General features: G+C 45.6%; 1 long non-coding RNA gene across 1 annotated transcript; it reads right to left on the bottom strand.

Annotated features, from left to right (window-relative positions):
• Positions 1-11,634: 11,634 nt before the first annotated feature.
• On the bottom strand, positions 11,635-53,811 carry LOC141110125 (uncharacterized). The gene is made up of 3 exons (XR_012236243.1): positions 53,723-53,811; positions 51,499-51,618; positions 11,635-12,064 (listed from the first exon to the last, which is right to left on the bottom strand). It is a non-coding gene; the product is annotated as an uncharacterized lncRNA (long non-coding RNA).
• Positions 53,812-72,089: the final 18,278 nt, after the last annotated feature.

The following is a 72,089-nucleotide window of genomic DNA, read 5'->3' as shown; positions in this document are numbered from 1 at the left end:
AAAAACCTTGTGGTTTCACCATCTTGAACCCGCAGTCTTGCCGGGAACAGGATACTATACTTAATGCCCTTTACTTGCAAAGCAGCTTTTACTTGGTCATTTTTTGCGTTTCCACTGAGTAGTCTGGGAAAATCAAAAGTTTGCTGTTTTGATATGCCAGTTCCCCTGTACTCTGACTACGCGGAGTACCTCATCCCTATCCCTGAAGTTCAGGAATTTGAGTATAAAAGTGCGCGGTGGGGATCCCGGTGGGCCGGTTTAGGGGGGATGCGGTGCGCACGTTCCACTGTGTAGAAGGGTGAAAATTGTGCCAGAGGCAGGAGGGTTTTTAGTAGATTTTCCGCAAACTCAGTCGGGTGTGAACCCTCTAGACCCTCCGCCATGCTGACAATGTGGAGGTTGTTTCTCCGATTGCGATTTTCGGCATCTTCTGCTTTGTATTCAAGGGCTTTAATTTTAGTGTGCAGCATTCGCAGGTCAGTGGTATGGCCGTCCACCGTGTCTTCTACATGACTTATGCGCTGTTCTGCTGTATGGATTCTGGAACGCATTTTGTCCATGTCCTGCCTGATTAACCCCACATCAAGCTGCACAGAATCTACTTTAGTGGTTAGGGAGGTGACAGAGGCATGACAATTTGTGATGACAACCAGGACCTCTGTAAGACTGGTTACAAGCGGCGAGGGCTGCTCCTGGCTCTCCGCCTGGGACGCCATGATCGTGGATGGGCGCCTTCCAGACCCCACGCGCAGTGGTGTAGCGTGGGTTGTCAGCACCCGGGGCAAGGCAAGTAATTTGCGCCCCCCCTAACCTGCGGACTTTTAACTATCCCTGAGTCCCTTCAAATACAATAGTACTGACCTACCTGATTCCTATACTGACCACTACACTGAGAACTACACTGTCCACTATACTACACTGTCCACTATACTACACTACACTGAACACCATACTACACTGTCCACTATACTACACTACACTGACCACTATACTACACTGTCCACTATACTACACTACACTGACCACTATACTACACTGACCACTATACTACACTACACTGACCACCATACTACACTGTCCACTATACTACACTACACTGACCACCATACTACACTGTCCACTATACTACACTACACTGACCACCATACTACACTGTCTACTATACTACACTACACTGACCACTATACTACACTGTCCACTATACTACACTACACTGACCACCATACTACACTGTCCACTATACTACACTACACTGACCACTATACTACACTACACTGACCACTATACTACACTGACCACTATACTACACTACACTGACCACTATACTACACTGACCACTATACTACACTACACTGACCACTATACTACACTACACTGACCACTACACTACACTGACCACTATACTACACTACACTGACCACTATACTACACTGACCACTATACTACACTACACTGACCACTATACTACACTACACTGACCACTATACTACACTGACCACTATACTACACTACACTGACCACTATACTACACTGACCACTATACTACACTACACTGACCACTATACTACACTACACTGACCACTACACTACACTGACCACTATACTACACTACACTGACCACTATACTACACTGACCACTATACTACACTACACTGACCACTATACTACACTACACTGACCACTATACTACACTGACCACTATACTACACTACACTGACCACCATACTACACTGTCCACTATACTACACTACACTGACCACCATACTACACTGTCCACTATACTACACTACACTGACCACTATACTACACTGACCACTATACTACACTACACTGACCACCATACTACACTGTCCACCATACTACACTGTCCACTATACTATACTACACTACACTGACCACCATACTACACTGTCCACTATACTACACTACACTGACCACCATACTACACTGTCCACTATACTACACTACACTGACCACTATACTACACTACACTGACCACTATACTACACTGTCCACTATACTACACTACACCGACCACTATACTACACTGACCATTATACTACACTACACTGACCACCATACTACATTGTCCACTATACTACACTACACTGACCACCAAACTACACTGTCCACTATACTATACTACACTACACTACACTACACTGACCACCATACTACACTGTCCACTATACTACACCACACTGACCACCATACTACACTGTCCACTATACTACACTACACTGACCACTATACTACACTGACCACTATACTACACTGTCCACTATACTACACTACACTGACCACTATACTACACTGTCCACTATACTACACTACACTGACCACTATACTACACTGACCACTATACTACACTACACTGACCACCATACTACACTGTCCACTATACTACACTACACTGACCACTATACTACACTGACCACTACACTACACTACACTGACCACCATACTACACTGTCCACTATATTACACTATACTGATCACCATACTACACTGTCCACTATACTACACTACACTGTCCACTACACTACACTGAACCCCATACTACACTGTCCACTATACTACACTACACTGACCACTATACTACACTGACCACTATACTACACTACACTGACCACTAAACTACACTACACTGACCACCATACTACACTGTCCACTATACTACACTACACTGACCACTATACTACACTGTCCACTATACTACACTACACTACACTGACCACTATACTACACTGACCACTATACTACACTACACTGACCACCATACTACACTGTCCACTATACTACACTACACTGACCACCATACTACACTGTCCACTATACTACACTACACTGACCACCATACTACACTGTCTACTATACTACACTACACTGACCACTATACTACACTGTCCACTATACTACACTACACTGACCACCATACTACACTGTCCACTATACTACACTACACTGACCACTATACTACACTACACTGACCACTATACTACACTGACCACTATACTACACTACACTGACCACTATACTACACTGACCACTATACTACACTACACTGACCACTATACTACACTACACTGACCACTACACTACACTGACCACTATACTACACTACACTGACCACTATACTACACTAACCACTATACTACACTACACTGACCACTATACTACACTGACCACTATACTACACTACACTGACCACTATACTACACTACACTGACCACTACACTACACTGACCACTATACTACACTGACCACTATACTACACTACACTGACCACTATACTACACTACACTGACCACTATACTACACTGACCACTATACTACACTACACTGACCACCATACTACACTGTCCACTATACTACACTACACTGACCACCATACTACACTGTCCACTATACTACACTACACTGACCACTATACTACACTGTCCACTATACTACACTACACTGACCACTATACTACACTGACCACTATACTACACTACACTGACCACCATACTACACTGTCCACTATACTATACTACACTACACTGACCACCATACTACACTGTCCACTATACTACACTACACTGACCACTATACTACACTACACTGACCACTATACTACACTGTCCACTATACTACACTACACCGACCACTATACTACACTGACCACTATACTACACTACACTGACCACCATACTACATTGTCCACTATACTACACTACACTGACCACCAAACTACACTGTCCACTATACTATACTACACTACACTACACTGACCACCATACTACACTGTCCACTATACTACACCACACTGACCACCATACTACACTGTCCACTATACTACACTACACTGACCACTATACTACACTGACCACTATACTACACTGTCCACTATACTACACTACACTGACCACTATACTACACTGTCCACTATACTACACTACACTGACCACTATACTACACTGACCACTATACTACACTACACTGACCACCATACTACACTGTCCACTATACTACACTACACTGACCACTATACTACACTGACCACTACACTACACTACACTGACCACCATACTATACTGTCCACTATACTACACTATACTGATCACCATACTACACTGTCCACTATACTACACTACACTGACCACCATACTACACTGTCCACTATACTACACTACACTGAACCCCATACCACACTGTCCACTATACTACACTACACTGACCACTATACTACACTGACCACTATACTACACTACACTGACCACTAAACTACACTACACTGACCACCATACTACACTGTCCACTATACTACACTACACTGACCACTATACTACACTGTCCACTATACTACACTACACTACACTGACCACTGTACTACACTGACCACCATACTACACTGTCCACTATACTACACTACACTGACCACCATACTACACTGTCCACTATACTACACTACACTGACCACTATACTACACTGTCCACTATACTACACTACACTGACCACCATACTACACTGTCCACTATACTACACTACACTGACCACTATACTACACTGTCCACTATACTACACTACACTGACCACCATACTACACTGTCCACTATACTACACTACACTGACCACTATACTACACTGTCCACTATACTACACTACACTGACCACCATACTACACTGTCCACTATACTACACTACACTGACCACTATACTACACTGTCCACTATACTACACTACACTGACCACCATACTACACTGTCCACTATACTACACTACACTGACCACCATACTACACTGTCCACTATATTACACTACACCAACCACCATACTACACTGTCCACTATACTACACTGACCACTATACTACATTACACTGACCACTATACTACACTATACTGACCACTATACTACACTGTCCACTATACTACACTGTCCACTATACTACACTACACTGACCACTATACTATACTGTCCACTATACTATACTACACTACACTGACCACCATACTACACTGTCCACTATACTACACTACACTGACCACCATACTACACTGTCCACTATACTACACTACACTGACCACTATACTACACTGTCCACTATACTATACTACACTACACTGACCACCATACTACACTGTCCACTATACTACACTACACTGACCACTATACTACACTGTCCACTATACTATACTACACTACGCTGACCACCATACTACACTGACCACTATACTACACTACACTGACCACCATACTACACTGTCCACTATACTACACTACACTGACCACCATACTACACTGTCCACTATACTACACTACATTGACCACTATACTACATTGACCACTATACTACACTGACCACTATACTACACTGTCCACTGTACTACATTATACTGACCACTATACTACACTATACTGACCACTATACTACATTGTCCACTATACTACACTGTCCACTATACTACACTATACTGACCACTATACTACACTACACTGACCACCATACTACACTGACCACCATACTACACTGTCCACTATACTACACTGTCCACTACACTATACTGTCCACTATACTGACCACCATACTACACTGTCCACTATACTACACTACACTGACCACTATACTGCACTGTTCACTAAACTACACTGACCTCCATACTAAACTACACTATACTGACCACTATACTATACTAACCACTATACTGACCACTATACTACACTATACTGACCACCATACTACACTACACTGACCACTATACTACACTGTTCACTAAACTACACTGTCCACTATACTACACTGACCTCCATACTAAACTACACTATACTGACCACTATACTAACCACTATACTATACTAACCACTATACTGACCACCATACTACACTATAGTGACCACTATACTACACTGTCTGTTATACTACACTGTCCACTACACTACACTGACCACCATACTACACTACACTGACCACTATACTATACTGACCACCATACTACACTGTCCACTATACTACATTACACTGACCACCATACTACACTATACTGACCACCATACTACACTGTCCACTATACTACATTACACTGTCCACTATACTACACTATACTGTCCACTACACTAACCACCATACTAACCACTATACTACACTACACTGTCCTCCATACTAAACACTATGCTAACCACTATACTATACTACACTAACCACTATACTGTCCACTATACTACACTGACCACTATACTACACTATACTGTCCACTACACTGCCCCCCATACTGACCACTATACTACACTATACTGTCCTGCCTACAGTCTCTCTCTCTCGCCCCCCCCCCCCGGCCAGTAACAAGACTCTTTCGAGGGAGTCTCACTCACTCACCTTCTTATCCTGGCCTGCATCGATCCGGAGGAGGAGGAGAACACAGCGGCGGCTCACATTCTTCTCTCCCCTGCGCTCTGCTTGCTGCCATGTTCAGTGTCCAGCGCCCTGTGATTGGGCGTATGGGGGGTCATGTGCGGAGGCGGGACTTCAGGAGCGATCGAGGACAGGCCAGCCCTACACCGCACATGACCCCCATACGCCCAATCACAGGGCGCCGGACACTTAACATGGCGGCCGGAGCGCGGGGGACACAGGAATTGGAAATTAGGAGGAGGCAGCCAGTGACACATACTAGCACCCCCCTAAATGTCGTGCCCGGGGCAACGGCACCCCCTGCACCCCCCACGCTACGCCACTGCCCATGCGGTCCCTGCGGACCGGGACAGATTCCTCCGGTACAGGAGGGAAAGTATACTTCTTACCCCATCCTTTCGATGTCCGGGATGAGTAGTGTCTCATAGAGATGTCCACTGCCTCTGTGGGTGTACTCCGGCCCCCAGGAGGAGGGAGAAAAGCTTCAGATGCTGGCGGAGCTCACTTAGCAGAGATTGCAGGCAGCCTGGAGGCCCCTCCAGGATGGGGGGATTGCAAATACAGTCAGGGAGGCTGGGAGAACTCACCAGGGCCACAGCCGGGTGTAGCAAGATGGCCACCGTTCCAGGAGGTAGGCCGGCACCACAGCCTGTCCCCAGGTAGATACAGGGCATGGATGCACAGTAATTGTGGCCTCAGGTAGTCCGGAGGTAGTTCCAGAGTAGGATCAGTCTCTGTGTAGCCAGGGAGGCCAGAAAGCTGGCCCTCGCCGCCGCTGGGTGAAGCAAGATGGCCGCTGGTCTGGAGACTAGGCCGAAGCCAGGGCCTTTCCTAGGGATAGCACTGAACCGGACGGACACACCTCAGCGGCCTCGGGCGGCGTTCAAATTCGCTGACAGGCTCCAGGGGCAGCAGGGAAAGCAGGATTAGTCCCCAGGTGCAGTGGATGGTAGCAGATGGGCAAGATGCATGCAGGATGGTCAGAAAGGAGTATTGGGCAGTGGAGCTCTCACAGTCTGTGCCCTACTCCATTGCTCTCCAGGCCACGCCCCCCATCTTCTTCTCTTCAGCGTCTTTTCTCGGGCCGCTCCACATCCACGATTGGATGGGAGGCTCCCGCTGTGTGACACTTCTCCTCTTCTGACGGTTCTTAAATAACGGAAGGCGAGGCCACCCGGTGACCCCGCCTCCCCCTGACGCACTGGGACTTGACGGAGACTTCCCTGTGGTATTCCCCGTGATGTCAGATGGGGGCGGGGTCACCGGGTGGCCTCGCCCTCCGTTATTTAAGAACCATCAGAAAAGGAGAAGCGTCACACAGCGGGAGCCTTACATCCAATCGTGGATGCGGAGCGGCCCGAGAAAAGAAGATGAAGAGAAGAAGATGAAGACAAGAAGGTGCCGCGGAGGAAGATGCCGGAAGAACCAGAAGAACCAGAAGAAGATGGAGGAAGAAACCGAAGGAAGATAGAAGATAGAAGAAAGAAGCTAGAAGATAGAAGAAAGAAGAAGCATTTAAATAAAGGAATTGTCAAAAACTGTCTCTTGTCATTTTTAACATTATTGACACTTTTTTTGTGAAATGGTAGGGTACCCCCTTACCATTTCGCACAGGGGGGAGGGCAGGGATCTGGGGGTCCCCTTGTTAAAGGGGGCTTCCAGATTCCGATAAGCCCCCTGCCCGCAGACCCCCACAACCACCGGGCAAGGGTTGTGGGGATGAGGCCCTTGTCCCCATCAACATGGGGACAAGGTGTTTTGGGGGGCTACCCCAAAGCACCCTCCCAATGTTGAGGGCATGTGGCCTGGTACGGTTCAGGAGGGGGGGCGCTCTCTCGTCCCCCCTCTTTTCCTGCTGCCTGCCAGGTTGCGTGCTCGGACAAGGGTCTGGTATAGATTTTTGGGGGTACCCCACGCCATTTTTTTTAAATTTTGGCGCGGGGTTCCCCTTAAAAACCATACCAGACCTGAAGGGCCTGGTACAGATTTTGAGCGGGACCCCACGCCATTTTTTTTAAAAATTTTGGCCCGGAGTTCCCCTTAATATCCATACCAGACCTGAAGGGCCTGGTATGGAATTTAGGGGGACCCCCCTCCACGTCATTTTTTTTTTAAATTTTGGTTCGAAGTTCCCCTGTGGGGAATTCCCATGCCGTTTTTGTCAATGAACTTTTATGTGTATTGTCGGACCGGAAATTCATTAATAGCCGCAAGTAGTTTTAAATGACTTTTTTTTCTTTGAAATGTCATTTTGCTGTCAGACTGTTCTAAACACGGGAAACATGCGCCCCTTTACAGGCATACTATAGACACCCCCAGGTACAAAATTTAAAGGAATATTATACTTTTATTTTTTCACTTTAAGCATTATTAAAATCACTGCTCCCGAAAAAACGTCCGTTTTTAAAACTTTTTTTTGCATTGATCCATGTCCCCTGGGGCAGGACCCGGGTCCCCAAACACTTTTTATGACAATAACTTGCATATAAGCCTTTAAAATTAGCACTTTTGATTATTCATGTTCATGTCCCATAACGGTGTTCGCGTGTTCGAACACATTTTTTGCCTGTTCGCAAGTTCTGGTGCGAACCGAACAGGGGGGTGTTCGGCTCATCCCTAGACCCCACTTTCCACCCCTGACCATTCTGAGTACTCCCCATTTATCACCACCCTCTAAACTCGCCCTTGTAGCCAGTTTTCAATCCATGTACTCACCCTATGGTCCATGCCAACGGACCTTATTTTGTACAGTAAACGTTTATGGAGAATTGTGTCAAATGCTTTTGCAAAATCCAGATACACCACGCCTACTGGCCTTCCTTTATCTAGATGGTAGCTCACCTCCTCATAGAAGGTTAATAGATTGGTTTGGCAAGAACGATTCTTCATGAATCCATGCTGATTACTGCTAATGATACCGTTTTCATTACTAAAATCTTGCATATAGTCCCTTATCATCCCCTCCAAGAGCTTGCATATTATTGATGTTAGGCTAACTGGTCTGTAATTCCCAGGGATGTATTTTGGCCCTTTTTTAAATATTGGTGATACATTGGCTTTTCTCCAATCAGCTGGTACCATTCCAGTCAGTAGACTGTCCGTAAAAATTAGAAACAATGGTCTGGCAATTACTTGACTGAGTTCCCTAAGGACCCTCGGGTGCAAGCCATCTGGTCCCGGTGACTTATTAATGTTACGTTTTCTAATTCTATTTCTAATTCTGTCCTCTGTTAGCCATGAGAGTGCTTCCTGTGATGTGTCCTGAGGATAAACACTGCAGTTTTGGTTACTGAAGCCCCCTGATTCCCTTGTGAAGACTGAGGAGAAGAATAAATTCAATACCTTCGCCATCTTCCCATCCAGTTTTTTTGGGGGGGCGCAAACAAACTGAAAAATTCTGAAAAAAACCCATCAATTGCAGCCTCACTGTACCATCAATTGCAGCCACTGTGCCATCAAACGCAGCCACTGTGCCCATCAATTGCCGCCACTGTACCATCAAACGCAGCCACTGTGCCAATCAAACGCTGCCACTGTGCCATTAAACGCTCCCACTGTGCCATCAAACGCTGCCACTGTGCCCATCAAACTCTCCCACTGTGCCATCAAACGCTTCCACTGTGCCATCAAACATTGCCACTGTGCCATCAAATGCTGCCACTGTGCCCCATCAAATGCTGCCTCACTGTGCCCCATCAAATGCAGCCTCACTGTGCCCCATCAAATGCTCCCACTGTGCCCCATCAAACGCAGCCACTGTGCCATATCAAATGCTGCCAGTGTCCCCCCCGCCTGCCGTCTGTACTTACCCTGTCTCTGTGGCAGTGGGACAGCTCCTCAATGTTTTCTCCCGTCCTCTCTTCCCATCCTCTGCTATGATTGGACGCCTGATAGGCATCCAATCACAGGGCCTGTCGTTCCAGCCAATCAGATGACGGGTAACAGATCCGAGCACCTGATTGGCAGAGGGGTGGTTTAGTGTTAGGAAAGCGAATATTCATTCGCTTTTCTAACACAGCTGAGTTACCTTTTTGACGCCCATTAGAGATTATGGCTCTAATCAGGTGCTTAAAAAAACCCTGCCACTGTAATTCAGGTGCCTGAAAAGGGGGTGGCAGTGGCGGCCATAGATAGATTCATGCAATGCATGAATCTATTTTTGGTGATAGAGGGGTGGCTGGAGAGAGGGAGCAGCACCCATGCACCACTGTTCCAATCCTTTGTAACCAGATTTCCTTTCTCATGTTTTATGGTGCCAATATGGTCTGTCCTCCCTTTTTTTACTGTTTATATACTTAAAGAATTTCTAGGGGTTTTTTTTGCTTTCCTCCGTTATGTGTCTTTTGTGTTCTATCTTAGCTGCCCTAATTGCACCCTTACATTTCTTGTTGCATTCTTTATAAAGTCTGAATGCTGATGATGATCCTTCAGCCTTGCATTTCTTTACGGCCTTCCCTTTGCTTTTATATGCATTTTTACATTGCAGTTAGGCCATCCAGGACTTTTGTTCGCTCTTTTTCCTTGTCTAATTGGTGAACTTACAATGAACTATCTTAATAAATTTTCGAGAACACCTGTGTACAAGTACTTGTCATAAAGCAGAGGTCATTTAAAGTTCAACGCTTACAAGAACTGTAGAATGGAAGACAAAAGACAAAATGGAGTTACAGTTGATCATATACTCCATAACAATCCACTCTTAAGTCATGAAATGACTTCTTTTCTACAGACTTTCTACTGTAATAAAGACTAAGGCACGCTTTACTTTTAGAACCTGGGTCTAGGATTTCTAGTGATTAAACACATCATTTTACCTTAATCTCACCATTTCATCAACAGCATAAGACTCCTTCAGCCAATGGACTCCAGACACCGACTAATTACTTGCCACGGAGAGCAGAATAAGTAAAAAAAACAGTTTTTTACCGTGGCCACTTGTCTACTCAACGTGAGTTTCGTGTCTCTCTGGCCGGGAGCCCACTGGACTGCATCCGAGTCAAAAGGCACCATTTTAATAAATCAGGTTAGAGAGTTTCCAATCAAGACATTCAGATGAGATAGTAGATCCAGATCTTTGTAATTAGGTGACTCTAGCTTACTACATATATAACATTTCTCATAACCTGATGTTTTGTGCATATGCATATTAGAACTTCATCAGCAACATTTTATCATGGAATGTGGTTGACCCTTCTCCTATCTAATTTTCACCCAATGATTCTTTTTTTGACCTGTTACGTGTGTCATGTATAGGTTGTGCTCCACATATGCCTTTTATGGCACTCAAGACCTCAGGGTGGTATATACAGTTAGTTATGATCCATGTGGGTAGGAACACAATCAGAGTGATCAAGAATAGGAGGCACAAGGCCTTCCCAGAAGTCTTTGGTGAAACAAGTGACGTCATGTTTTTCAGAGTCTTGACCCCCTGCTTCACTCACTATTCGAGGATTTTCACTGCTTACTTCACCTCCTTTGTCTTTAATCTTCCTCTTAGGTGTTTGGTTCACCTTCTTCACACGACTGGCATGAATCCAGGCCTGTTGCCCCTCTACCAGATCAGTAACTGCGATCACTGTGGTTGGGGGGTCCAAAGGGATACTCCTGCTTCTTGATGCGTTTCAATTGCTGGACCACCACGGTGTCACCCACCTGGAAAGGGTGTGTAGGTTCCTGTGAAGAAGAAGGAGAGGTGCAAGCAAAATTTCTTCCAATTTTATCCAAAGTTTCAATAAGTTTTCTTACATAATCTTCCTGAATGAGATCAAGGTCCCCTCTTTCTAACATAAGTGGCTGTCTGGCCCATGGGGTGGGGAATGTCCTACCCATTAGGACTTTAAAAGGAGAGTATCCTGTTTTCTTAGAGGGTGTCATTCTTACCCATTCTTAGCCAGAACTGCTGGGAGGACTTTCTTCCAATTGGTATACGTACCTCCAGTGGCCTTCCTTATCTTATCCTTAATGGTTCTGTTCATCCTTTCCACTATACCTGAACTTTGAGGGTGATAAGGTATCTGAAACTTCCAGTAAATTTTGAGCATTTTTACTAGATCTTGGCAGACATGGCCACAAATGCAGGGCCATTGTCTGAGTTGATCTGAAGCGGGCATCCCCATCTGGGAATGATTTCTTGTGTGAGAATTCTTCCTTTGTTGCTACAAACACTTCTATCCATCTTGAGAACATGTCAACTATTACAAGTAGGTATTCTTGTCTCTTGTACCTAACTTAGGCATGTGTGTGAAATCAATTTGTAAATGAGTGAATGGTGTGGATGGATATATTAGGTGTTCATGTTTCGCCTTGTGAGGGTTCCTGGGATTATTCCGAATGCATGTGATGCATCTGGAAACATATGCCTTAACAAGAGAGGGAAGACCTGGAATGAAAAAATCCTTGTCTAATAATTCACAATGAATTATTTTAGCAGTCCCTCATACTGTACAGTAGATATTGTAGAAATGTAAATGGGATTGTCCAGGTATTAAAATGGTTGTAAAGGCAGAAGTTTTTTTTTCTTACTGTGTTCTAACCTTCTGCATGCAACTTCCTCTACAGGCACCCCCAGCCGGTTTTGATCAATCGATGTGCATGAGAGCCGAGGCTCTCTCGGCTCTCTCACTCCTCATTGGCTCAGATACAGCAGCAGGAGTCATTGGCTCCCTCTGCTGTCAATCAGAGCCAGTGACGAGGGAGCAGGGGGCAGGGCCAAGCCCTGTTCTGTATGTCTTATAGCTAAGGAGCGAGCATGCACAAGTGCCCTCATAGCAAGCGGCTTGCTATGGGGGCACTCGGCGGGGGGTAGGAGCCAGGAGCACTGGCAGCGAACCCAAGAACAGGAGCGGGGTTGCTCTGTGCATTACCAATGCAGAGAGTAGGTAACTGCATACCACCCAAGTTTTGAACTTCAGAATGAGGGACAATTGAGGGAGCAAGTGAGCTGCAGCATGCGTAACAGCAAAATGTGGGCATAGCCAAAGTCTTAATGGTGGGAGGGGCTTAAGGGGTGTGGTTAAACAAAACTCAGCTCTCTCACCAATGTCCCCAGCTCTCTCACCAATGCCCCCTTCCCAGCTCTCTCACAAATGCCCCCCAGCTCTCTCCCCAATGCCCTCAACCTGGCTTTCTCAGCAATGACCCCCCCAGCTCCCTGAGCAATGCCCCCCAGTTCTCTCACCAATGCTCCCCCTCCTCTCTTACTAATGCCCCCCCAGCTCTCTCACCAATGCCCCTCCTCCTCTTATTAATGCCCCCCAGCTCTCTGACCAATGCCCCCCAACTCTCTCACCAATTCCCCCCTCTTCTCTTTCTAATGCCCCCCAGCTCTCTCACTAATTCCCCCTCCTCTCTTACTAATGCCCCTCCCAGCTCTCTCACCAATTCCCCCCTCCTCTCTTGCTAATGTCCCTCCCAGCTCTCTCACAAATTCCCCCCTCCTCCCCTACTAGTGCCCCCCAGCTCTCTCACCAACTCCCCCCTCTTCTCTTACTAATGCCCCCCCAGCTCTCTCACCAATTCCCCCCTCCTCTCTTGCTAATGTCCTTCCCAGCTCTCTCACCAATTCCCCCTTCTCTCTTACTAATGCCCTCCCCCCAGCTCTCTCAGGAATTCCCCCCTCCTCTCTTACTAGTGTCCCCCCTCAGCTCCCCCACCAATGTAGATTGATGTGTATCCCTGTGCTTTTTTAAGTACAGTGCCGCTGACAGCTCCGAGTGTCAGAACTGTAGCATGGAGCCGAGGACGAGTTTCACAGCACTTCACCGGCTCCATGCTACAGTCCTGACAGACGGTAAAGGAAGACACCTCTGGCATCTCCAATGTGAGGGCAGCAATGTGGGCAGTTGTGGACCCAGGGCACCTACCAGCAAATGTGGGCCATGTCCCCCCTGGGTGCCTGGAACAAACACACAGAAGTAGGTGGAGTGCTTCTGTGTGACAAGTTCAGTTCTTCTTACCTTTCACGAGCCAATGACAGGCAGGATCTGGGCTGTTGAGAGGGGGGATCCGGGGCCGCTGGCAGATGGGATGGGGCCCCTGGGAGCCGGTGATCGGGGATGTCTGCAGATGAGATCTGGGCTGCTGAAAACCGGCATTAGGACAGCTGAGAGGCAGGATCGGGGCCATGTTTATTATTTGAATAAAAAACAAACAAAAACAAAGCTTTGCAATTACTGCATGTGGATGCAGGAGTCTCCCCCACTGCACTATTGTATTCTGACAGCGGGAAATCCCCCCCCCCCCCCCCCCCGGCAGAATACACTGATCAGAGCTGCAGTCATTTGGTTTGCTGATCTCATGCTGGGTTTCCAGCAGGATCATTCAACAGAAACTGCTCTAAATGGCTCCCGTTAAACAGAGAGGGCTACAAAATGGTTGAAATTCAATACATAAATACCCAGCTTTATACACTAACACATCTGAGCAGTTGGATAGTGGTCCCTTAATCAGGTCAAAATGAGATCATACAAAAAAATAAACCAAATAAAGAGCACAAGACAGGGCTTGCCATATGCAACATAGAGGTCAAACTAAGAAGCAGCGCTAAATTTCCAAAAGGTGAAACAAAACACTATACGGAACAGCTGCTGGAGCGATAAAGTGTTCTGGCAGTTCTCCGTTCCTATGTGAATGTGTGTGGCCACTGGCCAGTGGTGGCCAGTGGTGGCCAGTGGCGGCCGGTGACCCCCCCCCCGAAGTTTAAAAAAAATGAAGACTAACATTTTTAACATATTAAAGTTAAAAAATGTTAGTCATTTTAAATTAAAAATAAATCACTCTATGTGTGTGCAGGGTGCCAGACTAATGGGTGTCTATTATGTCTATTATGCCCGTCATTTTTTGACAAGCGTGTGATTAGAGTCTGATGCTCTAATTGGCTTGTTTTAAGTAGTCCTTGGGGCACAGAACCCTCCCACTTTTGATTTTAGCGAATCAGTATTCACCATCATGCCACTTCGGTTTCAGGTTTCTCGTCTCGGGCAATCAGAAGGCTGAAGATTTGGAACCCGGAAAGAAGACCGGGTTAACACGGAAGCTGCGGAGGGGAGTCGTATCAGGGGAAACGTGACCATGGTGAGTGCAGACCTGGAGGGGTTTGTGTGCTCCCCCAAATTTTTTTAAAACCAGCCCCCACTGTGTGCGGCCCTGTTCCTAACAGTCCACAGACCAGTACCGGGTTGGGGACTTCTGGGTCAAAGTGACAGAGAGATGAACTCATCACTATGCAGTATCTCCTTTCACTGTTCAGTCACAGGCTAGTGGAGGGTCTAGGATGACCTGGGCTCATAGGAATTAAATCAAATGATGCTGGCCTCTAGAGGCAGAAAATTACTGCGGGGAAAAGTTTCTTGAATAAAAGTGAATATTGCCGCAAAAGTAGGTTTTGCTCTTTTATCTTTTAGTAGATTTTTCATTTTTTATCTTGTTATTTTTTATCTTGTTATGATGTTCTGCTTTGGGTGACAAATATTATGAAGCTTTATGAGAGTTTGCTTGAGGTTATCCTAGTCATGTGTTTTATTTGCTGCACATGGCCTAAAATAAATCACCAGTGTAAACCTTACTAACACCATGTTAATTTAGAGAAATTGAAAGGTTTACTGTATGTAATGTTTGTTTTTCCCATCTCACACTAACTCCTCTTCAATAGTTTATAACTTTTCATCATGAGACTCTCAGCTGGAGTTTACATGTAAATTAGGAACCACATTCTGCTTGTAGCACTCCAACTCACATGGCTGGGATTTTGAAGCTGGTTTCTACGTGACACAGAATTACTGAACCCTTTATCTTGTTTCTTCTATATTTCAAGTGATATTCCAGTAAAATATTCCAGTAAAAAATGTGACAAAATATATATATATTTATTTAGGTACCACCTGTCCCAGATTCACCCGGATTCACCCCGGATTGCCTGCCTGAGACGCAGACATATTATTCAGACCCGCCGGTGGCTCACTGTGCCTGTGCCTAAGCTGTGCCACCATGGTAGGGTTGCCAACTTTCCTTCAAGCGAAACCCAAACATTTTAGTGGCACCACAGCGAATTTTTTGTGTAGTATACACTATACATATATTTTGTCACTAAATAATATTTCTAGTCATAAGGTTTGAACCCTTTCATTGCCAGAGCCATTTTTGCGTTTTTTGCACATGTTTAAAATTGGTGGTAGTTGCAATTTTTTATGTCACGTGATATTACCACAAAATTTCAGTAAAAAAACACACTAACGTGAATCTTAGGGCGAACGAATGCAATAATTTACCCACATTTTTGGTAAAATATAAAAGACGAGGTTGCGCCAAGTAAATAGACACCCAACAAACCAACCAAACCTTACATTTTTTTTGCGCCCATGAAATGACGTCAAACTTCAGCACTCCAAAGCCCTCTATAGGTATCAGTTTAGTGTTACAGAGAAGGTCTTGTGTTCGAATTATTGCTCTTGTTCCAGCGTGCATGGGTGATATATAACATGTGTATCGTAATCAACGTTTTCACGCGTAGGAGCCCCGAAAACATTTACATTCGTGCGTGTGTATATGTGGGGGTGGGGGGGCTCAAAAAAATTTGGGGGAGGGGATTTTATGTGCTTGGGTGTAACTTAAATTAAACAAAAAGTCCCCTATGTGATATTTTTTAGGTGACAGGTTCTCTTTATTGAGATATGCAGGGTCTAAAAGACCCTGCATGTCTCTCTTGTGTTCCACTGAATGTTTTGCAATGCAGATCGCATTGCAAAACATCCTTCCCCAGCAACGCGAGCCGAGGACATTGAGAACTTTACCTGGAAGTGACAACAGAAGCATCGCTTTCCGGGTCACAAGAAGAAGGGGAGGAGAACGGATGTGTGTCCGCTCTTCTCCTTCCTCTCTACCCACTGCCACCCGGCATGGACATCCCGAGCCCGCCGATGGGCAAGCGGAGCCCGGTAAGCATGGTGGGGCACAGCGGCGGGGGGAGCGCCGGGACTAGGGGGGTGTAAGAGCGATCGGGTGGCTGCAGAAAATGGATTGTGTGCAATACCCCCCGTTGTTAGGTCTGTACGACGTACGGACCAGGCGGCGAATGGGTTAATGAAAAGTTTCACCCTTACATTAGAGTCCACAGAGCTTCCCTTTACATCTGAATCCACAGAATTCCCCTTTACATCTGAACTCGCAGAATTTCCCCTTTACATCTGAATCCACAGAATTCCCCTTTACATCTGAACTCACAGAGTTCCCCTTTACATTTGAATTTTCAGAGTGCCCCTTTACCTCTGAACTCTGGAACTGGGGACTCTGATTTAAGGAGGAACACTAAGAACTCTAATGTAAGAAGAGAACTCTGATGTAAGGGGGGACTCTTATGTAAAGGGGAACACTGTAGACTCTGGTGTAAAGGGGAACTCTGATATTAGGGGGTCTCTGGTAACCAGAGCCTCCACCTACATCATAGTTCCCATCATTCCCCCTTCAATCAGGGTTTTAAGATTGCCCCCCTACATGAGAGTCCAGAGAGCCCCGGCATATCAAAGTCCGCAGAGCCCTCCTTACATCAGAGTCCGCAGAGCCCCTCTTACATCACAGTCCCCCTTACATCAGAGTCCGCATAGCCCTCCCTAAATCAGAGTCTGCAGGTCCCTCCTTACATCACAGTCCCCCTTACATCAGAGTCCGCAGAGCTCTCCTTACATCAGAGTCCTCAGAACCTCCCTTACATCACAGTCCCCCTTATATCAAAGTCCGCAGAGCCCTCCTTACATCACAGTCCCCCTTACATCAGAGTCCGCAAAGCCCTCCTTACATCACAGTCACCCTTACATCAGAGTCTGTAAAGCCCTTCTTACATCACAGTCCCCCTTACATCAGAGTCCGCAGAGCCCCCAATTACATCATAGTCTGCAGAGCCACCCCCTTACATCAGAGTCCGACAAGCCCCCCTTACATAAGAGTCTGCAAAGCCCCCCTTCCTTCAGAGTCAGCAGAGCCCTTCCTTCCTTCAGAGTCATCAGAGACCCCCCCTTGCATCAGAGTCTGCAGAATTTCACTGTAAGGGGGAGCTCTGTGGACTCTAAGTAAAGGGGAATTCTGATGGAAGGAGTGTTCTGGGAACTCTGATTTAAGTGGGTGCTCTGATGTAAGGGGATCTCTGCTCACCAAACCCGCTTTACATCAAAGTCTGCAAAGCCCCCCTAAATCTGAGGTCCCCTTACATTATTGTACTGATTCAGAGGCAGGAGAGATAAGGGAGAAGGTGAATGGATAGATGTGAGCTCACTCACCCCAAGTAGGAAGGATACTCATGCAATCTGCATATCCTACACGTTTATTCTCCATGCTGTTCCCGGGTGATGGGCTTCCCCGCCCACTCATTACCGGCTTCCCCACCCACACTCCAATCTGATTGGAGTATGGGTGGGGCCACGAGCACATACAGAAGGACAGAGGCGGGAGTAGGAGTAGATCTAGCTCTCTCTCTCCTCTCCGTGTGAGGCGGGGGGCCGAGCGGGCTGTCAGTGCTGGCTCTGTCTGGCCAGTGTAAGTGAGAGTGTAAAAGACACTCGCCGCTTACAACTGCAGCCAGTCAGCCCGCTGTCGATCCGCAGACCGGGCTTTTGGGCCCCCCCCACAGTGGCGGAACTTCAGGGCCCGGTCACATGTGTGACTGCTGCGACCCTAGTAGTTCCACCACTGCTTTTGACGTCGCTTCCGCCCAGCAATTGTATGGAGACGGGTGGGGGCCATCTTCCCCTCACTTGTCTCCATACCTGACAGGAGACAGGACGCAATTGCCTCCGCCGCTGCCGACGGCTCCGGATCCGAGAGTAAGTGACCGCACACCTCGGATCCCCTGGCTGACGAGGACGTCAGACTGGAAAGCCGAAGAACGGCTTACACGTGCATAAGGCAGTGCTGCAGGAAGAAAAGCAGAGTGGCAGAGCTGTAGTAAGTAGGAAGACAACAGCTGTGAGCAGCGGGAATGTGGCGAACGCTTACCCCGGACTCCTGGAGTGTGGCTGGAGAACTGCTTTGAGGTAAAAGACATCTGATCTTCCTATTAGTTGCCAGTTTTTTCATGCGGAGGAAGTGGTGGCTCTGTCCCGGGTGAGTCTGGTTGTTTCTGCCTGAATAACGGGCACAACGCCCTGAGGAAAGCGTGGCTGTAACAGGTGATACTGGAACAAGCAGCACACAGAATATAAGCATACTTTGTAATATACAGGGATTACAGGGACTACAGTAGTATCAGAACGGGAGCTGAAACATATTACGGACTGCTATGTAACTGGAAGGACTTCATGTTGTATTAATCCCCCTGCACAATTTATCCTACCAACCTGTATCTTTTCACTTATGCTTTACTTTGAAGAGGTGGTAAAGGAGGGTAAATTGGGTTTCCTCAGTGGGGGTTTTGAATTGTATGACGGGTGGGACTGTGTATAACAGACGGATTTTAAGCCAGCTTTAACGAGTAAGAGGGCAGTGGATAATACACATTGGCTGACAACCCTTCTCCCCCCTCATAATAACCATCAGATGATTAGCGGATGCATGGGTGGCTGCGATTAACAGTGAACTGGGTTGTAGAAATCCCACTAGTTAGGAAATAGGGGGAAATGAGGGGTAGAGCTGGGCGAGGGGCTTCAGGTAATCCACCTAGAGTAAGCGCCAGCCCAGGGACCATAAAAAAATATATGACCCAAAAAGGTGTTAAAGAAAGCCCGGGGACATCATCAGGAACTAAAAACAAAGTAACTGAGAGCTCACAGAAGAACGGATCAAAGAAACAATTGGTAGTCTCAGACAACGCAGCAGGAGGAAGTGCGACGCCACTAGATGAATCCATAATGGATACTCGACAAAAAAAGCAGCTACCAACTAAGGATGAAATGGCGGAAATGTTTGCGAAATTGGAAGCGTCAATAAAAGGCAAAATCGCAACATTGCACGAAGGTATGAATCATCTACTGCAAAGGGTGGAGGTCACAGAAGATAGCTTAGCTATACAGGGAGAGGAGATCAAAAGGCTTAAAGCACAGATGGCCGAGATGCAAAGGGACCAAAGAAATATATTGTATAAAATTGAGGACCAAGAAAATCGAAGTCGAAGAAAAAATCTGAGGATTAGAGGTCTACCGGAGATAAGAGGGGAAGATGACGAATTACAAGAAAAATGAATAGTATTTTTGGTCATATGGTAAACAAAACAGGATCAGACAAAAAAATTAAGTTTGAAAGAATCCACGGGGTGAGGAAGCCCACTGAAATTTCAGGAGAAGTCCCAAGAGATGTCATTGCCAGATTTCATAATTTTCAGGACAAAGAACAGATTAGGATATACTTGAAAACTAACCAACCTGTTAAATACGGAGAGTCCACCCTCCAAATCTTTCCTGATCTGGCAGTAGAGACCCTAGCTAGGAGAAGAACATTAAAACCCCTTCTAGAACAGTTGAAGACGCACAATATTCAATATTCATGGCATGTCTAACGGGAAGCAAAGAGGGAAAATCGGCAACCTTAAGGTTCCCAGAAGATACGCCTAAATTTTGTAAACATTTCGAGCTACCAATAATAGAAATCCCAGGATGGTGGAAAAAAACGGGCAACCGGAGAAAACGCAGAAGAAATGCAGACGTGGCAACCAGTTAACCAATCCAGACGACGATAAATTGAAATATTAAGTTGTGAAAATTTGTAATTGAAGAAATTAGATCACTGTATGCTGTTTAGCGGCTAGGGGCGGTATGTGGGTGGGGCGGGGGCTGGCGGGGGGGGACGGGGGGACTCGGGCTGTGGCGGACACCCCCCCTAAAATTACAATGGGGGGGTGAACGAGCTTCGCTGAGTGTCTACATCCGAGTCCAACCTCGAAGGGGTTAACCGTGTAGCCAGGTGGTGGGAGGAGGGCTGCGGTTTCTTTTTCCTATTTGGGGCTAGAGGAATGCTAGCCCACCCTGGGCGAGTGGGACAGGGGGGGAGGGTAGGGGAGGTTGGGGGGGTTTGGGTCAGGGTGAGGTTTTGGGAGGGTGAGGTGAGGTGGGGGTATGGGGGGGAGGTGCACCAGAATAAGAACAGGAAGAGTTCCCGAGCTAACGGCTCCTGCCCACTACTTGATTAAGCAATCTGAGAGTAAGTAAGGATGTCTAGTTTAAATATTATATCTTATAATGTAAGGGGCTTGCGCTCCCCCATAAAACGAGCCAATATATTAAGTGAGTTGAAATTCCTGAAAGCAGAGGTGGTTATGCTCCAGGAGACACATCTATGTATTAAGAATTGCCAAAAAATTTACTCTAGAGATTTCCCAGTATGGTTTTACGGAGACTCCCCGATCAAGGGAGCAAAAGGTGTAACCATTGGGTTTGCCAGAGGGGTAAAGTTTGAGCTGGAGGAGAGAAGGACCGACTCGGAAGGACGATATATCTTCCTGAGAGGTAAAATAAATCGAGCAGCCTGCTCTCTGGCAAACATCTATGGTCCAAACAAGAACACAACCAAATATGTAATGGGGGTTTTGGAAAAGTTCAAGGAATTTAAGAAGGGGGGCCATAATAGCTGGGGATTTTAACCTGTGTTTGGACCCAGTGAAAGGCAGTACGTCCCGGGCACGGGGGTCGGGCGGAGTTTTGGTGAATAAGTTAAAAAAGAAGCTGCACCAGCTCGTGGATGTTTGGAGGATACAGCATAATAGTCTTAGAGACTATACTTTCCACTCCCACGTGCACGGGACATATTCACAAATTGATTTTTTTCTGGTTGAACATAGATTACTGGAGGCGATATCTGATTCAGATATAGGTAGTATTACTTTCTCAGACCATGCCCTGGTGAGTCTCCAATGGAAAATAGGAACACCTCAATCACAGAGTACGGGTTGGAGACTGAATGAGGAGCTCCTCCAAGACAAAGAGGTCGTAAAGAGGATTAAAGAAGAACTAGACCTGTACTTTAAAATAAACTTGCCGGGGAGACATCTGAGGCCACAATATGGAAGGCTCACAAAGCTTACATCAGGGGCATACTAATGATGGTGGGATCAGAAAAAAAAGAGAGAAGGGCTAATTAGATGAATGCCCTGTTAAAAATTATCCACGAGTTGGAGCAACAACGCAAGACATCGGGAGATGGGGAGGTTCTGGCTAGACTATACAGGAGAAGGGAAGAGTTGAGGGAATTAACTGAGCAGGAAACGCGCAAGACCTTTAACCTAGTGAAAAAAGACAGATACATGAATGGTAATAAACCGGGGAAATCACTAGCAAGGGCCCTAAAAAAAAAAGAAGAACACAAACTTTATTGAGAAAATTAGGACAAAGCCTGGGGAGATTAAGCATAGAACATGTGATATTGCGAAAATCTTCCAAGACTTTTATGGGGGACTGTATGCTATTAATATAAAAAACGAACAAGAGAGCCAAGAAAGCAAAAGAGAGAAAACTAAAAATTTTCTAAGGGAGGCGAGGCTCTCCAAGATAACCGAGAGTGATAAAAACATATTAGAGGTCCCCATCACAGAGCAAGAGATTAAAAAAGCCCTCCAGGAAACTCCAACCGGTAAAAGCCCTGGGCCTGATGGGCTGACTGCCCTATATTATAAAAAATTTCAGGACCTATTGACCCCCAGGATGTGTTCGTACATGAATGGCATTGGGGAGAAATGGGAGATGAGGAAAGAAGCACTTGAGGCCAGTATTGCCATAATTTGGAAAGAAGGAAAAGATAATACACTATGCTCGAGTTACAGGCCCATATCACTCTTAAACGCCGATACGAAGTTATTTGCTAAAATCCTAGCTGATAGGATGAAACAGATAATTAATGAGATTATACACCCTGACCAGGTGGGTTTTGTCCCAGGCAGAGAGGGGAGGGATAATGCCATCAAAACATTACTGGTTGCCCAGAGGCTCCAAGATAGTGGAGCCCCAGGCCTACTCCTGTCAATTGACGCTGAAAAAGCCTTTGACAGGGTAGACTGGGGCTTCATATGGGACACTTTATATGGGACACTTTAGAAGAGATCAGTTTGGGTTATAGAATGCTCAGTTGGATAAAAGCTTCATATACTCATCCCACAGCACGAGTGAAGATAAATGGAACTCTCTGAACCATTTAAAATGTATAATGGCACAAGACAGGGGTGCCCCCTCTCCCCACTGCTGTTTGTGATTGCTTTGGAGCCCCTCCTGGCGAAGATAAGGCTATGCCCAGATATCAGGGGGGCAAAAATAGGTGAAGATCAGCATAGACTAGCCGCCTTTGCGGACGATGTACTGTTTTATATCACTCGTCCGACGACTTCCCTGCTGAACCTGTTAGCAGTCCTAAAAGAATATGGCAGACTGTCTAACTTTCGGGTTAATCAGGCCAAGTCAGAAACGTTAGATATTATAAAAGGCAACGCGACGGACGTGGCATACAATCGTCCTTCCCATTTAAATGGGGGTTGAAAGAGCTTAAATACCTAGGTATTAAAATAACTACCACTAAAGAGTCACTATTCCAAGCGAATTTTATACCACTTCTCAATGAAATTATGAATGACTTAGTAATATTTCACGGACCCAACTCTCATGGGGCAGAAGATATAACCTATTTAAAATGACAATCATGCCAAAAATGCAGATGCTCCGAATCCCAATTCCTCAGATATATTTTAATAAGTTACGCACTATGTTTATAAGGTTCATTTGGAGACCGAGAAAATCTAGATTAAATTTATCATAATTAACAAAGGATAAGAGGAAGGGGGGGTGGGGGGCACCTGATATTAGAAAATATTATGTGGCGATAGCTTTAGCATGTTTAATAGACTGGGTAAAAAATAATAAAGAAAAACAATGGGTGAAAATAGAGAATAAAATGAGTGAAGTAGACTTAGGGAAGATGGTATGGATCCCACCACTGTATAGAAAATTGAGCACTGAAATAATGGACATTACAAAACATACATTTAATATTTGGGACAATTTACACAAAAAGGAGCACTGGGAGTATAATTCACCATTAATTCCTTTAAAAAACACAGATTATTTTACACCGGGGAAAGAAGATTTGTTTGGGAGGTGGATTTTGAAGGAGGACCTGCAATTAAAAGATGTCATGGAACAGGGCAAGATGTGCACATTTCAAGAACTAAAGGCTAAAAATGAATGGTTGGTAATAGATTCCTGGCGGTACGGTCAGTAGAAACATTTTGTCGACTCACTCCCGCAGCCAATTAGGTCGATGGAGAATTTACTCCCCTTGGAGAAATTATGTGTTGATAAAAAGGGAGGGGGGGTATCTCTAAGATCTACAGAGCCCTTAACGAACTGGGTGGTGTGGAGAGACTGAGTTTTATTGAGAAGTGGGAGAAGGAGCTGGATATCAAGATTAGTGGACAGGAGGTGGGGTTGATTCTGAAAAGGGTGAATGCTACCTCAGTAAGTTGTAAGCTCTCAGAGATGAATTATAGGATCCTTGCTAGGATGTATATTACCCCAGATAGAGTACATAGAATCCAGGAGGAAAAGCCGCAGTTCTGTTGGAGAGGCTGTGGAGAAATTGGGACAATGGCGCACATATGGTGGCAATGCCCGGTAATTGCAGAATTCTGGGGGGAGATTAAGCTAATTATTGGTGAGATCTTAAGGATAGATACCCCCGGGGATCCTTGGGCGTGTTTACATCACGGCAGTAAAATCCCTACGAAGGTATATTTGAGGTCGTTGCTATCTCACTTCTTAAATGCGGCCAAAAGTCTTATTCCTAGATACTGGCAAGACAAAAGGAGACCTACGGTGAGGGAGTGGTTCGGCAAGATCAATGAAATTTATCGTCTGGATTACCTGAGATACAGTGAAGGGACGGAGATGGACATATTCGAGGAGATATGGAAGGACCGGGTAAATTTCAGGTACTCACTTCGAGCGGCCAAGAAGTGGGGAACATAGGTAGCTGCCCTTACTACAAATAGTCTAGCTAGATGAGCTACATCAATAGGTGTACATGTGAAACATAGGCTTCGGATTAGACTGGAGAATTGGTAGTGGCAGGAGGAGCTGGGAAGGAAATTGATATACGAGGGTGAAAGCGGGGGGGATAGGGGGGGAAGGGGGAGGGATGGCCTTGGTTGGCCTAGGTGGGTTACTCGGGTAAAAGTTTTTTTTTTTTTGTAAGGGGGCTGCCTTGTCTTCTTTTTGATACTTGCATAATTAGGAGTAAATGGCTAATAAATTCCGTGAAAAAAGCCACAATGATGTGAATATCTACTGGGACAAGATTGAACTGTTAAGTTGAAAACATAGCCCCTGAAAATACTTCGCTGAAGTGGCAAAAAAGAAAGAAAAAAAAAAAGCAACAACTTCACTCACAGTATCCCACTGTAGATCCTCAATATCAGCTCACAGCTTTCTGCTGGACTCTTCAGCTCAACTCACAGCTACCTGCTGTATTCTTTGGACTCTCAGCTACCTGCTGGATCTCTCAGTCTTCACCCACAGCTACCCGCTGGGTTTCTTGGACTCTCAACTACCCGCTGGATACCTCAAGCTTCACCCACAGCTACCCGCTGGGTTCCTTGAACTCTCAGCTACCTGCTGGATCCCTCAGGCTTGTCTCACAGCTACCTATTGTACTTATCTTCAAGCTTTACTTACAGCTACCCACTGTACTCCTTCAAGCTTTACTCACAGCTATCCGCTGTATTCCTGAATGAATCTCCACTGAAGCTTTCCCACTTACTTCACCTGAGGGCTGAGCCTCTACATTAGTGGTTAGGCCTTAGGCTTCAGACCTACACCTCTGCTGCTGCTCCACATGCACCCACTGAGGCCACAGACTGGGTGGAAAACAACCCAGATCACCTGACTCTTTCCAAATAAATAGATTAGGTACGGGTAGGAGAAATGTCAAGATGTAAGAGACAAAACTACTACAAGGTATAAAAATGTATACATTTTATTCAATGAGTAAATACAAGGGAGTATAAACAACAAACATCTAAAAACATATGAATGGGACAAATGAATATAAAGAATATAACAGCTGCTACATGTTGAGACACAAAATTCTAGACATAAAGTTGAATGTAAGTAGTGGTCGCAACAAATCCCAACATGTTTCGGAACAAAGGCCAAAAGGGCTAGATTGATAATACGTTAATTTCCTTCCTCAGGGGTTAAATGGAAGCATGCTGATATAATTCTATTGGAGAGAGACATATATATAAGCGTATGAGTAAATAAATTAACTAGTAGGCAGATATAAATTGGTGCAATAATTGGTTTCAACATGGCAGAGAAAAGCAAGCATTTGCAATACATAACATTCACAGGTCATGTGTTCCTTTTAAGTGCACAGCCCCGTTGAAATAGATGGTACCTCACGCCTCAAAAAATGCTAAGTTGCATAGCAAGATTCAGTGGGGAGAATAGGAGGCAGCAGACCAATATTCCCCATGATAGGTCTTTAAGGGATCCCAAACAGCATGTATTATGAGAGTATGTGAATGGCTGGAACGGGTATCTTCCCTGCAGGGGAGCGGCAAATCAGGGCACACAGGGATAGCCAAAAGCGGAATGCCTGCCGGAGGGAAAGTAGATGGAAGAGGGGTGTAAATAAGCTGGAAAGGAAAGAAAATGTATGTATAAAAGGCGGAAATCAATCTGCCAGATTGGACCTCAAACAGTAGAGATGCATAAGAAGTAGGCGAAATAGTATGCGAGGGAGACCTGCAGTTTTTCATAGATTCAGTATTGAGCGGAGAATGCAAGCAAAGAAGGGATAGTAGTAGTGACCCCCCTGCAGCGTGCAAATATGCTGCATAACCCCAATAGTGCATTGATCTAGCATTACATTCATCAAATAGGAAAGGCAATATAGAGGGTAAAGAGGTATAAGCAGAGGGACAGAAAGCTGACTCATGAAAATGCATCTTGTACCTTAGACAACCAATAATATTCAAATGACAGAGGTAGAAAGAATGTCCTGGCTGTGCAGCAAGAGATTTGCTGCCACATGCCAGGTATATATGGGGGATAGGGTGGGGGTTGCTAAACTGATTATCTCACCAATGTTGCGCACCTACATTGAAGGGCTGACAGGTGAACTGAGCGAGCCCCAACTAGGTGGCGCGCCCGGACATTTGCATCCTAATTGCCGAGCAGTTACGATCTGAGATAGGCGGTCCCTCAGCCGAAGCGGCGCCCGGCGTCACCGTATAATGTACACGGTGAAGTCAGGCGTCGATAGGGCCGCCGTCACACAAAGAGGGCGGCAACTACTGGCAAGATGGCCGAAAGCTAGTGCACATGTACAGGACAACTTAATGCCCTGACAATTGCACAAAGTGTTGCGGCCCAAGGGGGATGACTCAGAATAAAGTTCTGGAGGCCCCCATGTGTCTGGGTGCTCCGATGAGGCACAACCCAGCGGGGTATGCCCGCTTTGAGTATTCCAGCCAAAAATTATGTGTTTAAGATGGCCGTAGACAGAATTTAAATATCAGCGACGAAGCAAAAGAATGAGGCATGAGGTCATCATCTTTACATCTCAGTATGAGGGTGCTGAAAAAACAAAAATAAAAGAAAAACAGGAACACAAAAATATTTCTCCAATTTTTCCTGGATTGGGGGTTTGGGCCACAGCACCTTCTGAATACAAAAGGACTGTGATGATCTCTTCCTGAAATTTTAGGAAGGATCCACTTCTTCCTGGTGCTTTGTAAAGTACAAAAGCATTGTACAAAGCCAATTGAAATAAATATACAGACACTTTCTTGTACCAGCGTCTGGCTTTCATCTGGTCTTTGAAGTCCACCCCTCCCATGTTAAGGTTGTAGTTGTGGACACAGAGGGGCTTCCCAACAACACCAGACACCGTTGTAATTTGGACTGCCTTAATTACAAAGTTACATAGTAGGTGAGGTTGAAAAAGTCCTTGTAAATATTCCTAAGTCGGGTATTTACAAGTCGTTGGGGGAATCCCCAGCGATTAGGTTGCAGGTTGCCACATGAGCCAATTTCAAATTCAAAAAGGTGTCTAAAAAGTGACAAGCTTGTAGAAAAATTTTCCACGAACAAGTGGTACCCTTTAAGCAACAAGGGAGACACCAAGTCCCAAACTATCTTGCCACTGTTCCCCATGTAGTCTGGCATCCAGGGGGCGCCATGTGACTATCTTTTCTCTCGTAAATCAAAAAGTTACATATATACCCTGCTGCTCTCTCACAGTGCTTATACATTTTGACCCCAGATCTGACACGCTTGCTGGGGAGAAACGTCACCAAGTGATACTGCAGTGCTGGTATGTAAAAGACCAGGATGTACTAGGCCACTGGTGCTCGCTAGTTGACCAAAAGGTAGAGCGGCACTAGTATTGGCACTCTGCTGCATGTGAGAATCATCATGCGATTGTAGCACCTCAGCAATCTGGACACGGGGTCGGGTACGTCTGACCTTAGCAGGGACCGGGAACCCATCCCACTGGCTTTCAATCATAACCCTTGACCAAGAACTGTCAGTGACATCTCAGTCAGTGTGCTAGGAGAACAGTGTAAGTTCTTTAGCCAGTACTTGGGGATGGAGAAGACTACTTCTCAAAGCATATCCCAGATATTACCTCTGCTTCTTCAGGAAAAAGGTGGTGATAAATAATGTATTTTTTTTTGTAAGGGGGACCCCAAGGATATTTCCATGTTGCAGGACGCCACAAGGCGTTCAGCCCAAACCACATACTGACACATGACAGTTCAAGACCACTAATCCATATCCCCCTGGAGATTTCACCTTTAACCCCTTCCCACCTGGAGTATTCCCACACATAGACATATGTTTAAAACGTGGTCCAGACAGAAGCTCCTGAAGCCCAACTGTTCACCTGGGTTCTCTTTCACCGTCATGTGGGGGGCTGCTTTTCCTCCATCACCACCCACTCCAAAGCAACCCAGGCTTGCACCAGTAAAGCACACAGAATTTTCTCCTCACCCCAGGCATTGGCTGTACTCTTTTAGGTCATCACACAGAATCTCTTGATTGCAAAAAAATCCTATATTCTTTAGCACTGCCCCCTTGGGGACTGCTTAGATGTACCTGCTCATCTGCACCCTCATGACCCTGGGAATACTCCAACCCACCTGACACTCTGGGTTCAGACATCTTTGCACCACCTTAGAGTAATAAATCAAACCAATCAATGAGTTTGTAGTCCAATAACATTTACTGGATAACTCAAGGAAGGTTTTGTTGCACAAAGGAGGTAATCGATCAACTGAACTTGGATAACAATCCTAGTTCAGAAGAAGAATTCCTCTGCAGTAATACAAGTTAAGACAATATGAAGGTAACAGTATACTTATATATAGGTATGTACAATGTAGTACCACTTGAGCGTGACCTGAGAAGGATAATCAAGAGTTAAGCATTAATTCTGGCAAAACTTCTAAAGGGGAAACCCAGCCCGGCCTATTTGACTTCTAATCCTGATGAGAGATCAATTGAACAAGAACAGTAAGAGGGCCCTTTTTTTAGTAATGACAGCAATGTCCCCGTTGCAGGCCTGATGGTCTTTGCTAGCAGTCGGAGCTCTTTAACTGTATCCAATAGGGGGCAGCAACAAGGTAATGATACTTCTTGGAAAAGGGTTGATGCGACAAGTGTATATGTACAGTGTTCAAATAGCGATGCAGTAAAGTGTTTCCCCAGGGTAAAGCTGTCTGTGCAGAGTGTTCCAGTGAAGCAACAAAGAAAGGTTTGTAAAGGTGGGCAATTGCCCTCTCACTAATGACCAGGTCAATTCAATGCCTTCCGAACAGCGATTCCTGAAGGAGCGTCCTTGTAACGGTCACACTCGCGACGATCATCCGATGAACAGCACGAAGCGTGGGATGTTGGACTGTCAGGGTAATGCTGGATAGATGCCTTATGATCAGCAAGCAGGGACGGGTCCTTCTTGACCAGTTTGGAATGTCTTACACTGCGTGGTAGGCCGCAACCTCACCCTCTTGGAACGGAGAGGTCCGTCACACGCCAGGCCCAGGAGGAAGAGAGCGTGGCACGCGTCTCTGGTCTCTTTTTTGGACTCTGCAAAAGTAAATCCTGTCTGAGAAGAAGCTGCCAGAATGGTTTGACTGCCATTTGCAAAATGGTGTAAAACCAAGCTTTCTTTGGCCAGAATGGAGTAATCAGAATTACCGACACTCTTTCCTTTTGTATTTTTCTCAATACTAACTGAATTAGCTGGAATGGGGGGAAAGGCATACCCCAGGTGAATATTCCAAGAGTGTGCCAAGGCATATATCACCTGAGAACGATTGTCTCTGTGAAGGGAACAGAAATGAGGAAGCTGCGTGTTTTCCTTTGATGCAAACAGGTCCACCTGTGGATGACCCCAGGTCTTGGTGATCAATGCAAAAATCTCTGGATTCAAGCTCCAGTCTGCCTCCTGAATTTGCTGCCTGCTCAAAAAATCTGCCACTTCGTTTAGTGCACCTTTGAGACAGACTGCAGACAAGGACAACAAATGGTTTTCCGCCCACTCCAGAATCTGTTGGCAGCAACTGAAGTGCCTCCCTGTTTGTTCAGGTAAGCTATGGTAGTGGCGTTGTCTGATAGAATTTTTACATGGAACCCCAGGAGGTTTGGAGAGAAGGCAGCCAATGCTAAGGCGACTGCCTTTAGCTCCCTTCAATTTGAGGACATCACTGACTCAGTTCAGGACCATACTCCCTGTGCCAAATTCTTATGCAGGTGGGCCTCCTATCTGCACATGCTGGTGTCTGTCGTCACAATTAGGCCAAAGTAGGCCTTTTGACAAAATTGACTGATTCCTTCACCACCACAGTGTTCGTTTGACCCTGGTGGGGATCTTTACCCTTGTGTCTAGAGTTTCCGGCCTGTGGTTCCATACCTTTAGAAGGCCTGAAATGTAGCCTTGTCCATTGGATGGCTGGCATAGTCGAGGTTAAAGTTCCTAGGGCTGACATAACCCTTTGACCGACATCTCTTGATTTGTCTGTAGCATAGCTACTACATTTTGGACTTTGATGTTTTTCTCTTTTCCGGAAGAAAAATTATTTGCTCTACTGAGCTTATTTGAAACCCCAGAAATTGTACTTGCTGAGCCAGATTAAAGATTGATTTTTGAACGTTCACGATCCAACCCAAGGATTCCAAATGACTGGGGGCTCGCCCAGGTCTTCTTGCGATTTCTCCCTGGAAGTGGCATAGAAGAGGAGGTCGTCCAGATACGGGATTACTGCAATGCTCTGAAGGCAGGGAGGGGTGAGCCATGACTTTTGTAAAGACTTGCGGTGCAGATGAAAGGCCGAAAGGAATGGCCTTGAATTGCAGATGCAGCACTTCCTTCCCCATATTGACCTCCATCCTCAGGAATTTTTGAGACAGTGGGGCTATAGGAATATGCAGGTAAACATGTCTTAAGTCGATCGATGCCATGAAGCATTCCTTGGTCAATAGATTCTTGCCTGTAGAAATGGAGTCCATACGAAACCTTTTTGTTCAATGGCTTCAAGTTGAGGATCAAATGAAAACGTCCGGATGGCTTTTTTTATCAGAAATATATGGGAATAGAATCCCTGATAACGTTCCCCTGGAGATACCGGAGTCACAACACCCTGTTGCATCAGATCCTTTAGCAGGTTTTTCATAGCTAGGGCCTTGTTGTACCCCTTGGTAGGTTTGTTACAAAGTATATTTCTGGAGGAATATCCAAAAACTCTATTTTGTATCCCTGGGACAGCATGCTCAGAATATACTGGTTTTCTGTCACGCTCGCCCAATGAGGGAGGAAATTTTAACATTTTGAAGCCTTCCTCCCACTGGCAATGAAGAGTCAGTGCGTTTTGCTGGTTGACGCAGGAGGATGGAAAAGGACAGTCCCTTTGCCTTTTCCCTTCTGCAATGACCAATTTCTTCTTTTCTCCTAGGGTTTGCTACTTTGTTCCTGAGCCCTTTAAGGTCGAAAAAGCAGTTTAACTGGCTGCTTTTTCTTTTTGACAGGGAATTACTTCTTTTTATCTGCTGTCCTATCTAGAACTGAATCTAAATCAGGACCGAATAATATATACCCCTGAACGGAACACCACAAAGTTTGCTTTTTTATGCCGCATCCCCTGGCCAGGTCTTCAACCACAGCACCGAGTTAGTTAGGGCTGCAGTTCTTGCTTTCATCCTTATAGAGTCTGCAGATGCATCTGAAATATAAGCTATAGCCACTGAAAAGGTCGTGAAGGGATCAAGAATTTCTTGCTTGGGTGAATCTGCTATAATATGGGCCTTAAGCTGGTTTACCCAATATTCCATATTTCTAGAGACTTAAAGGTTAAGGTTAAGTCGAGGTTAAAGTTCCTAGGGCTGACATAACCCTTCAGACCGACATCTCCTGATTTGTCTGTAGCATAGCTACTAAATTTTGGACTTTGATGTTTTTCTCTTCAAATTCATTTTCTCTACTGAGCTTATTTGATACCCCAGAAATTGTACTTGCTGAGCCGGAATGAAGATTGATTTTTGAACATTCACGATCCAACCCAAGGATTCCAAATGACTGCGGGCCTTGCCCAGGTCTTCTTGCAATTTCTCCCTGGAAGGGGCATAGAAGAGGAGGTCGTCCAGATACGGGATTACTGCAATCCTCTGAAGGCGGAGAGGGGCGAGCCATCACTTTTGTAAAAACTTGCGGGGCAAATGAATGGCCAAAAGGAATGGCCTTGAATTGCAGATGCAGCACTTCCTTCCCAACATTGACCACCATCCTCAGGAATTTTTGAGACAGAGGGGCTATAGGAATATGCAGGTAAGCATCTCTTAAGTCGATCAATGCCATGTAGCATTCCTTGGTCAATAGATTCTTGACCATAAAGATCGAGTCCATACAAAACCTTTGTTCAATGGCTTCAAGTTGAGGATCAAATGAAAACTTCCGGATGGCTTTTATAACCAGAAATATATGGGAATATAATCCCTGATAACATTCCCCTGGAGATACCGCAGTCACAACACCCTGTTGCATCAGATCCTTTTGCAAGTTCATCATAGCTAGGGCCTTTGTTGTATCCCTTGGTAGGTCTGTTACAAAGTATCTTTCTGAAGGAATATCTGAAAACTATTTTGTATCCCTGGGACAGCATGCTCAGAATATACTGGTTTTCTGTCATGCTCACCCAATGAGGGAGGAAATTTTGACATTTTGAAGCCTTCCTCCCACTTGCAATGAAGAGTCAGTGCGTTTTGCTGGTTGACGCAGGAGCCTGAACCCTTTGAGGCTTTTTCTTTTTGACAGGGAATTACTTCTTTTTATCTGCTGTCCCATCTAAAACTGAATCGAAATCAAGACCGAATAATAAATCCCCCATGAACGGAACACCACAAAGTTTGCTTTTGGATGCCGCATCCCCTGGCCAGGTCTTCAAACACAGCGCCCTCCTTGCCAATTTAGTTAGGGCTAGGGATGAGCTTCGAGTTCGAGTCGAACCCATGTTCGACTCAAACATCTCCTGTTCGATTGTTCATTGAATTGCGAACATTATGGGCCGTTTGCGCCAAATTCGAGTGGTGCGTCACGGCCCATAATTCACTGAGGCATCGCAGTGCATTGCTGGCTAATGATTGGCCAAGCATGCACTATGATCCGCATGCTTGGCCAATCACAGTGCCGTCTGTACAGAGAGCCATAATTGGCCAAAGCCAGGGTGGCTTTGGCCAATTATAGCTCAGGGGATTTAGTACACGCCCCACACTATATAAGGCCCCTACGTGGCGGCCTTGTGTAGTGTGTTGCGGCGGCGGAGAGAGATAAACAGAGACACAGTGTCATTTCATTTAAGTTAGATAGAGTAGGCAGGTGAGTCAGTTAGCTGCACTTACAGTGTATTGTGTATATTTATGCATCCTAGGTATATATACACTGTATTCTGTTTAGCTAGATCCGTTCCTGTTATTCTCTTCCTAATATACTAACAAGCAGGCAGGTGTTTTTACAGTATTTACAGTATTTACATTTGGTGTACTGTGTCCTAAAGCTACATGAAGACAATTGCTGGTGTTCTGATCCTATTAATACCACAGGCAGGCAGTTGCAGTATTTACAGTTAGTGTACCGTGTCCTCTGCACAGTGTGCACCTAAAGCTACCTGAAGACAATTGCTAGTGTTCTGATCCTATTAGTACCACAGGCAGGCAGTTGCAGCATTTACAGTTGGTGTACTGTGTCCTCTGCACAGTGTGCACCTAAAGCTACCTGAAGACAATTACTGTTGTTCTGATCCTATTAATACCACAGGCAGGCAGCTGCAGTATTTACAGTTAGTGTACTGTGTCCTCTGCACAGTGTGCACCTAAAGCTACCTGAAGACAATTGTTGGTGTTCTTCTGATCCAGGCAGGCAGCTGCAGTATTACAGTTAGTGTAATGTTATGTGCCGTTCGCGCCAAATTCGAGTGGTGTGTCACGGCCCATAATTCGCTGCGGCATCGCAGTGAATTGCTGGCTGATGATTGGCCAAGCATGCACTATGACCCGCATGCTTGGTCAATCCGTAGGCCTTCAAGATGCTACACAAGTACGCAGGCAAAAAGATGCCATGCGGTGCTTGAGCTGGTGTGCTTGGGGGACAGGAGCCACACTGGGGCAGAAATTCTGTCAGCTCTGCAGGGGCAGGCTCAGAGGTGGTTGACGCAATGCCAGCTTAAGGCAGGAATGGTGGTTTGCGACAATGGCACCAACCTCCTGTCCGCCCTCCGACAGGGACAACTGACCCATGTGCCCTGTTTGGCTCACGTCCTTAACTTGGTGGTGCAGCGGTTCTTGGGCAGGTACCTGGGCTTACAGGATGTCCTGAGGCAGGCCAGGAAATTCTGTGTGCATTTATGCCAGTCATATAATGCCAGTGCTCGGCTGGCAGACCTCCAAGAGGAATTTAACCCGCCCAAGAACCGCCTAATCTGTGACATGCCCACCAGGTGGAACTCAACGTTGGCCATGCTGCAGTGGCTGCACATGCAGCAGAGGGCCATTAATGAGTACCTATGCGACTATGGCACCAGGACAGGGTCAGGGGACCTTGTTTTTTTTTTCCCCACACCAGTGGGCTATGATCAGGGATGCATGCACTGTCCTGTCACCATTTGAGGAGGCCACGAGGATGGTGAGCAGTGACAGAGCATGCATCAGTGACACTGTCCCTCATGTCCACCTGCGTGGGACACGCTGCGTGGAATAATGGACAGGGCACTTGAGGCAGAACAGAGGGAGGAAGAGGAGGAATTACCTCTCAAGGCCCCCTTTATCCAGACAGTGTTCCTGCGTGCACTCCGATCACACAGGAAGAGGACGAGGAGGAGGATTGTGTCAGCATGGAGGTGGAGCCTGGCACTCAGCATCAGCAGCAGTCTTCAAGGGATCATTTACAGTCCCAAGAAACCCATGAACATGTACGTGGCTGGGAGGAGGTGGCTACGGATCATGTCGTCCTTAGTGACCCAGAGGACAGCGCAAACCTACGCTGCATGGCCTTCCTGATCCTGCAAAGCCTGCAGAAGGATCCTCGTATTCGCGGTATCAAGGGGAGGGATAATTACTGGCTGGCAACTCTCCTTGTTTCACGTTACAAGGGTAAGGTTGTGGACCTTATCTTGCCGTTGCAGAGGGAGCAGAGGATGAAACATCTTCGGGAGGCCTTGCAGAAAGGTTTGTGCAACGCATTTCCAGAGCCTAGGAGGTTACAATTTCCTGGTCCTCCTGGACAACGGGTTGCTGAGGCTTCGGTCAGTCACAGAAGGATCGGTGGAGAAGGTGGCCGTCTGACCGATGCGTTCAGACAATTTTTTAGTCTGCAGCCCCAAGGTATGATCGGTTCCAGCAACCATCGCCAGCGTCTGATTCACATGGTGCAGGAATACCTAGGGGCAAGATCAGACTTGGACATCTTACCCACCGAAAATCCTCTAGGTTAATGGGTCTTGGGGATGGATTACTGGCCAGAGCTTGCACAATATGCAATTGAGCTACTGGCCTGTCCTGCATCCATCTTTCGGAACACACATTCAGTGCTGCTGGAGGCTTTGTAACCAATCACAGGGTGTGCCTGTCCACCGAATCGGTCGATCGGCTGATCTTCATAAAAAATGTGAGATCCCTTCAAGACTGCCTATGCTGATGCTGAGTGACTATCCTGTTATGCTGAGTGACAATCCTCTTCCGCCTCAATTTTCATGCTGATAGCTTGTAAGAACATTTTTGGTTCTGGGAACCGCCACCAGTGGCTAAGGCCCAATTTTTCAGCTCCTGTTTAACTGGGGCGTATAATTACAATTTTTGATGCAATACTTTGCAGCAGGGCTCATTCCTGCACTCCAACTATAGTATCTGTGAGGGGTTGCAGTGTTGTGGCAGCAGTGGCTAAGGCCCAATTTTTCTGCCCCTGTTTAACAGGGGCGTATAATTATAATTTTTGATGCAATACTTTGCAGCAGGGCTCATTCCTGCTCTCCAACTAGAGTATCTGTGAGGGGTTGCAGTGTTATGGCACCAGCACCAGTGCCCAAGGCCCAATTTTTCTGCCCCTGTTCCCCAGGGTTCTGTGCTGGGACCAATCCTATTTAATTTGTTCATAAACGATCTGGAGGATGGGATAAACAGTTCAATCTCTGTATTTGCAGACGATACTAAGCTAAGCAGGGCAATAACTTCTCCGCAGGACGTGGAAACCTTGCAAAAAGACCTGAACAAATTAATGGGGTGGGCGACTACATGGCAAATGAGGTTCAATGTAGAAAAATGTAAAATAATGCATTTGGGTGGCAAAAATATGAATGCAATCTATACGCTGGGGGGAGAACCTCTGGGGGAATCTAGGATGGAAAAGGACCTGGGGGTCCTAGTGGATGATAGGCTCAGCAATGGCAGGCAATGCCAAGCTGCTGCTAACAAAGCAAACAGAATATTGGCATGCATTAAAAGGGGGATCAACTCCAGAGATAAAACGATAATTCTCCCGCTCTACAAGACTCTGGTCCGGCCGCACCTAGAGTATGCGGTCCAGTTCTGGGCACCAGTCCTCAGGAAGGATGTACTGGAAATGGAGCGAGTTCAAAGAAGGGCAACAAAGCTAATAAAGGGTCTGGAGGATCTTAGTTATGAGGAAAGGTTGCGAGCACTGAACTTATTCTCTCTGGAGAAGAGACGCTTGAGAGGGGATATGATTTCAATTTACAAATACCGGACTGGTGACCCCTCAATAGGGATAAAACTTTTTCGCAGAAGAGAGTTTACCAAGACTCGTGGCCACTCATTAAAATTAGAAGAAAAGAGGTTTAATCTTAAACTACGTAGAGGGTTCTTTACTGTAAGAGCGGCAAGGATGTGGAATTCCCTTCCACAGGCGGTGGTCTCAGCGGGGAGCATTGATAGCTTCAAGAAACTATTAGATAAGCACCTGAATGACCACAACATACAGGGATATACAATGCAATACTGACACATAATCACACACATAGGTTGGACTTGATGGACTTGTGTCTTTTTTCAACCTCACCTACTATGTAACTATGTAACTATGTAACTATGTAACAGGGACATGTAATTACAATTCTTGATCTAATATTTCACAGCAGGGCCCATTCGTGCGCCTACCAAGAGTAACTGTGAGGGCTTACAGTGTTGTGGCAACATCACCACCACCAAAGGCCCAATTTTTCTGCCCCTGTTCAACAGGTGCATGTAATTACAATTCTTGATATAATATTTCACAGCAGGGCCCGTTCCAGCTCCCACCAAGAGTAACTGTGAGGACTTACAGTGTTGTGGCACCAGCACCACCACCGCCAAAGGCCCAATTTTTCTAGCACTGTTCAACAATGGCATGTAATTACAATTAATTAATGTTAATATGGGAAAAACGTGTCTCCACTCCACTGATGCTTTGTCACCAATCCTTGTTGCACTAAAAACCCCAAATTTTCAAAAAAACATTTGTCATTGGGACAGAAAGTGAGGTGAAATCTTCTGAAGAGGTGCACAGACAGCAAAACAAATTTCACAGGGGTGATAACCCTTCCCTATGTTTTCCAAAAAGCTTAAAAATAGGATTTTTTAAAACAGCTTACCTGTAAAATCCTTTTCTTTCGAAGGACATCACGGGACACAGAGCCACAGTAATTACTGATGGGTTATATAGGTATCACTGGTGATTGGACACTGGCACACCCTATCAGGAAGTTCAACCCCCTATATAATCCCTCCCCCTTGCAGGGATACCTCAGTTTTGTAGCCAAGCAATATAGTGTATTAGAAGAGGGGCGGGACCTCTGTGTCCCATGATGTCCTTCGAAAGAAAAGGATTTTACAGGTAAGCTGTTTTAAAAAATCCTATTTTCTTTCTCGAACATCACGGGACACAGAGCCACAGTAATTACTGATGGGATGTCCCAGAGCAATGCTACCTGAGGGGGGGGAACCACGACCAAGTAGGGTGCAATCAGACCTGAGGACCCTGTACCGCTGCCTGCAGCACACTACGCCCAAAGGCGATATCCTCATGCCTTCTCACATCCACCTGATAGAATCTGGTGAATGTATGAACTGAAGACCAGGTTGCGGCCTTGCAGATTTGAGCCATAGAGGCCCGGTGATGCACTGCCCAAGAAGCACCAATAGCCCTTGTGGAATGTGCCCTGATCTGAAACGGAGGAATCTTCTGTTTCAAACCGTAAGCTTGAATGATCAACTGTCGAATCCATTTAGAAATGGTAGCTTTTGACGCTGCCTGTCCTCTATTGGGACCCTCTGGCAGCACAAACAAAACATCCGTCTTGCGGATCTGAGTAGTTGCCCCTAGATAGGCCTTAACTGCTCTTACTACATCCAACGAATGTAGAGATCTCTCTTCCGGAGAACAGGGATCTGGAAAAAAGGAAGGTAGAACAATGTCTTGGTTTAAATGAAAATCAGAAACCACCTTCGGTAAAAAACTAGGATGAGGGCGTAGTACCACTCTATCCTTGTGTATAATCAAATAAGGCTCCTTACAGGAAAGAGCTGCTAATTCTGATACTCTTCTAGCAGAAGAGATGGCCACCAGAAAAATTAATTTCCTTGTCAACAAGACCAAAGGAATCTGACTTATTGGTTCAAAAGGCTGTTTCTGTAACACAGCCAGGACCAAATTCAAGTCCCAGGGGTTTAGGGGCGCTTTAACCGGAGGATTAAGACGCATCACCCCCTGCATAAAGTTTTGGACCAAAGAATGCGAAGCAAGTGGCCGCTGAAATAATACTGATAAAGCAGAAACCTGGCCCTTGATGGTACTCAAGGCCAGCTTCATCTCTAATCCCATCTGTAGAAAATCAAGGATTCTACCTATGACTTATTTCCTGGGATGCCAACCTCTGGATTCACACCAGGTTATATAAGCCTTCCAGACTCTATGATAAATCATCCTGGAAGCTGGCTTCCTTGCATTAATCAAGGTAGATATGACAGGACCTGAGAGCCCACGACTCTTCAGAACGTGGGTCTCAATAGCCAAACCGTCAAATTTAGCGTTTGTAAGGCAGGATGGAACACTGGACCCTGAGATAACAGGTCTGGGCGTACCGGTAGGGTCCACGGGGAACCCACCGTCATCCTTACTATTTCTGCATACCAAGTCCTTCTGGGCCAAGCGGGGGCCACCAGAAGTACCGACTTCCTTTCCTGCCTGATCCTGTGAAGGAGTCGTGGTAGTAGCAGAATAGGCGGGAATGCGTAAATCAGTGAGAACCGATGCCACGGAATCACCAACGCATCCGTCCCGCATGCAAGAGGATCTTTTGTCCTTGCCACAAATCTGTCTATCTTTTTGTTGAATCGGGATGCAAAGAGATCTACATCTGGAACCCCCCATCTTTGGCATATGGCCCAAAAGACATCGGGATGCAGAGACCATTCCCCTGGAAGTAACTGCTGGCGACTTAGATAGTCCGCCTGCCAATTCTCTATTCCCGGGATGAAAACTGCCGATATGCAATTTCACAGGGGTGATAACCCTTCCCTATGTTTTCCAAAAAGCTTAAAAATAGGATTTTTTAAAACAGCTTACCTGTAAAATCCTTTTCTTTCGAAGGACATCACGGGACACAGAGCCACAGTAATTACTGATGGGTTATATAGGTATCACTGGTGATTGGACACTGGCACACCCTATCAGGAAGTTCAACCCCCTATATAATCCCTCCCCCTTGCAGGGATACCTCAGTTTTGTAGCCAAGCAATATAGTGTATTAGAAGAGGGGCGGGACCTCTGTGTCCCGTGATGTCCTTCGAAAGAAAAGGATTTTACAGGTAAGCTGTTTTAAAAAAATCCTATTTTCTTTCTCGAACATCACGGGACACAGAGCCACAGTAATTACTGATGGGATGTCCCAGAGCAATGCTACCTGAGGGGGGGGAACCACGACCAAGTAGGGTGCAATCAGACCTGAGGACCCTGTACCGCTGCCTGCAGCACACTACGCCCAAAGGCGATATCCTCATGCCTTCTCACATCCACCTGATAGAATCTGGTGAATGTATGAACTGAAGACCAGGTTGCGGCCTTGCAGATTTGAGCCATAGAGGCCCGGTGATGCACTGCCCAAGAAGCACCAATAGCCCTTGTGGAATGTGCCCTGATCTGAAACAGAGGAATCTTCTGTTTCAAACCGTAAGCTTGAATGATCAACTGTCGAATCCATTTAGAAATGGCAGCTTTTGACGCTGCCTGTCCTCTATTGGGACCCTCTGGCAGCACAAACAAAACATCCGTCTTGCGGATCTGAGTAGTTGCCCCTAGATAGGCCTTAACTGCTCTTACTACATCCAACGAATGTAGAGATCTCTCTTCCGGAGAACAGGGATCTGGAAAAAAGGAAGGTAGAACAATGTCTTGGTTTAAATGAAAATCAGAAACCACCTTCGGTAAAAAACTAGGATGAGGGCGTAGTACCACTCTATCCTTGTGTATAATCAAATAAGGCTCCTTACAGGAAAGAGCTGCTAATTCTGATACTCTTCTAGCAGAAGAGATGGCCACCAGAAAAATTAATTTCCTTGTCAACAAGACCAAAGGAATCTGACTTATTGGTTCAAAAGGCTGTTTCTGTAACACAGCCAGGACCAAATTCAAGTCCCAGGGGTTTAGGGGCGCTTTAACCGGAGGATTAAGACGCATCACCCCCTGCATAAAGTTTCGGACCAAAGAATGCGAAGCAAGTGGCCGCTGAAATAATACTGATAAAGCAGAAACCTGGCCCTTGATGGTACTCAAGGCCAGCTTCATCTCTAATCCCATCTGTAGAAAATCAAGGATTCTACCTATGACTTATTTCCTGGGATGCCAACCTCTGGATTCACACCAGGTTATATAAGCCTTCCAGACTCTATGATAAATCATCCTGGAAGCTGGCTTCCTTGCATTAATCAAGGTAGATATGACAGGACCTGAGAGCCCACGACTCTTCAGAACGTGGGTCTCAATAGCCAAACCGTCAAATTTAGCGTTTGTAAGGCAGGATGGAACACTGGACCCTGAGATAACAGGTCTGGGCGTACCGGTAGGGTCCACGGGGAACCCACCGTCATCCTTACTATTTCTGCATACCAAGTCCTTCTGGGCCAAGCGGGGGCCACCAGAAGTACCGACTTCCTTTCCTGCCTGATCCTGTGAAGGAGTCGTGGTAGTAGCAGAATAGGCGGGAATGCGTAAATCAGTGAGAACCGATGCCACGGAATCACCAACGCATCCGTCCCGCATGCAAGAGGATCTTTTGTCCTTGCCACAAATCTGTCTATCTTTTTGTTGAATCGGGATGCAAAGAGATCTACATCTGGAACCCCCCATCTTTGGCATATGGCCCAAAAGACATCGGGATGCAGAGACCATTCCCCTGGAAGTAACTGCTGGCGACTTAGATAGTCCGCCTGCCAATTCTCTATTCCCGGGATGAAAACTGCCGATATGCAATTTCACAGGGGTGATAACCCTTCCCTATGTTTTCCAAAAAGCTTAAAAATAGGATTTTTTAAAACAGCTTACCTGTAAAATCCTTTTCTTTCGAAGGACATCACGGGACACAGAGCCACAGTAATTACTGATGGGTTATATAGGTATCACTGGTGATTGGACACTGGCACACCCTATCAGGAAGTTCAACCCCCTATATAATCCCTCCCCCTTGCAGGGATACCTCAGTTTTGTAGCCAAGCAATATAGTGTATTAGAAGAGGGGCGGGACCTCTGTGTCCCGTGATGTCCTTCGAAAGAAAAGGATTTTACAGGTAAGCTGTTTTAAAAAAATCCTATTTTCTTTCTCGAACATCACGGGACACAGAGCCACAGTAATTACTGATGGGATGTCCCAGAGCAATGCTACCTGAGGGGGGGGAACCACGACCAAGTAGGGTGCAATCAGACCTGAGGACCCTGTACCGCTGCCTGCAGCACACTACGCCCAAAGGCGATATCCTCATGCCTTCTCACATCCACCTGATAGAATCTGGTGAATGTATGAACTGAAGACCAGGTTGCGGCCTTGCAGATTTGAGCCATAGAGGCCCGGTGATGCACTGCCCAAGAAGCACCAATAGCCCTTGTGGAATGTGCCCTGATCTGAAACAGAGGAATCTTCTGTTTCAAACCGTAAGCTTGAATGATCAACTGTCGAATCCATTTAGAAATGGCAGCTTTTGACGCTGCCTGTCCTCTATTGGGACCCTCTGGCAGCACAAACAAAACATCCGTCTTGCGGATCTGAGTAGTTGCCCCTAGATAGGCCTTAACTGCTCTTACTACATCCAACGAATGTAGAGATCTCTCTTCCGGAGAACAGGGATCTGGAAAAAAGGAAGGTAGAACAATGTCTTGGTTTAAATGAAAATCAGAAACCACCTTCGGTAAAAAACTAGGATGAGGGCGTAGTACCACTCTATCCTTGTGTATAATCAAATAAGGCTCCTTACAGGAAAGAGCTGCTAATTCTGATACTCTTCTAGCAGAAGAGATGGCCACCAGAAAAATTAATTTCCTTGTCAACAAGACCAAAGGAATCTGACTTATTGGTTCAAAAGGCTGTTTCTGTAACACAGCCAGGACCAAATTCAAGTCCCAGGGGTTTAGGGGCGCTTTAACCGGAGGATTAAGACGCATCACCCCCTGCATAAAGTTTTGGACCAAAGAATGCGAAGCAAGTGGCCGCTGAAATAATACTGATAAAGCAGAAACCTGGCCCTTGATGGTACTCAAGGCCAGCTTCATCTCTAATCCCATCTGTAGAAAATCAAGGATTCTACCTATGACTTATTTCCTGGGATGCCAACCTCTGGATTCACACCAGGTTATATAAGCCTTCCAGACTCTATGATAAATCATCCTGGAAGCTGGCTTCCTTGCATTAATCAAGGTAGATATGACAGGACCTGAGAGCCCACGACTCTTCAGAACGTGGGTCTCAATAGCCAAACCGTCAAATTTAGCGTTTGTAAGGCAGGATGGAACACTGGACCCTGAGATAACAGGTCTAGGCGTACCGGTAGGGTCCACGGGGAACCCACCATCATCCTTACTATTTCTGCATACCAAGTCCTTCTGGGCCAAGCGGGGGCCACCAGAAGTACCGACTTCCTTTCCTGCCTGATCCTGCGAAGGAGTCGTGGTAGTAGCAGAATAGGCGGGAATGCGTAAATCAGTGAGAACCGATGCCACGGAATCACCAACGCATCCGTCCCGCATGCAAGAGGATCTTTTGTCCTTGCCACAAATCTGTCTATCTTTTTGTTGAATCGGGATGCAAAGAGATCTACATCTGGAACCCCCCATCTTTGGCATATGGCCCAAAAGACATCGGGATGCAGAGACCATTCCCCTGGAAGTAACTGCTGGCGACTTAGATAGTCCGCCTGCCAATTCTCTATTCCCGGGATGAAAACTGCCGATATGCATGGCACATGCATCTCTGCCCAGACTAAGGTCTGGTTCACCTCTTTTTGAGCAGCTTGGCTCCGGGTGCCTCCCTGATAATTGACATAAGCCACTGCTGTGGCATTGTCGGACTGGATCCTGACCGGACAACCCTGTAGCCTGATAGTCCAGGCTTTTAGAGCTAGATGTATCGCCCGGATCTCCAGAATGTTGATGGGTAAGGTCCTCTCTGTCTTGGACCATACCCCTTGGACCGCAGCCTGTTCCAGAACTGCTCCCCAACCTGACAGACTGGCATCTGTTGTTACCACCGTCCAGGTAACCGGTAGAAAGGATTTCCCCTTCTGCAGGTTTTCGGGTATGAGCCACCAATTGAGGCTCTGACGCACCGCATGCGACAGGTGCATCGGAAAGTCTAATGCCTGAACCTTCTTGTTCCAGGTCAACAGAATACTGTGTTGCAGCATTCTTGAGTGAAACGGAGCATAGGGAACTGCTTCGAATGAAGACACCATCTTCCCTAGTAGCCTCATACAAAGGCGGACTGAGGGACCCTTCTTGGTCCTTACTGTCAGAATCAGCTCTCTCAAAGCAGTGATCTTTGCCTGGGGTAGAAATATTTTCTCCTGGCTTGTATCTATAATCAGACCTAAATACTCCAGTCTTCTTACTGGTTTTAGGAAAGACTTTTCTAAGTTGAGGATCCAACCCAGGTGTTCTAGATACCTGACCGTGGTCCTCAAGTTTCCATTCAAAGAGGCTACCGACCGGTCTATCAAGAGCAGGTCGTCTAGGTATGCTATGACAGCTATACCCTGAGCCCTTAATCTGGCCAGAGGAGGAGCCAAGATCTTTGTGAACACTCGAGGTGCAGTGGCTATCCCAAAGGGCAGAGCCACAAACTGGAAATGGCGCCCTCCTACCTCGAAGCGCAGAAACTTCTGATGAGCAGGAAAAATGGGCACATGCAGATATGCATCTCTGATGTCTATTGATGCCAGAAATTCTCCTCCCTGCAGGGTGGGAACTACTGTTCGAATTGATTCCATGCGGAAGGATTGAATCCTTAGGAATCGGTTCAGATCCCTTAAGTCCAAAATGGGCCTGACATCCCCATTTGGCTTTTGGACCGTAAAAAGGTTGGAATAGAAGCCCAATCCCTGGTCCTTTGCGGGAACTATCATAATGACCTCCTGCGACAAAAGTCGCTCTAACGCTAGAAGGAGCGACTGCTTCTTCTCTGGGTCTCTGGGAACATTTGATCTGAGGAACCGAGGAGAAGGGAATTCCTGAAACTCCAGCTTGTACCCTAAGGTTACCGTGTAGACTACCCATCTGTCCTGGAAGTCCTCGTGCCAGAGCTCTGAGAACTGTCGCAGTCTTCCTCCCACTCGAGTGAGCGGGGGCGCCCCCTCATGCAGAGGTCTTAGTGTTTTGCCTAGTAGGCTTCTTTCCCCAGGACTTCTTTTGTCCCTGGGGTTGACTCTTGTCTCTGGACCCCGATGGAGGCGGCCGTCGAGACTGCCTGGAGGCTGAAGCCCCCGGCGCTGGGGAAAGAGTCAGTTTGAAAGAGATACGCTTACTCTTCTTCTTGACAGGTAAGAGAGTGCTTTTCCCACAAGAGATTCTCTTGATATAGTTATCCAAGTCCTCTCCAAACAACCTTGCACCACGAAATGGAAACCCAGCCAGTAGCTTCTTACATGGTGCTTCGGCTGACCAATTTTTCAACCATAGGATTCTACGTATATGCACCAACCCCAGTGAAAGACGGGAGGTTTGCACGATAGAATCTCTAATGGCGTCAACCACAAAGCATTAGGCCGCTGGAAGGTTAGCAAACCCCTGGGCCTGCTGTTCAGGTAATACTTTGATGACCTGCTTAACATGGTCTCTTAAGTATTGACAGACTCCAATCGCTGCTACTGCAGGTTGGGCCACTGATCCTGCTAAGGAGAAAACATCCTTCAATAGGGATTCCATCCTTTTATCTACAGGATCCCTGAGCATCTGAGCATTGTCTACAGGACAAGTCAGGCTATTATTTACGGAGGAAATGGCGGCATCAATAGCCGGTATTCCCCACATTTTAATAAACTTTTCTTCCATCAGATAAAGTGTTGAAAACTTTCTCGGCGGAAAAAAACGTTTGTCTGGGTGATCCCACTCAGAATAAATAAGCTTTTCAAGTAAAGTATGAACAGGAAAAGCATGTGCTGCTTGGAAAGGTTTCAGTGACCCCAAAGCAGAAGAGGATTCTTTAGCAGTTTCAGGTATGGGCAACTTAAATGTGGAGCGGACCAATCCAGTGAGGATCTGCACTAAGACTTTCTCCTCTTGGGAAGTCGCAGAGGGTCCCTCTCCACCTGAATCCTCCGAAGAGGAATCATCCATCCCATCCCGATCCTCTGAAAGGGATTCATCTCCTTTATCCCAGAGCTCCTCTGTCTGAGGGTCTTGGGGAACAGAGGAAAGCCTAGTGCGTTTTCTTCCACTGAGTGAAGACGTAATCACAGCCATTAATCTTTCCTCTAGACCATTAATGGTTGAGGAAAAAACCTCTTGTGTAATATATACAGGGGCTGAAGTGCCAGAAGCAGGTGTAGCCCCTGACCCCAATGGCTCTCCCTGGCTAGCCGTCCCTGGCCCATCTTTAGGGGGGGAGGATGCTGCCGACAGGGGGCCCTCAGAACCTGAACGAGATCCCCTAGTGTCTCTGGTTCCTGGGGTGCTTGAACCTCTTCTACCCATAGTGCAAAGCAACAAGGTGTGAGGTATACAAATGAACACTGCCCGCTGAGCGATGTAGTCTGGCTAAAAGCCTTGCTACCCAATGCTCAGTCTGGTGTTACTTCAGTAAATGCTGCCTAGGAGAATGCCTGTGTCCCACCTTACATGCGACCGTCAGCTCTGTGTCTCTCAGAAGGCTGAGTGCACCTGTACAGAGTGCCTTTAATAGCCTGCAGCTGGCCTGAGTGGGAGTCTAAACACTCTGTGCTGACATCCCGCCCCCTCCTCTACCGCCCCCCCCCTCGAGTTTTGAAAAAAACGAGCGCTTCCCGTACTGCCGACTCTCCTGTCATGCTTCTGGAGAAAAGGCAGGGGATGGGGGGGGGGGAGGAGGGAGACTGGTAACAAGATCTGCCTGAACGGCTATCTTCAGAGATGGTGGCCATTAGGCCGCAGAGCCCGGGTGGTATAACCACTTTCTAGACCCCTGTGGCCCCTCTCTAGCCTGGGGGGAACATTCAAACATGAGAAATCCCCCTTTCCACCTTACCTGCTTGCAGCCTGCTTTGAGATGCTGGGACATAATCAGCACTGAACACCTGAGACAGTCAGTCAGCATGTGTAGGTTTGTGCTCTTGGCAGCCCCCGGTGGTCACAATAGGCATAGCATGCATTTACCTTAAAGGAGAAAAGCCACTAGAACTCAAAAATTCTGTGGAATCTCCTCTTACCTTATCCAGCCGCAGGGTGCTGTCTACACAGACCCAATCTTCACCTCTCAAGGTGGGCTCCGTTTGAAAAAAACGTCAGAGACTGGGGCCCCCATCAGTAGGGGGATCCAACAGTTCTGGGACCGTAAAGCACCTCGCCAGAAATTAGGAAGTTTAAAGCCATTTTCTGATCTGCGGGGTCCAGCTCTCTAAAAAGAGAAGCATTATGGGTAAAACCTCGTTTCTTCGGACACGAGGCCCGGGTATCATTCAATTCGGCCATTAAAAGACACTTTGAATGGATCCGGTTCGCCTGGCTTGCCCCAGTATAGGACATCAGGATATTCCCTTTGGAGCTCAGCACAGGACATCTTTACATGTCCATCACCTAAGACACTGGCGTAAAAACTGAGGTATCCCTGCAAGGGGGAGGGATTATATAGGGGGTTGAACTTCCTGATAGGGTGTGCCAGTGTCCAATCACCAGTGATACCTATATAACCCATCAGTAATTACTGTGGCTCTGTGTCCCGTGATGTTCGAGAAAGAAAATAGATTTTTTGTGGCTGGAGCTACACTTTAAAAATGTACCAGTTCAAAATTACAAACAGATTCTACTTAACAACAAACCTACAGTCCCTGTCTTGTTTGCACCGCCTGTATACTGCTGTTCAGAGTATATAGGGCCTCGGGGCCCCACGCCTTTCCTTTTTTTAATTTGGGTGCAGGGTTCCCCTTAATATCTATACAAGACCCAAAGGGCCTGGTAATGGACTGGGGGGGGTACCCATGCCGTTTGTCTCACTGATTTTCATCCTTATTGCCGGGAGCAAACATTACATTAAAGCCGCAAGCAATTTTAAGTGACTTTTATTCCTTTACAAATGTAATTTCGTGCAGGGACTGTTCTAAGCACGGGAAACACGTGCCACTTTACAGGCATGCTATAGACACCACCCAGGTACAATATTTAAAGGAATATTTCACTTTTTTTTTCACTTTAAGCATCATTAAAATCACTGCTCCCGAAAAAACTGTCGTTATTAAAACTTTTTTTTGCATTGATACATGTCCCCTGGGGCAGGACCCGGGTCCCCAAACCCTTTTTAGGGCAATAACTTGCATATTAGCCTTTAAAATTAGCACTTTTGATTTTGAACGTTCGAGTCTCATAGACTTTAACGGGGTTCTAAAGTTTGCGCGAACTTTCGGTCCGTTCGCATGTTCTGGTGCGAACCGAACCAGGGAGTGTTCGGCTTATCCCTAGTTAGGGTTGCAGAACTTGCTGTCATCCTTATAGAGTCTGCGGATGCATCTGAAATATAAGCTACAGCCGCTGAAAAGGTCGTGAAGGAATCAAGAATTTCTTGCTTGGGTGAATCTGCTATTATATGAGCCTTAAGCTGGTTTACCCAATATTCCATATTTCTAGAGACACAAGCAGTCGCCAGTGCTGGCTTGAGATTGCCCATGGTGGATTGCCAAGCTCTTTTAAGTTCTTAATCCATCCTTTTGTCTATGGGATCCTTTAATATTCCCATATCCTTGAATGCCAGGTCAGTTGTCCTTGAAACCTGGGAAAAGGCTGCACCGAGTTTTGGAACTTTATTCCAAAGCGCCGCTGGGTCTTTATCAAATGTAAAACGCCTTTTATGGGCTTTTTGGAAAAAAGGCTTTCTTTCTGGTTCTAGAGGCTTGTGAGGTAGATGGTTGACTTAAGGATGGATTTGCCAGTCAAGAGCGAAATGATTGAATGGTGGCATCCAGTTCTTTTTTAACTGATGCAATCAAATTGCTGCATGCGGAAGAAGCTTCCTCTTTAACTAGAGAGTCAATGCATATTTGACATAGTGTCTTCTTCCAGCCTTCAGGTAATTTTGCTTTGCATGAAGGGCATTTCCTTTTAACCACTGGGTGAGAGCTCTTGGCCTGCCGTGACACAAAAGGAACACAAGACAAAAAAAAACCATCCCAGTCAACCTTAATCCTTCAAATATGCTCACCACAGGTGCACAGTGAGAAACAACAGAAGCCCTGTGTGCCCAGACAGGCCCCTGCCACCGGGGGGGATAAACTAGAGAGATAGAGAGAGAGACCCCAAAGTAAATAGGGCAATACGCACATCTGCCCCTTACCTGGGCCTTGCTGGTGCCTGTCCCACTTGCTGAATCCATCGTGGTGCTGCTGCGCTGTTTGTGGCTAGAACACCTAGGAATATAGGCACCAGATCCGCTCCTCCCCCTGCGGCGGAAAGGACACTGCACGCCTGCTCCTTGGATTCCGCCCATTTCCAGATACCTCACTTCCGAGGAGGTCACCTGACTGCAAGTGCTCAGATGGCGGTGGTGGCGTTCCAGAGAGGCGTGCAGAACTGAAAACAATGATGTCCGCCACCAGCCTCCCCGCCTCCTAGGAGCGGCGTCCCCTGAAGTAGTACCGGCTCTCCTTAAGCACTCAAGAGGGAGAAGAAGCCCATCCAGCAGCTCTCTGTGGAATGGGAGGAATGGGCTCTCTGAGGTAGAAACAGTGGTCTCTGGCCTTTCAGGACAGCACCTAAGAGCTCCTGACTCCCCACTAGATGTTTCCAGCTGGATGAAACACAAAAACTGGCAACATGTGGGAAGGAGCCTCCTTTTAAAGATTTGGTGAAAGTTGTGTTTCCTGTTGGCAAGTGGAAGGAGCCACTCTCTCAGATGCTGTCCTGAAAGACGTTTACGGAAAAATCGGTTTTGCGTTTAGTCACACTTTAAAACAGCCTTACTGTATGTCCATATCCAGTGCTGGTTGCTCTAAACTTCTCCAAAGAATTTATTGTCTAAATAGATGCCTCCAGCAAATGTTTAGCAGCTGTTCTGCGCCAAAGGTCAACGGGGAAGGACTCCCCATAGTCCTTCTCATTAGGAAGTTGACAGCCGCCGAGTAAAATTACACTGCAGTGGAGGAAGAGTGCCTGGCCATTGGGCTTTAGACTCCCTATGCTATTTTCCCATTGGCAGGAATTTTTTTCTGTTCACGGAACAACTTAAATAACTTTAATAACTGTAATGTATAATAACTGTATAATGTAAATATGTAACACGCTTTGTTCTGCATACCGTATGTGTTGGGGCAGCCATCTAGGTAGGATTTATTTTCTGCAAAAGTAGGGAGTTTATATTGAAGTTTTAAAAGACAAGAAAAAACTTACACGCTGCCAGATGACAAACAAAAAAGAGCTGCCGCAAACACCCCAATGTGATCCCACACTTCTAATAAAACAGAAAATGATTCTGCGCTATTCCCTAAGTAGTAAAAAGTGATAATAAACACACTACGGAGGTGGCGGCCCCCCTGCAAAATGAGACTAAGGAAAGAATGGATAAGTGATATACTTGTGTATATCTAGACACGAAAAAGTGCAAAAATCATTAAACAAATACAATAAACACCCTCCAGGGGTGCCACAATCTAATATCAAAAATTGGTGAAAGCAATGCACAGTGATGTACTGAAATTGGTAAAAGCAATGCAGAGTGATGCAATAACATGAGGAAAAAAATAACACAGTGAGTATCTGTGTACAACAATAGCAAAATTAACAATAGTGCTTCAAAATATCAATAAACAGGCATAAATGATAAATAATAAATGTCCGTGAGTAAACATAAAATCTTCAAGTAGAAAAATGGTGCTTGTCCATAACACACACCCGTGCTTCATTAAACAAAATGTGACTGTGATCCTCCACCAGCCTGCATGCACACTCACCTCCAGCAAAGACCCCCAAGGGTTAGATAACACTTTGCAATCAAACTCCAGTATTGCCCACTCAGCTTGTTCCGGATTTAAGTAGATCCAGTCAATTCTTCAGTAAGCTCAGATAAAAAGCTAAAAATAAATAAAACAAGGACTTTTATAGTTCAGTAGTTTATTAAAAAGGACACAATAAAACACCATTTACAAAGGTATAAGAGTCATCAGACTCAATAATGCATCAAAGGAGAATCAATATTGCCAACTTTTGGTCTACATAGGAAATAATGTCACCCACTTCTGTTCCTACGCGTTACGTCACATGACTTCATCAGGGAGTAGGGCAGCATAATTTTCTGTTGCTATACTGAAGTTTTACCTTTTAGATCAAATGAAAACCATTGAAGTACATGGGGAAAACCAAATGAAGGATTTGGTTTTCGAGTAACCATAGCAAAGGGATCTCACCTATTGGTGGCATCTCGCACCTCCCCACTCAAACACTCCTATTGCAACAACTGATAACAGGATGTGGGCAGGCACAACACATTTCAGGATCCTCATTCCCTCTGTCATGTTTTAATAAAGGGGCAGGGTGCCTAAAATGTCATTTCTGGCCAGTAATTTAGACTCTGTACATTTTGGTCCATAAGTGTGTAATTTGTGAGCAATTGACATGACACATTACATTTATACATATTTATGAGCTGCAGATCTCCCCACCACCATTTTGCTGCCACTTTATTGAACTTGATTGACGTTTATGTGGCAAATATTTTATATTCACCTGCTCTATGCAGTGGTTTTGCACAGAGCAGCCCAGATTCTTGGGTCCCATGCTGGCACTCATGGCCCCTCCCTCCTGCTGGGTGCCCCCCATAGCAATCAGCTTGCTCTGGGGGCACCCAAGCAGGCGCACTCCGAGCCATAGCTCTGTGTGTCCATGCACACACAGAGCTGCCGCTCGGCTCGACCACACCCCCTCCGTCTCCTGGTTGGCTTTTGGCAGTAGCGGGAGCTATTGGCTCCCACCGCTGTCAATCACAGTCAGGAGTGCGAGTCCCCGGAGAGCCTAGGCTCTCATGGACATCGCTTGATTGAGAGGGGGCTCAGTTGAGTAATAGGGAGGACTGAGAGGGCTGCTGCACACAGAAGGTTTATAGAATGCATGAAGACAAAAAACCTTGTGCTTTATCAACTACTTTAACTCTAAATTAAATAATCGTAACTATCCCAAAGATCCTCCTCCCCCATCCAGAAAAAAAACAAAGAAAAGGGAGTAGACTTTTTTTCCAAGCAAATTACATGGTTTATATAACTGAATTTCCCCTACAGCCGAAATGGAAAAGTGGCACTGGCCCTACTACTTGTGGGATGAACACTAGTGTAGTTTATACTACCAAGATAGTGAGTAAAGCAATCCCAAAATAGGCAACAATAGGTGTAATGAAAAACATCTCTACATTCGCCTATTAGTGTAAATTAGCACAAAACATATATGACTAAATCAATACATAATTAGTATACCCTTGATGAGTGTAGCAACAAAAACCAAAAACCTGCATAAAAAGTCACATAACATAACTCAAAAAGCCTGTGACACATCAATATTCTTAACACCCCGTGATATCTAAGTGCGCTGGTGTCACGCTTTCAGCACACCAGGAAATATACATATAATGAAAAGAACTGAAAAAACTGGAGAAACAAAATATAATAAATCAGTGTAAAAAGTGCAAAAAATACAAAATATATATATATAAAAGTGAAAAGTGAAAGTCCACATATGATGTGAAAAATGAGAAGGCAATTCTGAAAAAATAAAAGTGTCTCCACTTGATAGTGCTGCAAATCCAAGTGTCCACCACACCTCAGTGACCTGACTCCACTCCCCTGTGAATTTCAAACTCACCAGCAATAAAGGCCTCCCACTCTCGTGTTTGGCCCAAAATAAGCCTCAACCCACTCTTATAGGGGTTAAACAGTGCCACTGTTATCCACCGCTAATATTCCAGACTCTCTCCTCAGGGTGATGTTGCTCCAATAGTGTAGTATCGTTTTAAAAGAATTTATTCAACACTAAAACAAACTCCAATAAACTCACATGGTGGACAAAAACAATGGGCAAATCGATACATGGCAGCCAGTTGATATCACAGCGAAGCATGCAGCAGACAGTGATTTAACAGTACATGGCCACGGCGGACCCAGGGAGTATGAACGCCGATGACAGTCTTACCAGCCCACAGCAGACAACCCTCCGCGTCCATACACTGATCCTCGCTCCGTGCCCGTCTCTCCTTCCTCCTTCACTCCCCCTTCTAACTCACGTGTAGGATTGCTGCGTAGCCATGTCCCAACATGTTTCATCACTGGGACTTAGTCATGGGGTTGCAACCCCATGACTAAGTCCCAGTGACAAAACATGTCATTGTAATTCAATTAAGTGTATGTTATTATTATCTCCTTATAAACTACTTGGAGTTTTTATGCATTAAATCCAATTTTTTAGTGTGTTAATAATATATTATATTAATATAATTATATGTTAAATCTGATGTTAATTTTTTTTAGTTCAAGTCCTTTTTATTGATTTCAGTTAGGGAAAAAGAACAGTGATACAAGTACCCATGCAGGGGCCACAGTGTCAGAAAGAGAATATAAACGTTTATAAGAGCAAGAACAAGCAAATATAACAAATGTGATTCCATTCCCAAAGCAGTATATTCATGACAATACCCTGAAAGGTAAGGGACCTCTGGGTTACCTATTGTCAGTTCCAAAGTCGAGGAGCTTGGAATCCAGGAATAGATGCATAAGATGAAGACAATTAAAAAAGACTAGGAGGAAGAACAATAAATAAGGGGGGGGAAGAGGGGGATAAAATCCCCACTGATGCTATATTTAAATATCTTAATTCATGGCTCTCATAAAGAGGACATTGTAATAGGTTGGACTTGATGGACTTGTGTCTTTTTTCAACCTCACCTACTATGTAACTATGTAATTGCTTCAATGAGCATTGCCTATAGATAGATGCATACATGTGTTTGGACCCTAAAGTGTAAGTTCAGCTTTACAGAAAAGCACAGCAGCTGTTGCAGCTGCTGAGCTTATCATAGGAGACAGTATATGCTGCGCATGTGTGTCCAAAAAGAATGGAACAACGCTCCCTCCCATGGCATTTGGGGTCCTTAATATTAGTGCCAATGGCTGCTCCATCGCTCCAATAACTGGCTGCACAGGATTTGAATAAAAAAAAATCTAAATGTAATTGTGGACTTCGTTCCCAACCGGGCCATAGTAAAATGACGTCCTACGGTGGAATACTGAGGTTATGGCTGCTGCAGTATGCCATAACCCCGGTATTGTTTTTTTCAGCCGGCAATTCTCTAACCGCTAAAAGTGATATGAGCAATTAATTAGCCGCTGGATCACTTTAAGAAACGACAGGAGGGGGTCGCCAATCCCTTAAATCCCATGACATGTTGGGTATCTGTTTACTCGGTGTATATAGGGATGAGCCGTACACCCCCCAGTTCAGTTCGCACCAGAACATGCGAACAGACCAAAAGTTCGCACTAACGTTAGAACCCCATTGAAGTCTATGGGACTCGAACGTTTGAAATAAAAAGTGCTAATTTTAAAGGCTAATTTGCATGGTATTGTCCTAAAAAGGGTTTTGGGACCCGGGTCCTGCCCCAGGTGACATGGATCAATGCAAAAAAAAGTTTTAAAAACGGCCGTTTTTTCTGGAGCAGTGATTTTAATAATGCTTAAAGTGAAACAATAAAAGCGTAATATTCCTTTAAATTTTGTACCTGTTGAGTTTCTATAGTATGCCTGTAAAGGGGTGCATGTTTCCCATGTTTAGAACAGTCTGACAGCAAAATGACATTTCAATGGAAAAAAAGTCATTTAAAACTACTCGCGGCTATTAATGAATTGCCGGTTCGACAATACACATAACAGTTCATTGATAAAAACAGCATGGGAATTCCCCACAGGGGAACCCTGAACCAAAATTTAAAAAAAAATGACGTGGGGGGTCCCCCTAAATTCCATACCAGGCCCTTCAGGTCTGGTATGGATATTAAGGGGAACCCCGCGCCAAAATTTTTTTAAAAATGGCGTGGGGTCCCCCTTAAAATCTATACCAGACCCTTATCTGAGCACGCAACCTGGCGGGCCGCAGGAAAAGAGGGGGGGACGAGAGAGCGCCCCCCCTCCTGAACCGTACCAGGCCACATTCCCTCAACATTGGGAGGGTGCGTTGGGGTAGCCCCCCAAAACACCTTGTCCCCATGTTGATGGGGACAAGGGTCTCATCCCCACAACCCTTGCCCGGTGGTTGTGGGGGTCTGCGGGCGGGGGGCTTATTGGTATCTGGAAGCCCCCTTTAACAAGGGGACCCCCAGATCCTGGCCCTCCCCCTGTGTGAAATGGTAAGGGGGTACAAAAGTACCCCCACCATTTCACAAAAAACTGTTAAAAATGACAAGAGACAGTTTTTGACAATTCCTTTATTTAAATGCTTCTTCTTTCTTCTATCTTCTATCTTCTTTCTTCTATCTTCTATCTTCCTTCGGTTTCTTCCTCCATCTTCTTCTTCTTCTGGTTCTTCTGGTTCTTCCTCTGATGTTCTCATCCGGCATCTTCCTCAGCGGCGCCTTCTTCTCTTCATCTTCTTTTCTCGGGCCGCTCCGCATCCACGATTGAATGGGAGGCTCCCGCTGTGTGACGCTTCTCTTCTGACGGTTCTTAAATGACGGAGGGCGGGGCCACCCGGTAACCCCGCCCCCTCTGACATCACGGGGAATGCCACAGGGAAGTCCCCATCAAGTCCCCGTGCATCAGAGGGGGGCGGGGTCCCTGGGTGGCCCCACCCTCCATTATTTAAGAACCGTCAGAAGAGGAGAAGCGTCACACAGCGGGAGCCTCCCATCCAATCATGGATGTGGAGCAGCCCGAGAAAAGAAGATGAAGAGAAGAAGGCGCCGCTGAGAAAGATGCCGGATGAGAACACCGGAGGAAGAACCAGAAGAACCAGAAGAAGAGGATGGAGGAAGAAACCGAAGGAAGATAGAAGATAGAAGAAAGAGGATAGAAGATAGAAGATAGAAGAAAGAAGAAGCATTTAAATAAAGAAATTGTCAAAAACTGTCTATTGTCATTTTTAACATTTTTGACAGTTTTTTATGAAATGGTAGGGGTACTTTACCATTTCACACAGGAGGGAGGGCCGGGATCTGGGGGTCCCCTTGTTAAAGGGGGCTTCCAGATTCCGATAAGCCCCCCGCCCGCAGACCCCCACAACCACCAGGCAAGGGTTGTGGGGATGAGGCCCTTGTCCCCATCAACATGGGGACAAGGTGTTTTGGGGGGCTACCCCAAAGCACCCTCCCAATGTTGAGGGCATGTGGCCTGGTACGGTTCAGGAGGAGGGGCGCTCTCTCGTCCCCCCCTCCTTTCCTGCGGCCTGCCAGGTTGCGTGCTCGGATAAGGGTCTGGTACGGATTTTTGGGAGTACCCCACGCCATTTTTTTTTAAATTTTGGCGCAGGGTTCCCCTTAAAATCCATACCAGACCTGAAGTGTCTGGTCCAGATTTTGAGGGGGACCCCACGCCATTTTTTTAAAAATTTTGGCCGGGTTTCCCCTTAATACCCCATGTCATTTTTTTTTTATTTTGGTTTGGGGTTCCCCTGTGGGGAATTCCCATGCCACTTTTATCAATGAACTGTTATGTGTATTGTCGGACCGGCAATTCATTAATAGCCGCGAGTAGTTTTAAATGACTTTTTTTCCTTTGAAATGTCATTTTGCTGTCAGACTGTTCTAAACATGGGAAACATGCGCCCCTTTACAGGCATACTATAGAAACTCAACAGGTACGAAATTTAAAGGAATATTACACTTTTATTGTTTCACTTTAAAGGGTTTGTAAAGATACATTTTTTTTTTTAAATAACAAACATGTCATACTTATCTTCACTGTGCAGCTCGTTCTGCACAGAGTGGCCCCGAACCTGCTCTTCTGGGGTCCCTCGGCGGCTGTTTCAGCTCCTCCCCGCAAGAACTAACCACCTTAATGCGAGCTCCCTCGCATGGTGGTTAGTTATTGCGGGCGCGCTCCCGTGATACAGCCGGCGGCTATAGCCGCTCACTGTATAGCCCCGCCCCCCGGCACGCCGCGTCATTGGATGTGATTGACAGCAGCGCGAGCCAATGGCTGCGCTGCTTTCAATCCATCCACTGTAGCCAATCAGCTGCAATAGAGATGACGGGAGCGAGCGGCTGAGTTTCGAGGTGTCAGGTAAGTAAAACAGGGGGGGCTGGGGGCGGCGGTATTGTCAAAAGTTTTTTCACCTTAATGCATATAATGCATTAAGGTGAAAAATGTTTTACCTTTACAACCCCTTTAAGCATTATTAAAATCACTGCTCCCGAAAAAACGGCCATTTTTAAAACTTTTTTTTGCATTGATCCATGTCCCCTGGGGCAGGACCCAGGTCCCCAAACACTTTTTATGACAATACCATGCATATAAGCCTTTAAAATTAGCACTTTTGATTTCTCCCATAGACTTGTAAAGGGTCTTCCGCGGCTTTCGAATTTGCCGCGAACACCCCAAATTGTTCGCTGTTCAGCAAACTGCCATCCCTAGTGGCATAAAAAACTGCAACAACTGCCCTTTTATTCTCTAGGGCCTATAAAAACAACACTTTAGTGGTTGCCACTATTTATCATGAGCTGGACTCAAAGATCTACGACTTTTTCTTTGTACCCAAGAGGCCTATTTCGCTCAAATATTGTTTTCAAATCTGTCTAAGCCTGGGGTTCACAATAGCGTGCTCTCAGAGATCGCATGTGATTCGCACAAAGAAAAAGAAAAAGTCGTAGATCTTTGCGTTCAGCTCATGATAAAATAGGGCAAACACAAAAGTATTGCGTTTGTATTTTTGCACAGTGTATCTATATATATACAGCCTTATGCAAAAGTTTAGGAACCCCTGACAATTTCCATGATTGTCATTTATAAATATTTGGGTGTTTGGATCAGCAATTTCATTTTGATCTATCAAATAACTGAAGGACACAGTAATATTTCAGTAGTGAAATGAGGTTTATTGGATTAACAGAAAATGCGCAATATGCATCAAAACAAAATTAGACAGGTGCATAAATTTGGGCACCCTTTTCATTTTGTTGATTTGAATACCTGTAACTACTTAGCACTGATTAATTCGAACACACAATTGGTTTGGTGAGCTCATTAAGCCTTGAACTTCATAGACAGGTACATCCAATCATGAGAAAAGGTATTTAAGGTGGCCAATTGCAAGTTGTTGTTCTCTTTGACTCTCCTCTGAAGAGTGGCAACATGGGGGCCTCAAAACAACTCTCAAATGACCTGAAAACAAAGATTGTTCTACATTATGGTTTAGGGGAAGGCTATAAAAAGTTATCGCAGAGATATAAGCTGTCAGTGTCCACTGTGAGGAACATAGTGAGGAAATGGAAGACCACAGGCACAGTTCTTGTTAAGGCCAGAAGTGGCAGGCCACATAAAATATTGGAGAGGCAAAGGCGAAGAATGGTGTGAACGGTCAAAAACAGCCCACGGACCACCTCCAAAGACCTACAACATCAACTTGCTGCAGATGGTGTCACTGTGCATCCTTCAACAATTCAGCGCACTTTGCACAGGGAGAAGCTGTATGGGAGAGTGATGTGAAAGAAGCCTTTTCTGCAAACACACCACAAACGGAGGTATGCAAACGCACATTTGGACAAGCCAGCTTCATTTTGGAATAAGGTGCTGTGGACTGATGAAACAAAGATTGAGTTATTTGATCATAACAAGGGGCGTTCTGCATAGCAGCAAAAGAACACAGCATTCCAAGAAAAACACTTGCTACCCACAGTAAAATTTGGTGGAGGTTCCATCATGCTGTGGGGCCGTGTGGCCAGTGCCGGTACTGGGAATCTGGTTAAAGTTGAGGGTTGCATGGATTCCACTTAATATCAGCAGATTCTTGATAATAATGTTGAGGAATCAGTCACAAAGTTGAAGTTATGCCGGGGCTGGATATTTCAACAAAACAACGACCCAAAACACTGCTCAAAATCTAACTCTGGCATTTATGCAGAGGAACAAGTACAATGTTCTGGAATGGCCATCCCAGTCCCTAGACCTGAATATCATTTAACATCTGTGGGGTGATTTAAAGCGGGCTGTCCATGCTCAGGAACCATCAAACCTAACTGAACTGGAGATGTTTTGTAAGGAGGAATGGTCCAAAATACATTCATCCAGAATCCAGACACTCATTACAGGCTATAGGAAGCGTCTAGAGGCTGTTATTTCTGCTGTTTCTGTTAATCCAATAAACCTCATTTCACTACTGGAATATTACTGTGTCCTTCAGTTATTTGATAGATCAAAGTGAAATTGCTGATCCAAACACCCAAATATTTATAAATGACAATCATGGAAATTGTCAGGGGTTCCTAAACTTTTGCATACGACTGTGTGTGTGTATATGTATATATATATATATATATATATGTGTGTGTGTGTGTGTATAGATACACTGTGCAAAAATACAAGCGCAACACTTTTGTGTTTGCCCTATATTATCATGAGCTGAACGCAAAAATCTACGATTTTTTTCTTTTTCTTTGTGCGAATCACATGCGATCTCTGAGAGCACGCTATTGTAAACCCCAGGCTTAGACAGATTTGTAAACAATATTTGAGAGAAATAGGCCTTTTGTGTACAAAGAAAAAGTTGTAGATCTTTGCGTTCAGCTCATGATACATAGGGGCAAACACAAAAGTGTTGCGTTTGTATTTTTGCACAGTGTATCTATCTATCTATATATATATATATAGATATATATATATATATATATATAATGTTTGGGGGTTCTAAGTAATTTTCTAGAAAAAAAAAATGATTTTACATGTATGAGAGAAGAGTCAGAATTGGCCTGCTAAGCAAGTGGTTTTAAACAGAAAGGGAGCTCTGGCTGGTAGCTAGGTGTAGCACACTGTGGGGTTGATTTACTAAAACTGGAGAGTGTAAAGTCTGGTGCAGCTGTGCATTGTAGCCAATCAGCTTGTTAAGTTAAGTTTTAACAAAAAAAACCTGGAAGCTGATTGGCTTGTATGCACACCTGCACCAGATTTTGCACTCTTCAGTTTTAGTAAATTAACCCCTGTGTTACTATACCCATATGGGACTACGTAGTGTTGCTTTTTGGTGAGGCTTCGTGTACACTGCTGCTGGTAAACGGACATTTAGCCCTGGTTCACACTACTGCGTGATTGAAATCATGCGAGTTCAGATGAACTTGCACGATTTAATTTCCGCATGTCAGTCCGACGATTTCAGAGACATCTGTGCAGTTTCCTGCACAGATGTCTATTGAAATCACAACTGAAATTGCCAAAAGTAGTACAGAAACTGCTTTTGGGAACACACAGTCAACGTCGTACCGATTTGGACGGTTCCATTGCGGGCAATAGCTGCCAATTTGGCATGCAATTTGACATGTCAAATCGCATGCCAAATTGCATCAATGTGAACCAGGGCTTAGGAGCAGCTGAGCGTTTTTTTCAGCTGCCCCTGAACTCTCCACTATGTTATCTTATCAGTACGTGTACACAGAGTCGTTTATGGTCATTTCTAGGCAGTTGAGTTTAGAAGCATTTTTTGGAAAGCAAAAAAATGCGTTCAAGGCGGATGTATACAGGCATTTGAAATGCCAAACGCCTGTAACAGCTTGTAAACGCGGTAACTCACGTTTAGCCGTGTTTCGTTTACAGGCGTTTTTAATTTTTGACTATTTGAAAAAAATGCTTCTAAACACAGCATGTAAACGTGGCAAAGCAGACGTTTTTTAACGTCGGTTACTATCTGTCAAGGTACGCCGTTCAGGTGAGGTTGTAAAACGTCCCGTGTACATTAAGCCTACAGGTGAATCTACACTTTAAAGGATGTACAATATTTTTCCAAGGAAGGTAAACACATATTTGAAAACTATAAATGAAGAATTGCGCTAGGTGCATAAATAGTGAAAAATTAATAAATCAATAATAAACAAAATAACTGTGATATGAGTCCTGCTGCTGGACACTATAACCTCGATATAAGGCAAAAAGATGTATGGATAATGAACAGTGCAGCGCTGGACATAAATCTAAATGAATAATTATACCAAATGATAATGATAATACCAATGAATAATAATAGCAACAATAAAAGTGACAATAAGCTAATAAGATGCTGTGAGCAATCTGTAATAATAATAATAGGCCACCAATGTATAAACACCCATCAGTGGAAAATATGTGTTCTTATAACCTAAAATATATTCTGAAACAATGTTGAAAATAAAAAATAAATAAAAAAAATATAAAAATAAAGTCCAAAAAATTTTCCAAAAAAGGTGTAAGATAAAGAGTGCAGGATCACGATCCAATAATCCACTCGATAGTGCCGCCCACCACCAGGAGAAAAAATGGAGGCTTACCAAAAAACCTGCGACCGCCCTTATTCAGGGGGGTCAAAACAGGCTTAGTAGATCACCGTTGATATCCTATTGGAACTGCAGCCGATGTCCCTCTGACCTCCTTCAATGATGGCTTGTCAGCAACAGCAGGAGACACTCAGGAGAGAATGATGGTGCCAGGATGGTTCATGCAGCAAACATTCCAGCAAGGATAGATCATAAAAAAGAGGGGACTCCAATAGTGCAGAGAACCAAGTTCCATTTATTTAAAAAAGGCAGATAAAATAGTAGATACACTGCATAAGATCGCATATATAATGCTAATAAAAAACCAGCAGGGAAACAGCAAAAAAACTCCACCGCCGTTTTAAATTGAAAACGCGCATGCGCGATGCGAGTTCACGTTGTGACCCTATGGCCGTTTCGTCACAACTGACGTCATCAGGGTTACGTCAAGTTACGCCGTTCAGGAGAGGTTGTAAAACGTCCCGTGTACATTAAGCCTACAGGTGAATCTACACTTTAAAGGATGTACAATATTTTTCCAAGGAAGGTAAACACATATTTGAAAACTGAAAGATCTTTTTTAAAATGGCAACATTTATTAAAGCTGAATGCTCAGCAATTTTGTTTCTCCCATGCAGTGGGGCTGTGTCCGAACTGCACGGGTTAACTGCTTGTTTTTGTCTAGGGGATTGGAGAGAAGAGATATATTTACCTAATCCTCATCTTCCCAGCACAAGACTGGTCCATGTGGCTCCTGTCCCCCCCCCCACAGTCTAGAGGTCTTGTACATGGAACTGTTTCTGACGTCATTGCGCCCATAGACCTGCTCTGGACATGAAGACATCAGGGAGACTCCACCGCTGGATCATGGGGGAGCGTCGTTTGCCACTGAAGAGGAGGATCAGCTCTGGTTGCCCCTTAACAAAACAAGCAGTTAACCCATACAGTGCAGGCACAGCCCCACTGCATGGGGGAAAACAATTGCCTGGAGTTCAGCTTTAACCACTTGCCGACCGCCTCACGCCTATATACGTGAGCAGAATGGCACGGGCAGACAAAATCACGTACCTGGTACGTGATTGCCTTCCCGCGGGCGGGGGGTCCGATCGGACCCCCCCCCGGTGCCAGCGGCGGTCGGCTTTTGTCTGGCAGCGATCAGAGATGAGGGGGAGGCGCTCCCAGCCAATGAGAAACATCCCCTGCCTGTATAGTACACAGAGGCAGAGGATGTGATGTCATCTCTCCTCGGCTCGGCAGTTTCCGTTCCGGCGCCGAGGAGAGAAGACATGTGAGTGCACAACACACACACACACAGTAGAACATGCCAGGCACACTTTACACCCCCGATCCCCCCCTGATCGCCCCCCAATCCCCCCCAATCACCCCTCCCCCCCTGTCAAACTGACACCAAGCAGTGTTTTTTTTTTTTTTTCTGATTACTGCATGGTGTCAGTTTGTGACAGTTAGAAGTGGTAGGGCAGTGAGTGTTAGCCCCCTGTAGGTCTAGGATACCCCCCTAACCCCCCCTAATAAAGTTTTAACCCCTTGATCACCCCCTGTCACCAGTGTCACTAAGCGATCATTTTTCTGATCGCTGTATTAGTGTCACTGGTGACGCTAGTTAGGGAGGTAAATATTTAGGTTCACCGTCAGCGTTTTATAGCGACAGGGACCCCCATATACTATCTAATAAATGTTTTAACCCCTTGATTGCCCCCTAGTTAACCCTTTCACCACTGATCACCGTATAACCGTTACGGGTGACGCTGGTTAGTTCGTTTATTTTTTATAGTGTCAATAAAGGTTTAGCCCCCTGATCGCCCGGCGGTGATATGCGTCGCCCCAGGCAGCGTCAGATTAGCGCCAGTACCGCTAACACCCACGCACGCAGCATACGCCTCCCTTAGTGGTATAGTATCTGTACGGATCAATATCTGATCCGATCAGATCTATACTAGCGTCCCCAGCAGTTTAGGGTTCCCAAAAATGCAGTGTTAGCGGGATCAGCCCAGATACCTGCTAGCACCTGCGTTTTGCCCCTCCGCCCGGCCTAGCCCAGTCCACCCAAGTGCAGTATCGATCGATCACTGTCACTTACAAAACACTAAACGCATAACTGCAGCGTTCGCAGAGTCAGGCCTGATCCCTGCGATCGCTAACAGTTTTTTTTGGTAGCGTTTTGATGAACTGGCAAGCACCAGCCCCAGGCAGCGTCAGATTAGCGCCAGTACCGCTAACACCCACGCACGCACCGTACACCTCCCTTAGTGGTATAGTATCTGAACGGATCAATATCTGATCCGATCGGATCTATACTGGCGTCCCCAGCAGTTTAGGGTTCCCAAAAATGCAGTGTTAGCGGGATCAGCCCAGATACCTGCTAGCACCTGCGTTTTGCCCCTCCGCCCAGCCCAGCCCAGCCCACCCAAGTGCAGTATTGTTCGATCACTGTCACTTACAAAACACTAACCGCATAACTGCAGCGTTCGCAGAGTCAGGCCTGATCCCTGCGATCGCTAACAGTTTTTTTGGTAGCGTTTTGGTGAACTGGCAAGCACCAGCCCCAAGCAGCATCAGGTTAGCGCCAGTACCGCTAACACCCACGCATGCACCGTACACCTCCCTTAGTGGTATAGTATCTGAACGGATCAATATCTGATCCGATCAGATCTATAATGGCGTCCCCAGCAGTTTAGGGTTCCCAAAAACGCAGTGTTAGCGGGATCAGCCCAGATACCTGCTAGCACCTACGTTTTGCCCCTCCGCCTGGCCTGGCCCAGCCCACCCAAGTGCAGTATCGATCGATCACTGTCACTTACAAAACACTAAACGCATAACTGCAGCGTTCGCAGAGTCAGGCCTGATCCCTGCGATTGCTAACAGATTTTTTGGTAGCGTTTTGGTGAACTGGCAAGCACCAGCGGCCTAGTACACCCCGGTCGTAGTCAAACCAGCACTGCAGTAACACTTGGTGACGTGGCGAGTTCCTTAAGTGCAGTTCAAGCTGGTGAGGTGGCAAGCACAAGTAGTGTCCCGCTGCCACCAAGAAGACAAACACAGGCCCGTCGTGCCCATAGTGCCCTTCCTGCTGCATTCGCCAATCCTAATTGGAACCCACCACTTCTGCAACGCCCGCACTTCCCCCATTCACATCCCCAACCAAATGCAGTCGGCTGCATGAGACGCATTTTCTTCATGTCCTCCCGAGTACCCCTACCCAACGAACCCCCCAAAAAAAGATGTTGTGTCTGCAGCAAGCGCGGATATAAGCGTGACACCCGCTATTTTTGTCCCTCCTATCCTGACAATCCTGGTCTTTGCATTGGTGAATGTTTTGAACGCTACCATTCACTAGTTGAGTATTAGCGTAGGGTACAGCATTCCACAGACTAGGCACACATTCACAGGGTCTCCCAAGATGCCATCGCATTTTGAGAGACCTGAACCTGGAACCGGTTACAGTTATAAAAGTTAGTTACAAAACAAAGTGTAAAAAAAAAAAAAACCCAAACAAAAATATAAAATAAAAAAAAATAGTTGTCGTTTTATTGTTCTCTCTCTCTCTATTCTCTCTATTGTTCTGCTCTTTTTTACTGTATTCTATTCTGCAATGTTTTATTGTTATTATGTTTTGTCATGTTTGCTTTTCAGGTATGCAATTTTTTATACTTTACCGTTTACTGTGCTTTATTGTTAACCATTTTTTGGTCTTCAGGTACGCCATTCACGAATTTGAGTGGTTATACCAGAATGATGCCTGCAGGTTTAGGTATCATCTTGGTATCATTCTTTTCAGCCAGCGGTCGGCTTTCATGTAAAAGCAATCCTAGTGGCTATTTAGCCTCTAGACTGCTTTTACAAGCAGTGGGAGGGAATGCCCCCCACCGTCTTCCGTGTTTTTCTCTGGCTCTCCTGTCTCAACAGGGAACCTGAGAATGCAGCCGGTGATTCAGCCAGCTGACCATAGAGCTGATCAGAGACCAGAGTGGCTCCAAACATCTCTATGGCCTAAGAAACCGGAAGCTACGAGCATTTTATGACTTAGATTTCGCCGGATGTAAACAGCGCCATTGGGAAATTGGGAAAGCATTTTATCACACCGATCTTGGTGTGGTCAGATGCTTTGAGGGCAGAGGAGAAATCTAGGGTCTAATAGACCCCAATTTTTTCAAAAAAGAGTACCTGTCACTACCTATTGCTATCATAGGGGATATTTATATTCCCTGAGATAACAATAAAAATGATTTAAAAAAAAAATGAAAGGAACAGTTTAAAAATAAGATAAAAAACCAAAAAAAAAAAGAAAAAAAGCACCCCTGTCCCCCCTGCTCTCGCGCTAAGGCGAACGCAAGCGTTGGTCTGGCGTCAAATGTAAACAGCAATTGCACCATGCATGTGAGGTATCACCACGAAGGTCAGATCGAGGGCAGTAATTTTAGCAGTAGACCTCCTCTGTAAATCTAAAGTGGTAACCTGTAAAGGCTTTTAAAGGCTTTTAAAAATGTATTTAGTTTGTCGCTACTGCACGTTTGTGCGCAATTTTAAAGCATGTCATGTTTGGTATCCATGTACTCGGCCTAAGATCATCTTTTTTATTTCATCAAACATTTGGGCAATATAGTGTGTTTTAGTGCATTAAAATTTTAAAAAGTGTGTTTTTTCCCCAAAAAATGCGTTTGAAAAATCGCTGCGCAAATACTGTGTGAAAAAAAAAATGAAACACCCACCATTTAAATCTGTAGGGCATTTGCTTTAAAAAAATGTATAATGTTTGGGGGTTCAAAGTAATTTTCTTGCAAAAAAAAATATTTTTTTTCATGTAATCAAAAAGTGTCAGAAAGGGCTTTGTCTTCAAGTGGTTAGAAGAGTGGGTGATGTGTGACATAAGCTTCTAAATGTTGTGCATAAAATGCCAGGACAGTTCAAACCCCCCCCCCCAAATGACCCCATTTTGGAAAGTAGACACCCCAAGCTATTTGCTGAGAGGCATGTCGAGTCCATGGAATATTTTATATTGTGACACAAGTTGCGGGAAAGAGACAATTTTTTTTTTTTTTTTGCACAAAGTTGTCACTAAATGATATATTGCTCAAACATGCCATGGGAATATGTGAAATTACACCCCAAAATACATTCTGTTGCTTCTCCTGAGTATGGGGATACCACATGTGTGTTACTTTTTGAGAGCCTAGCCGCGTACGGGACCCCGAAAGCCAAGCACCGCCTTCAGGCTTTCTAAGGGCGTAAATTTTTGATTTCACTCTTCACTGCCTATCACAGTTTTGGAGGCCATGGAATGCCCAGGTGGCAAAAAACCCCCCCAAATGACCCCATTTTGGAAAGTAGACACCCCAAGCTATTTGCTGAGCGGTATAGTGAGTATTTTGCAGACCTCACTTTTTGTCACAAAGTTTTGAAAATTGAAAAAAGAAAAAAACATTTTTTTTTCTTGTCTTTCTTCATTTTCAAAAACAAATGAGAGCTGCAAAATACTCACCATGCCTCTCAGCAAATAGCTTGGGGTGTCTACTTTCCAAAATGGGGTCATTTGGGGGAGTTTGTACCACCTGGGCATTCCATGGCCTCCGAAACTGTGATAGGCAGTGAAGAGTGAAATCAAAAATTTACACCCTTAGAAATCCTGAAGGCAGTGATTGGTTTTCGGGGCCCCGTACGCAGCTAGGCTCCTAAAAAGTCCCACGCATGTGGTATCCCCATACTCAGGAGAAGCAGCTAAATGTATTTTGGGGTGCAATTCCACATATGCCCATGGAATGTGTGAGCAATATATCATTTAGTGACAACTTTGTGCAAAAAAAAAAAAAAAAATTTGTCACTTTCCCGCAACTTATGTCAAAATATAAAATATTCCATGGACTCAACATGCCTCAAAGCAAATAGCTTGGGGTGTCTACTTTCCAAAATTGGGTCATTTGGGGGGGTTTATGCCATCTGGGCATTTTATGGCCTTCAAAACTGTGATAGGTAGTGAGGAGTGAAATCAAAAATTTACGCCCTTAGAAATCCTGAAGGCAGTGATTGGTTTTCGGGGCCCCGTACGCGGCTAGGCTCCCAAAAAGTCCCACACATGTGGTATCCCCATACTCAGGAGAAAATTTTTTTTTTTTTGTCATTATTCAATCACTTGGGACAAAAAAATGAATATTCAATGGGCTCAACATGCCTCTCAGCAATTTCCTTGGGGTGTCTACTTTCCAAAATGGGGTCACTTGTGGGGGTTTTGTACTGCCCTGCCATTTTAGCACCTCAAGAAACGACATAGGCAGTCATAAATTAAAGGCTGTGTAAATTCCAGAAAATGTACCCTAGTTTGTAGGCGCTATAACTTTTGCGCAAACCAATAAATATACACTTATTGACATTTTTTTTACCAAAGACATGTGGCCGAATACATTTTGGCCTAAATGTATGACTAAAATTGAGTTTATTGGATTTTTTTTAGAACAAAAAGTAGAAAATATAAATTTTTTTCAAAATTTTCGGTCTTTTTCCGTGTATAGCGCAAAAAATAAAAATGGCAGAGGTGATCAAATACCATCAAAAGAAAGCTCTATTTGTGGGAAGAAAAGGACGCAAACTTCGTTTGGGTACTGCATTGCATGACTGCGCAATTAGCAGTTAAAGCGACGCAGTGCCAAATTGTAAAAAGTGCTCTGGTCAGGAAGGGGGTAAATCCTTCCGGGGCTGAAGTGGTTAAACCAAATTGTAATTTGATGGTAGATTAAAACTGAGAATTAGGCTGGGTTCACACTGGTCCAACAAACGCTCCGACATTGGGAGCTCATGTCGCATGACGTGTGAAATTCAATGTTTCCCTATGGGAGCCGTCCTAACTGGTCTGTCACAAGTCGTTCCGACTTTAGAAATGCTCCCTGTACTACTTTGGTCCGACTTTGTTCCTACTTCAGCCCATTGACTATCATTGAAGTCGGATCGCCGTCTCGCATGATCCGACTTCGGCATGCAACTTGTGCTCAGATGATCTTGAGGGGGAACTCCGCTCCAAATTTTAAATAAAAAACCGGCATGGGTTCCCCCTCCAAGAGCATACCAGGACCTTGGGTCTGGTATGGACCTTAAGGGGAACCCCCTACGCCGAAAAAACGGCGTGGGGGTCCCCCCAAATCCATACCAGACCCTTATCCAAGCACGCAGCCCGGCCGGTCAGGAATGGGGGTGGGGACGAGCGAGCGCCCCCCTCCTGAACTGTACCAGGCCGCATGCCCTCAACATGGGGCATGGGTGCTTTGGGGCAGGGCAGCACCCTGCGGGCCCCCCACCCCAAAGCACCTTGTCCACATGTTCATGAGGACAAGGGCCTCTTCCCGACAACCCTGGCAGTTGGTTGTCAGGGTCTGCGGGCGGGGGCTTATCAGAATCCGGGAGCCCCCTTTATAAGTGCCGTCATAAGGGGGCGTGGTCACCGGGTGATGTTGACCACGCCTCCTTATGACGGCACAGTCCCAGCATGCCCCGGGACAGTGACCTCATAAGGGGGCGGGGTCACCGCCTATATAAGTCGATTGCGGAGAGAGCTCAGAGAGCATTCCAGCCGGAGAGAGCGTCGTGTCAACATTGGAAGAAAAGAAGAAGGCAGAAGTCCGGGCCACCGCTAGCAATAGAGCTGCAGAAGATAGCGGAGGAGGCGGCAGAAGATCAGGACACTGGGAGGAGACGCCGCAGAGACCCCCGAAGTTGGAAGAAGACCCCCGAAGTCGGAAGAAGACCCCGGAGCTGTCTAATAAATTACTTTAAAAACCTGTGTAGTGTGTTTTTTTATTGACACTTTTTTCCCTAGGTGAATGGCTAGGGGTACGATGTACCCCATACTCATTCACAAAGGGTTGGGGGCTGGGATCTGGGGGCCCCCTTATTAAAGGGGGCTCCTGGATTTCGATAAGCCCCCCGCCCGCAGACCCCAACAACCAACAGCCAGGGTTGTCAGTAGGAGGCCCTTGTCTTCATCAACATGGGGACAAGGTGCTTTGGGGTGGGGGGCCGCAGGGTGCCCCCCAGCCCCAAAGCACCCACCCCCCATGTTGAGGGCATGCGGCCTGGTACGGTTCAGGAGGGGGGGCGCTCGCTCGTCTCCACACCTATTCCTGACCGGCTCTGCTGCGTGCTCGGATAAGGGTCTGGTATGGATTGGGGGCCCCCACGCCATTTTTTCAGCGTAGGGGGTTCCCCTTAAGCTCCATACCAGACCCAAAGGCCTGGTATGCTCTTGGAGGGGGAACCCATGCCGGTTTTTTATTTAAAATTTGGCGCGGAGTTCCCCCTCAAGATTCATACCAAACACAGTGCCGGGCATTGGCGGGGATCCAAGTCGGATCCCCGTTCATTGAAAGTCGGACACATGCCGGCTTCATGACACAGGGCAAAGTCGGATCCAAAGTAGGACGGCTGTCGTGTCGCACCAGTGTGAACCCAGCCTCAGGCTGGGTTCACACTGGTACGACAAACACTCCCACATTGGGAGCTCATGTCGCATGATGTGTGCAAATCAATGATTCCCTATGGGAGCCGTCTTAACTGGTCCGACACAACTCGGTCCGACTTTGAAAATGCTCCCTACACTACTTTGGTCCGACTTTGGTCCTACTTCAGCCCATTGAATATCATTGAAGTTGGATCAAAGTAGGATCCTTGTCCTAACCATCTGACTTGTGACATCCAACACAGTAATTACAGCAGCAGGAAAAGGAATTTATGTCACTCTGGAAATGTTTTGATTGGTAAAAGGACAAGTCGTACTATCTCAAAGTCGGAGCAAAATCTTAACTTGTTCATTCAAGTCGGATGGAAGTAGCACCAAAGTAGGACCGATGTAGGACAGATGTAGCAGGGCAAAGTTAGATAACAGTCTTACAACAGTCGTGTCGTATAAGTGTGAACCTGGCCTAATGCAATGCAAACTAATATTCCTAACTTTAGCACAGTTGTGGTGCTTCCTGGATACCACTGATTAATTCCACTCGTTACCTCTGGATACTTTGTAGCACAACCTGACGAATACTGTTGACTACAATCAGCTACTCCCCCTTGTGGGCTGCAGTGAACATACCAGCTGTATGATTAGTGAGATCGTTCACATTGCGTCTCTTCTGCCAGGTGTAGTAATCAATAACTAACCCCAGCTTATCCAATGTGTTCTTTACAAAGCTCTCATCGTATTTTAAAACATGGAACTGTACCCACCACCCCCCGACAGTCATGTACGTTTTGTTTATATACGACAAAAGTAACAGATGGCCTCCAGGTTTCAGCAGCTTTATGATCTTTTCCATGTTCTTCATATATTCTTCATTTTTACTGATAACATCCAATAAAAAACAACTGACCACACAGTCAGCAAGAGGCAACACCACCGGGGAAGTTATGTTTTCCTCTTCAAAGTCACATTTCAAGACCTGCTTGATGGATGACTTTAAGCACATTTCTATGTCCTTGCGTTGGTCTCTAAAAAACATAATACGGGCATTACAGGGAGAGATTTCAGTATGCAAATGAAGAACTGTTTCTGTAGTTAATATAGCACAGCCTTCATCAAAGAAAGCCCTGACTAGGGATGAGCCGAACACCCCCCGGTTCAGTTCGCACCAGAACCTACGAACGGACCGAATGTTCACGCAAACTTTAGAACCCCATTGAAGTCTATGGGACTCGAACGTTCAAAATCAAAAGGGCTAATTTTAAAGGCTAATATGCAAGTTACTGTCCTAAAAAGGGTTTGGGGACCCGGGTCCTGCCCCAGGCGATATGTATCAATGCAAAAAAAAAGTTTTAAAAACGGCTGTTTTTTCGGGAGCAGTGATTTTAATGATGCTTAAAGTGAAAACAAAAAGTGAAATATTCCTTTAAATATCGTACCTGGGGAGTGTCTATAGTATGCCTGTAAAGTGGCGCGTGTTTCCCGTGCTTAGGACAGTCCCTGCACGAAATGACATTTTTAAAGGAATAAAAGTCATTTAAAACTGTTTGCGGCCCTATATACTCTGAACAGCAGTATACAGGCGGTGCAAACAAGACAGGGACTGTAGGTTTGTTGTTATCACCCCT

This window comes from Aquarana catesbeiana, linkage group LG10 (assembly GCF_042186555.1).
Source record: "Aquarana catesbeiana isolate 2022-GZ linkage group LG10, ASM4218655v1, whole genome shotgun sequence".
Lineage (NCBI taxonomy): Eukaryota > Metazoa > Chordata > Amphibia > Anura > Ranidae > Aquarana > Aquarana catesbeiana.
The sequence above is the reverse complement of the archived record's forward strand: the minus strand, read 5'-3'. Positions and strand labels throughout refer to the sequence as shown.